Genomic DNA, 72,089 nt, shown 5'->3' on the forward strand with positions numbered 1-72,089 from the left:
TGAAAACCATGCTTGGTTTCTAAGCAGTGTTTTAGAGCAGGCACAAGTAAACTATCAAATGGACAATAAACTTTTGAGAAAAACAGTCCTTTAGACCACTCTCTGGTTTTTAGTGGACAACCAAAGCTGTTATATATTAAAAGTAGTCAATTTCCAGATACCCAGGAACCTTAAATCAGTTTTGGGCAGCTTTGCTTAGTTCCAAGGAGTCTACAGAAAAATTGCTCTTGGCAATAGCACCCTTCTCAGTAATTCTGTGCCTGGTCCTAGGAGATCCTTCTGCCACTTCATCTATTTTATTTTGGTTTTCGGTCCAAAGAAGGGCAGTGAAGCTGGTAAGAGTTCTAGGACACAAATCTCACAAGGAGCAGCTGAGGGAGATGGGGGTTTTTTACCCTGGAGAAAATAAAACTCAGAGGGGACCTTATAGCTCTCCAGAGTGAAGGTGGGGGCCAGTCCCTTCTCCCAGGTGACAAGTGACAGGACAAGAGGAAATGGCCTCAGGCTGTGTCAGGGGAGGTGTGGATAGGGTATTAGAAAAAAATTCTTCCCTGAAAGGGCTGTCAAGCATTGGAACAGGCTGCACAGGGAAGTGGTGGAGTCACCATCCCTGGAATTACTTAAAAGATATATAGATGTGGCACCTGGGAATGTGGTTTGGTGGTGGGCTTGGCAGTGTTAGGTTAGTGTTTGGATTCAATGATCTGAAAGATTCTTTCTAACCTCAATGATTCTTTGATTTTTTTACATCTATTCACCAATCAAAAATCAGACTAATACGATGTACCATACATGTGTTAGATTCTGGTTGGATATGTAGCCTAATTTTAATTCCTAAAATTTGAATGAAGATTAATTTTATGCAACACTGAAAGCAGTCATCTCTCTGTAAGGCATTTAGCACAGGGGTATAGCAACTCCAGCTCCTCCAGTGCAGTGATCAATAGCAGTGACACATTACTCTTATGCCACAGCAAGTGACATATGGCCATGTAGCTGCACATTATAATTAACCACTGATTAACAACAGAAAGAGGATTGACTGTTACATTCAATTAACTTGCCTTCCTTTCAGCTGACAAGCAGCTGAGTGCTGAACATTTAATATACTTTTTGCAAATTTCCTTCTCTGCAAGTATTATAATTGCAGTAATTAGCACAGATCACGTATGACAGCAAAACTCTCATTTCATCTATACAATGAAGTAGCTTAGAAAAAGTTAGGTTTTATCTGTTTTATTAATTAACTAACCAGTATCTCTTCCACCACAAACTCTCATAGAATTCCATGTAGTTTTTCAGATAATTCAGTCAACTTCTAGATAACTCTACAGAAAATTTTCCCAAGAGATATGATTGTTGTCATCAGTTGATGACAGTCACATGCACATCTACAAAGAGGTACATCTGTGTATCTGTGTGAAAAATTATCCAGGTGTCTCACATTTGCTGTTAAATGAGTTGGTATTTTCTTTCATGCTGTTTCCTTTCCTTTGGACTGTATATTAGTCCATAGGGAAAAGCTGCCAAGGCACCCCAAACCTCCTTTTTACATTCTTCTGTTTTCCATATGGTGGCCTGCTCGTATTCCCTAATAGGGTCTTGATGTTTTATTTGACTTGACATTTTGATTTGCCTGTCAGAATAGTGTAGAGGTTAGAAGAAATGACTGGCAAGACTGAGAGGAGTTTATGCTGGCTAATAACCTGCCCACTGAGCAGATATTGAGAAATTCAAGCAAAAGTTGTCAGGCCAGATCACACTTCTGACAAAAGGACCCACAAAGTGCCTTCAGGACTGCAACCCTGCTGAGCTTCATGTCATCCATTCAGGCAAGGAAAGGCACAAAGAAAAAGGTTAATGCCAGTACTTTGTATAGCACAGTGCCACAGTCCTCAAGGAAATGTGATCTGCTGTGATAACTGAGAGCAGATCAGGCACTGACCTTGTGAGTCACCGGGTTGTTCCTGCTGGCATTACAAGTCCCCTCTGTTCAAAGGGTGCCACGCAAGGGCAGCTGTGGGGTCACCAGGGAATGATGCCCAGCTCAGGCTGTGCCTGTGCAAGGAGTGGTGCTCAGCTCAGGCTGTGCCTGCACAAGGGTGCCCAATGGTCTGACCAGGGAATGATGCCCAGCTCAGGCTGGGCGCTGCCCCGGGTGCCCAACCTCCCGCTGGCATTCCCAGCAGGAGGAGCAGTGTGAGTGACACAAACCACAGAACACCTTTGCCTTTAGATGTGCATCACTCTGTCCTTGTACTGACTGGCCATGGGGTGGCAATGTCAATCTTCTAGAAAATATTTTCTTGCACTTGCTTCCTGCTCCTCCCCCTTTGTTTTTTCCCTTGTTCTCTTTTTATAGTGAAGGAAGCTGTACTTAAATTTTCATTTCCTTGCAGAAGCTGAATTCTGCTTTTTCTTCTAGCAATAGTTCACCACAAAGACTTTCTGATCCCACTAGGCTGGACATTCTCTTCTGCTCCTTCTTCATTCAGTTCCTTGCAGGTGCTCAAATATATTTCTTAAGTTAATTTTATGTTAAATGCCAACTTTCCACATAATTTCCCTCTCATTCTTAAGGTGGCAAATGCCAGAGACTCTATCCTTTGGCTAAACCTTCTTTGAGCATTTCATTTTGTACTTGTCAAAAGGTACCAGCATTTCTCGACAGCAAAGTATGGCAAGAAAATCAGCAGCACTTAAACTTATGTAGAAGAGTGCAGCCACCACTGCTGCCCACACGTGTTCTAGTCCCGTGGTAGGTTGTTTCAGGAGTAAATTCCCTGTATTTGTTGCTGTGGTAGTTCCAGCACTTTGCTCCCTCTCCAAGAAGGAAGCAGAGGCAGGGAAGGGGCAGAATGCCATGGCACAAGTTCTGCCTCATGGGAAGATGCCTGCCCTTGCAGTCAGCTGGGAGCCAGGGGAGAAGAGATTTCTTCCAAGAGCTCTCAGCTTTATGTGTGTCTCATTTTGTGCAGTTTCTTCATTCATACAAAAGTGGCCCCAGAAACAGACAGAGAGGAAGTGACATTTTGAGCTGCTCTTAAAGTTTCTGGTTTCGCCTCCCATTCACCTCTTTTCCCACAGCTCAGTACAAAGTGTGCTTTGTATGACACGTTCCTCCTTTCAAGCATGAAACAGAACTGTCCCTCAGCCCCTGTGCAGTACACTGCCTACTCTTGTTGGAGTAGGAAGGAATAATTACAGGGATTATGAACGTGGTACTGAATGTCAAGGCATGTTAAAACTGTTCAGTATCTCAAGAGCAAATCAAGATTCGTCCAAGGGGCTGCTTTTCTGCCTGAAATTGAATTACAGCATCAAGTACCTTATAAGTAGATCTACCTAGTAACTAATTTTGTTGGTGTATTTAAGAAGTTACTCATCTCAGAGTGCATCAAAACCCTTTGTGCTCCCCAACATCACCATTTCTCATCTAGTATGATTCCTCAGGTACACTAACACCCTGTCACTCATGGGGAATGGGGCACACATGTTGTGCTGCAGTCTGTATCACACATGCCAGGCTTTATAAAAAAGGTGGCTCATACAGCCTGGATCTTGGAGAAATCCATTGCTCAGCAATTCCTTATTCGTCCATAAGCACTTTTTATTTTGTGCAATGATGCCAAAGCAGGGAACTAGCAGGAATTGTTCAGTGTTTTTGTAGCATGATTTCCTATGCTGGCAGCAGGAAAAAGCAACTTCTCACAGATAACCAAGGAAGCTTAAAGATATGAATTTGATATACTGTGCAAGACAGTCAAGGAACTCTTTCCCAACTGAAAGAGTTTAGAATGAAGATTTGTCAGAGGACTCAGCTAGAGCTGAACATGTATCATCCACTTACAAGGAAGCTTTAACAGCCTTGCTGCTATTCCACCTTAAAATTCAAAAGCTGGTAAAGGTATTGCATACTTCTAAGTGAGATCATAAAGCAATAGCTTTATGAGAAATGAGAATGAAATAAAGAAATGAGAATGATAGAGATTTGTGCTCTATTTCTTTCCTCCTTCACTACTTTAGACATTTGAAAATGGTAGAAAATGCAACTGCTTCGTGATTAGTCATATAATCTGAACAGATGCAGTTTGAATCTTAAATCCCAGCACCTGTCCACATTATTTCAAGCTGATCTTTACAGTGTGGCCAGAGAACCACCAAAGCAGATCTATTCTTCCTAGACATCTGCCTGCTTGTGAGGCCTTTAGCTAAGGGGACAGCTGCTGACATTCAGAGCTCTGCTGAAGCCACTGATCCTGTGCTAAAGCTTCTTTAGGCTTAATTCAGCAAGAAAGGGAATGTAGGGATTCAATTCAGTCAGAATCAGAAGGAAAGCAGCAATGCTAAGCCAGTTGTTCAGGGTGAAAAGGGAGGAAGACATGGGATAAACACCTTGTGGGTGTCAGAAAGGATCTTCCTAGCTCAGGATGTCCTGAATTGGTTTGACAGTGCCTGTATCTTTCTCAAGTCAATACAGGGAGAGATGAAATCAGTAGTTTTGCTAAAGAGCAGTTGGATTGGTATTTTCTAATGGCTGAAATGAGGAATATAAATCCCAATGAACTGACAAGTAAATGAGTAAACTAAATATCAGTGTTACCTTGTGAAAGCAGTTCTACTGATTTATTGTAACACATTTCTTACACACCAGCATTAGAGGGGGCAAGACAGTCTGCTGAAAGATGATATTTGGTATGACAGTTGGTTCACAAAATGTTACCATATATAATACTATCCTGATTCTCTCCCAATTATTAATGAAGTCTGAAATGCAGGTTGTTAACAATAATGAAAACAGAATGCATTTTACCAACTAAAAAAGCAAAAGGAAAAAATAGGAGTATTGTGATTCTTAAAAAAAGAAAGCATCTTTAAGGAGTAACTTCAAGAGCCTTTACAATTTATACTCAAATCAATTTACTGCTGGCAGATAAAACCACAAGGAAAATAATTGAGTGACAATACAACCTTTCACTACCTAGCTACATCTGCTTTAGGTGGTATCCTACATCACTGACATCAGTGCTGGTCCAAGGTTTTGCCACCTCCAGCAGTCTCCATGGCAGTACTACAATCTCCACACCTTGATAGCTGAAGAGGAAAACAATATGTGTAAAATACAGACAGACAGACAGACACACACACACACACGTTTTATATGTAATTTTTAAATTAGTGATTCACTGGAATCAAAGATGATATACAAGAGACTGTAGTGACATGACAAGGGGTAATGGATTCAAACTGAGAGTAAGTTTACATTAGGAAAAAATTCTTTACTGTGAGAGTGGTGAGGAACTGGAACAAGTTGCCCCAAGAAGCTGTAGATGCCTCATCCCTGGAAGTGTTCAAGGCCAGGTTAGATGGAGCTCTGAGCAACCTGGTCATGAGTGGCATCCCTGGCCATGGCAAGGGAACTGAAACCAGATGATCTTTAAGGTTCTTTCCAACCCAAACCAGTTTGTGATTCCATTATTTCATGCACGAATAAAGTGTCTTTGCAGAGAAAGCACTGAACATTCATTATTCTGGTTGACAGTTTGTATTGCAGAAGTGCTATCCACACCAAGGACTCCTTACACCAATACGTGACACACCTTCATTTGCTTTGTTGTGTGCTGTGGAGGCAGAAGCTGACATTTCTTATCCCCTCTGAAACGTGCCCTCTCACAGCACAAAGCCTACCCTCAGACTCCAGACCAAGCAAGTCTGTGTGGGGGACTGCCAGGATTAGTCAGCACTAGTGATGAGAACAACAAGCAGGCAGCTTGTCAGAAGTGCTGCGTGACTCAGAGCGACTTCCAGAGTCCTTCCGCACCGTTACATTTCTGCATTGTCCCTGCACATGCAGAGTAACAGATGACTCAACACCACCTTATTTTGGGAATCAAGCTAACCAAGCGAGCACTCTGTGATGTGAGAGCTTGTTTCACAAAGGCTGCTGGAGTTTCACAGTGACATTCTTCCCACTACCTGGAATTAGCAGGTGTATTTATTACCTGGCAGCTGTGGGCTGGGAGAAAACCCCCATACTGAAGTCATCTTTCATACAGAGCCTGATTAACATAAAACATGAAAAACAACTATTACAAGCTCAGTGCAAGCAACCAGCTGTGAAGTCTGTAGGAACAAATATAACTTCTGTAACTTGTTACTAATTGCCTGTAATACCTTCATAAACCCCTTTCCCTGTGAATTGTCCAGCAGGCTCTCAGCTATGTTCTCATCATGCAAATTCAGGCAGTATTTTGGAGTACCACATTTTGGGAAGAGAAAAGGTGTTGAAATTCATGTTGTTTTTCACTAATCAATAGCTATTCGACCCTGAAACGACATAAGAGCCCATTTTAAGCACTGCCTTTCACTCACTGTAACTGAAATTGCAAATCCTACACACTTACAGGACAATCACAGCACCAAGTCTAATTTCTACCTTTTGCAAAGGAAAACTTTCACCTACTCCAATGCTTGGAATCAGATTTCCCTTCTCACCCATTTAAAGGATGGGAAATCGAGTTTTGTCCTTTCAAAAGACACAGTTAAACACTGACATCCAAAAATTAGGAAACCATGCGGTGAGATCTCCCACTGCTGCCCTCCACTACAGCTCTTTCCTTCATCCACATTACTCTACAGCATTGCACTAGAGATTGCATTTGTAGGGGCAAAGGAAAAAAGCCTGAACTAAATGTAGGATCACAACCCTGGAGCTACAGAACGGAGCTTGCATTGCACAGGAATTTCTCTGCAGATGGCCATGGGAGACCATCCTGGAGAGAGAGGCCCGGGAGAGCTGGAGGATTTTCAAGAACCATCTCTTCCAGGTTAATGAATGGTCTATGGCTACATACAGAAAAGCAAGCAGAGGTGGCAGAAGGCATGGAAGCATGAAGCAGGAGCTCCTGACTGGACATGAAAAAGCAGCATACAAGAGATGGAAGCAAGAGCAGACAACCTGGGGAGATGCACCATCCAAGCATGCACAGGTGGGGTCAGGAAAGACAAAGCCCAAATGAAGCGGAATATGGAAGGTGGAAGGCAAGGGAAAAAAAGATTTAGCAGAGAGATCATCAGCAACAGAAAGACTAGGGGAAAAAAAGGCACTGCAGCTGAGTGGGCAGAGGAGCTGCTGACAAAAAATGCCAAGGTACTGACTGCCACCTTTGCTTCTGCTGTTACCAGCAACAACAGCCCCCAGAGCTACCCTGGGCACAGTGCAGATAAAGGCTGTGTATCAAAGCACTGTTAATATTCACACTACCAAAAGCACCAATCTGCCCAGGTAATGGTGCTTCACTGACAGGATCACCATCTGCTTCTGCCAATTTGCAACTCTGCTTGGACTCGCCCTTCACCCATCAACGTTTCTCAGCCATGGTGTCCCTCCTGACAGGGCTGCATTTGCAGACCATATGTTGTATAAAATAGGTATTCAGCATATTTAAAGTAATGCAGTCAACCTTACTATGACTTCTGGATGTGTAGAATGAAAACTGATCAAATATGTAGCTATGTAATGTGTATTTCAACAAAGTCTGTAAAGAGGCAAAATTTTCTACTGTACAAATACAAAAACATACAACTTCAAAAAAAAACCAAATTTATTTTACTGCCAAAATTATTAAACACTAAAAAGACAATCTTGTAGCCTATATATTAGGAATGTAAGTCTTCATGTACAATCAAGAGAACACTTCACTGCAAAAAAGGTGAAAAACTGTGTTTCTAAAACAGTGTCACATAATGAGCTGAAGAAAGTGAATGAAAGTGTGGCAGTTGCTTAAATTCAGGTTCTCATGTGAAAGACATACATCGATAGCCTGATGCAGACGTTCCACAGACTTCAGGGAATATCAAATGTGCACATCTAGTCTTAGAAGTAGAATTATACAAATACAAAAGGCAATATATTATACATCTATATACAGCACAGTAAGTCTCAAAGACCAACAAAAGGTACTGGACAATTACATTAGAAATTTCTAGAATTTCTCATAGGAAACCTCCTTAGAGAGAAGTGTGGCTAAAATAACTATTTCTGTACCTTTCAAATTTGTTAGGTAATCAAGGCAATTCAAGACATTTAAATCCATTCAAAAAAGTCACTGCAGCTCTACAGCAAGTGGTTAGAGGCTATACACTTCTTGCACAAATGGTACATATTCCCACAACAAAAATAATTCTTCTCAGCTTCAATGAGTTCTGCAAATGTTGCTGTTCAAAGCCATCCTTGGAAACAGTGGCCTCTGATTTGGAACAGTAAGGTCAGTTATAAACGTCAGCAGTGAAACAACTTCTCTTTTACAATGTGAGATGATTCACTCCTACATAACATTTTCCCTGCAGAATGGTGCAGCTGTGCATGTTTGGAAGGTATTCATCAGAACTACCCACTCCTGGGCAGACTGTAATATGTGGTGTCTTAATGGGTTTCCTTTACACTGCTAGAAGACATCTACTTTAACAAAGATTTTCCATCTGACAGTCTGAAGTGACTGGATAATGCTCAAACTCCCAGAGTTTGACAATTTTAGAAATATCTGCTTCCTGCCCTACTTCCCTCATCACTCTTCCCACCCCTCTCCTAATCCTGCACCATGGATATTTGGTCAACAAATAATTCTGCCTCACTCTCCCTTGTGCTTTTTTTTTTTTAACCTTTCAATTTTTAAGAAAATAAAGAAGCACAACTCAAAGTTTTGGTACTCAGGAAAGAAATTCTTTAGACTCAATCAGTATGAAGGTGAGATGTCAGCTCACAAAAACACACCCCTCACTGGGTGGGTGACTCCAGAGACCAATACAAACGTGTTTGTAAGAAGCTACATATCTATGGACAGAACAGTCTTTAGTACCAGAACCTTTCCTTTTATCATTGTCTCAAAAAAGTATGAAGATTCATGTTATTTCAGTTGTACCAATAAGAGCTTAGGTCTTGGGTTCAAGCCAGACCAGCTGGATAAAATAAAAGGATAAACAAACTTTATTTCAACATCATTTGGCTTTAGCCAAGAGTACAGGAAACATGTGGTTACATATCTACACTTTATGGCATTTTAGATCCTAATTTGAAATCCCAATTATTTAGAGCTAAATCTTCCCAGTATAATAAATATCTTTTATACCAACACCCGGCTTGAAAGAGTGTCTACCATGGAGGTAACAAACAATTTTTAATTAAACGAAACAAAGCAAAACCAGCAGAATTCTCAAAAATTCTAGCCCCTCAACACTACCTCGCAACTAATACCATAACAGCAAATATTTGTCTACTGCTATTTTATCTATTCTAGTTTTATGCCAATTTAAATTACTGCACTACTGTGTTCTTTAGATCCTACACTGCAAAAGTGGATTAGGAAACTGCTGTAAGTTTTGCAGGTTATTTCTTTGCAATATCTAGATCAAATCTGAAGGGAAGGAAGAGCTCTGCATTCACTTTGTGTGAGACAACCAATGCCAACTATCAGCTGCTAACACCCTGCTGCTGCAGGTGGTTATGCACGTCCAGCAGCCACATGCATTAGTCAGTGTGTAACAAATGTCCTAATATGTATTGCAGAAAAGCCTATAAAAAAGAGGCTAAATTTTCTGCTGTAGAAAGTATTTACAAAAACAACCTCAAAGAACCAGTTTTTCTCACTGGTCAGTATTAAAAAATAAACAGGGCAAATTTGTAGTTGATCCTTTAGGAATATAAGTTTTCATGTAAAATTAGGAAAACACTTCACTGTAAAAAGCTGAAGTACTGCATTACTAGAATAGAATGGTGTCACAAAACAAAATGCAGAATGAGAAATTGTGGCATACTCCTTTAAATTCAGGCTCTTGGGTAAATATGAACACCTACAGACTGATGGGGCTATTCTGCATACTTTGGTGCATTCTCAGGAATGTACAAATCCAGTCTGTTATCTTATTAGTACAATTATAAAACTTACTCTTTTCATTAATTAACTTATTAATTGCTATAAACCTGAATAACATCAGCTGTTTAAAAGTTACTTGTGCTTCAGTTTAAGTCAAGAACTATACTTATCTCCAAGCAAATGGGTAAGTCTACCAGAATTTTAGTGTTTGTTGTTTTACAATGGTCATGACAATAATGGATTAAGAGCTGCAGAAATCTGGACAGTTGGGAGCAACTATGCCTTAGATCTTCATCCTACTTCTCCACTCATAATAATAAATTGTCTGTTCATCAGCTAATAACTGCTACTGGAGTGGCTTTGTCAGCAACTGCTTCTTCAGATTTCTGCATAAGAAGTTTTAATATCCATTTTTAATTAAAATCTTAACATTATAAAAGTTGTTGTCAAACTCACTGAAGGCTAAAGGTTAGGTAAAACCTTGAATAGGTTGCTGGTTTAGAATTTCGACCTAGAAAAACAATAGCTATAAAAAACCTTAGGAATTACAGTGCTACTAATATTTACATTATAGTTCCCATTTGTGCTTGCAAGTTACTGGAAGTACACATCCTTTGGTAGTATTCTCTTATTCTCAAGCACGAGATTCCTGTTAAGCACATTCACTCCTGATTTGCTTGCATCAGTGCAAAGGGCTCATATTTCTACATAACATTGGTACACAAGCACATCTCTTCCCCACAGACAATAAAAATACTGATGACTGGCTTTTCAGTGAGTAGTTTTGGAACTGATATTTAAGAATCCTAAAGAAAGAGTCTGTCACATAATTTTTAGGAGTGACTACTACAGCAATTGATAATAATTCCCAGCCACAAGCTCTGCTACTGTATTACTTTAGGCCCAGTTTCAAGACATACAGATAAACCAAAATGCATCTAAAATTGGACTTATACAGGCATAAAGAAGTATGAACATTGCTACATGTACTAACTACCAATACAAAAGCCACCAGAACACCAAACAATGAAGTGATGCTTCTAGTTTATATTTACATGTAAGCACAGCTCACATGTAAGACAATGTCTGTTCTTACAATGCTCTTCCAAAATTGCATGCCAATACTGCAAGACTCCTTCTAAAAAAACCCCAAGTACTTGTAGATTTGCCTATGCCAAGTGGAAGACAAAAAGCAGAATCTGGGAGAGACACTCTATTTGTTCCCACATTGTACATCTGTAAGAATGCACACACCTTGGCAAGTGACACCCAACCAATTAACACTTGTTCAGCTGGCGAAGGTATAAACTTTCCATGAAGCTGTAAAGATATCAGAAGCTGACTCAAAATAATTATAACTGTTTTCTATTCACTATTACTGTCAAACATGAGCCAAGTAAGAATTTACTTGGATTTGAGACTTAAGGAAGTAACGTATGGCATATTAAGAGCTTAATGTACCAATATCAGGATAAAGTCTCAGTAATTTATTTTTTATACTGGCCAATTTAATGTCAATCTGTAGACAAAGTTATGCTAATACTGGGAGGTCGCTGCTGATTAGGTTGTTTGCTTAAAATAGGAAGATCTGTTCTTTCTGTTCCATATATCAATTTTTCCTCCTGAAGACTGCAAGCTGAATACCTGTTTGCCTCTGTACCAGAGACACCACCACGATTATTTGGAACTGGGACACCACTGACCTGTTCAAAGGATTTACTAAACACAGTGGTGGTCGTTCTGGCCAGGCTATGGCTGCCAGGCTTAGGCAGGGACTGACTGGTTGTCAGTGTCAGTCTCTTCAGAGAGACAAGCTCTAGATTCTCACTCATGGCTCTCTGAGTTTGTTTCCGTGACAAATGCTCTCTGCAGGTTTCTCCTTCTTTTTCTTTTCCTCCAGATTTGCTTCCTCCAGACCTTCGTAGGCTCTTCCCTAAGAGGCTCTTGCTGCTCATGGTGCTGCTGTTAGACAGGGCAGACTGACTTGTTCCAGAAGTAGCCCTAGAGTAAAACCCTTCATCGGTTTCAGATACTTCTATCAGTTCTTCTTCAATTGCTAAGTCAGAATTATCTGCATGATAGAAACAGAAATAAAAAATTAGCAATTGACTGTCTCACATTCTTTGATTCTACATATTGTTTAATTTTGATATTTATAAGCATGAAGCCACAAAGCCGTAGAACAGAGAAGACAATGCTTACCTATTCCATGACATTTTGGAATTAAGGTTCATTAGGACATAGAGTTACAGCAAGTAATGTCACATTACATCAAAAGGCATGCCCCCAATCTCATTTTGTTGTGATTTTGAAGGAAAAAAAATGCAGTCTTGTTAATTCATGCAAGAAATTAGAAATTTAGAGATTAGAAAGTACCATACAGAACAAAACAGAAGTGTAAATCTTATTTTGAGCAAGTGATCCACTACAGGATTTGGCAAAGCTTGTCAATTACAGAGGTATGTGATCAATGCCCCAGGACACCCTATGGCACCTGCATGTTTAGCAACCCAAGAATGCTTTAGGACTGAAAGGTCACGTTCTGCATCACAGGTCTGGTGGTAAGAGTTAGAAACTCAAGCACAACATAAGATATGCGATATACCGTGAAAGGCAGAATTTGGGAAGTCTGAGTTCCAGAGCAAGATACTTTTAACACCCATTTTGATGGATTTTTCATACCATTGATCACTGGATTTTGTAAACTCTCATAAATATGCTTAATGAACTCAAAGGTATGTTGAGTCTCGGTGTATTTTCTCCAGATTAACTAGCAGATCTCCAGATCTACTTGTAAGTATGTCATCATTGTATGTGGGCACAGACAAAGCTGTGTGCAATACATGCAACTGTGTTATTACACATGCAAATATATTAACTGCATACTTTAATTCTTGAAACATGCAGCAGTGACCCTTTCAATCATCAGCGGTACCTGACAGTGCAGCTACAAGTGCTCTGCTAAAACTGCACTCTGCCAGATGAGTTTATTCCATCCTCCATCATTTTTCTTACAGATTTTTGCCTCCTGATTTCTGGCAGGCCTTTGCTGTCAGTTTTAGGTTCTGTAGCTGTTTCCTGTACACCCTGTAAATGCTGAACATCATTCTCTGCTAGAGCTCTGCTCTTTTCCCCATTCCCGGTCCTCTCTCCAGCCACACTTGTGACACTAATCTCAGGTATGATAAAGTTGCCCAATTCAGTAGCATCACTACCATTCTCTGGTTGTTCTAGAATTAAAGATGGATAAGAAAAACAAAAACAAAAACAAAAATGTCTGAAACAAAACATGAAACAAAAGCCAATAGATACAGATGACTTAAGCATTATAAATTAAAGCAGATGTACACATATTAACCTCTTGTTAATTAGCAACATTAGCAGGTATGGAATTTTGCTTTATTTCTAAAATGGCAATCTTCAATCTTGTTATTGGCGTGAGTCACATACTGGAAAGGCCCATGCTTGATCTTTCAAAACTGAAATTTCTGAGGATCATGAAACACATTATCAGAAACAAAAGAACAGTTCATAATTCCCTTTTACGACTGTATTCTCTGTATCACCATGCTACAGTGAAAGTTACTTTTACAATGAAATGGCATATCAACTTCATATATTATCATTCAAGACTAGGAAATCTTCACATACAATGTCATGATGCTGCACCTAGGTCAGCCTGAAAGCTAAGAGTGAAACAACAAAGTCAACTCAAGCACACTTTGATATCCATTCTCTTCCTTCATTTCAAAAAACTGTTTTCAACTGGAAAGGTATTTCTGGATACCCCAGAAAAACTAGTGGAGAAGAGCACTGTGGCACAGAAACTTGACAAGACTAAAAACGCACTAAAAGCACAGCTCAGAATGAATCTCAAGTGAGTCCCTATTTTATTTGTATTGTAGCTCTTCCAGACCAGAGGATTAAGTAAGCACCACTCAGACCATACTGCCAGTCTGCTGCTGCACATGACAGCTGGCAGCACTCTGAACTGACAGTATCAAGTACAAAACCAGAGGAATTTACAATGAGATGATTTCTCACAGTGGCAGCTCAAATGCTCTTTAATTCAAGAGGATCCCCTCTTTCTCCTGTCCCCTCCATGAAGGCTCTCATGCAGGCACTGTGCACTTCTAGGTCAGGTGGCTCCAGTACTGAGCTTTTCACTACCATTTGTGCTGTCTGCACTGATCACAGCTGATCCAGAAGGTTATTCTGGCAGGGATGGACATCAGTGTCTCCTGGTGTAAGAGCTATCTCTTATTTTACCTGAAAATTCTAATCATCCTAAGTCTTTCTAACTAATCAATGATCAAACAAAGTATCTATTTAACAAGCTGCACCACACAAAGGAAATGGCATTAATAATTGATGCTATTCCTCACTGAATTCCTGATATTTGGACAAAACTAGAATCATTGACTTATAACAGCACTTTCTGCAAAAGTCTTCTACTTCCAGCAGCAAAAGTGGCAAAAAGCTCCATGAGCTGCAATAGTAATAACAATAAATAAACAACTGTGATAATGAAAGCACCACCAAGTATAGCCCTTTTTTTCCCTAAAAACACAGAAACAGAAAGAAGACCAATGCTCTGACTGGCCTCAGTGCTCTAATTTCACTGGAGTGAGGAACTTGTGCCTCTCCAATGGCAATCTGAAAGTCCCTCCTGCTGCCCCAGAGAGAGAAAAGGACAGAACAGAGCTTAACTGTCAGAAAGCACTAAATATCCAACTGCAAAGAAAGAAGACTCAAAGTACAGAGCAGGAATCAGAAAAACAGGGGAAGATTTTTTTTAGGGGGTAAAAGATTCTGTATAAAAGCATTACCCAGTTATGGTTATTTGGTGATGTGCACTTCTAAATGTAACATCCAGCTGTGATATCAGCACTTCACCCAATACTGCTGTATTCCCACAGCTGAGTAACCATTACTACAATGAACTGAGGAAAAAAAAACCCAGAAAGTTAAGAGCTTTACTCATTATAATTATGTCTAAAGGAAATATACCTATCTCTGAATTTAACTGACTACAGGAGGAAACTAATGGAAAAAATGGGATATGGGGTCTCTCAACTCCCATTAGCACTGCCTACCATAGCAGCTACAGGCTTGGGGCAGGGATAAGAGTACACAATCCACACCCTCCATAGCAGCACACCCTCCTTATTTTACAGCTTTTAAGGACCCCCAAACCTTCAGCTTCATGGTGCTTGGTGGTGAAGATAATACTGCTTTCAAGCTGGACAGCTCTGGGGATCTAGCCTTTGAGAGAGAGCTATTAATGCCCAGTGCACCAGGTAATGTAACAAAAGAGAAAACCAAGGACACTGCTGAGCAGTGTAGAACTGATGAAAATGAATAATTACATCAGTTTGATTGTTAACATAGACATACCCACAGCAGTTGAAGGAAAATGTATTTGGTGTCACATTTCTGAATGCTTTGAGTAGTACAACCAACTCTGACAAATGCATTTCATGTTTACTAATTGCTAAAACTTAATTCAAAATTATAATCTACCTTATTACAGTTGTCTAGATAATTTACCTCAGACTGCACAGGCAAACTGACCGTTCAAAATGCAATTCAATTTTAACCCCCACAAGCTCAAGCTGCATGTCCTGCACAACTGTGTTAGCATATTTAATTTGTCATAAAAGGACCAGGCTTATACTCTAAGATTAGCATTAACTTCAGATTCTTGTAAATTACAATTATTTCAGGAATTAATACTGTTAAAAGAGTAAGAAAATTCAAAGACTAGTACTTCTAAACCTTGTGTACTACATAAAAGGCAATTTTTGCAGCAAAGAAAAAAGTAACTTTCTGTCCCTCCTTGCTAGTTGATGTCTTTTTTCTTGTGTTACGTGTCTTACCAACATCTGGTCAGCTCTTCTCAGTCTGTTACATCAGAGTATTTCTGATTACACACACCTCTACATACATGAGCTAATGCTCCCCTCCAGGTGTGATAATATGCAGGCAATCTAATCCAACAGCACTAAATAATTTATTGCTAAGTAGTAGCTAGTATCAGCTCACTCAAAAAACAATACCAATTTGTGATTAGATGGATCTGTTTTGCAAACCAACCTCATATTTAGAACCTCTAAAGTACCTATCTGTGAAGTCCAAATTCACAGATTACTAATTTAATTTACTAACTGAATTACTAATTGAATTTTAAAAGTCCTTCTAAGTAACTGCTCCTAATGAACAAATTAGAAGAAGATTCAATGTTAAGTCAACCTTTATTCAAAACTGACTTCAATCTAGAGTTCGAGCAAAGGCTAGCAAGATCTAATGTCCGAAAACTTCTATAGTAAAATGAATTGTTTCAAACATAAAGAAAATAAAGCCCATGCTTCTCAGCTGGATATGTGATTCACTGGAGTTCTTCTATTTTATTTTACACACATAAGTAGTGACTGAAGGTTGCTGCCCTTGCTTCCCCAAAAGATAATTTGCTTCATCAGTCTATGTAATGTATAACATCAAATACCTCTCAGCTGTCTCCTCTGACTTCCATATCCATTTACACTAATTTTTATTATAATGAAAATAAAAATAACCCCCCAAATACTATTTTTCCTCTTACACTATGTGAGAGAGAGAGAGAGAGAGAGAATAATGGTCAAGACGTATGAGGTTTATCATCTAATTTCTACCAATTCCAATATTCATTTTAATTTGAACAAGCATGTCTAAGCACAAAACTTGTTATTCTTTCTGCATGCCAATTGTGAAGAGGTATTTCATATCTTTCTGTCCTTAGGAACTGTGTGGCACTGAATTAGTTTAGTAAGAATTTTGAAAATGGGAGACCATCCACTCCTGCTTTAAAAAGGCTGTCCTAGTCACATACAAAAGGTTTGTTAGGGTTTTATAATGAGAATTTTGAGGAGATTAGCCAAAGTGATTTATGTACGGAATATTTACCATTTAAAATAACACAACTGGCAGTCACTTAGCTAGATACCACAGGTTCAGCTTTGGACTCTTAATCAGCCTAGTCTTTGCATAGCCTTCAAATTTACAATTACTCCCACAACCTGCCATGTATTCCACTCCAACCCACCTTACACTGTGTGATTTTCTTCCTCTTCATTAAATCCTGTACTGTTGAGACAAATCCAACATTTTCACAGAAACCCAAACAAAATGTTGGCATGAGCTGTTTTGAAAAAGTCCTTAATTTTTCAGTCTTTATCTCTGAATACTGACTACTCACTCCTTGCTTGGATTGCACTCACTAGATTATTGCTGTTTCTCTCAATTTGTCCTACTTTATAAGACTCTCATAAGACATAGCATTCCACTCCACTTCTGAGTTCAACTGGTATTTTCATTTCCCTTTCACCTTACTGTTATCTGCTGCAGGGCACACCTGTCACACACTTTTTTCCTTGAACTTCACCAAGCCAGACTCCCTGCAAGGAGGCAATAACTGTAGAAACTTCTCTATTTCTGTATTTGCTGAAAACTTTGCATTCTTATACGGATATATCCAATACTCATTTTGGACGCTTGTAGTGTCCTGTAAACACAAAGGGAATGTTTATTTTAACACACTTTCAATTTCTCTAGATGACCTAGCACTAAGTATCCTTGATCTGTATTACTCTCCACCATCTCATTTGAACAAGCATCAAAACCACTCAAAAATAATAGCTAACAAAATTGCCAGGCTTCAGAGGGTTTTTGTACATTTAAAAGCTAAGATATAATACAGTTTTCTTGCATCTGGTCAATAATCCATGCTTAATAACTTTAAGGCTGAAGAAAGAAAGCAGCCTTGAGATGTCAGTAATGACTTGCTACTCCATTTCACTAAAGACACTAATGTTTTGCTCCTTGGGTTTGTCTGATGGTTTTAAGTAGTTTTTAATCAACTGAAATGAAATTTGGTTGTTTCACCTTTCTTCTCTGTCCTTCACCCTCTCTGGCAGCTCACTATTGGTACTAGAACCACAAATGTGTTCTACCATCAAGTGTTTCTCAACACTTACCTGAATTACCTCTTGGCCAATTTATGACAAGTAACTTAGCAAAATTTTTCTAACTGTCTATGTACTACAAAAACTCACTTAGTAACATCCTACAGAAATTTTAATGGTACTACAAAATCTTCAGTGAACCTATTAGAAAAGCACTCTACCCTACACTCCTGCTCTTAGCCTGTTTACAGCCAAGATTACAATCCCAACAGAAAAAATGCCAATTCTGATTGCTGGTCCAGTGGCTCTTCCCTCATCTGAACATGGCAAAGGTGAAGGAATATAACATTCAGACTCACAGAATCTCTTGCTGGTACTGCTACTTCTGCAGTACATTTGGCATCAATTTTTCCTACTTTTCATCCCAGACTTGTGTTCTGCTTTGTGGAAGCCCTTAAACTAGTCTGCCCAAATCTACAGGCTTTGGCTGGAACAGAGACAATTTTCTTCACAGCAGCTGGCATGGGGCTATGTTTTGGATTTGGGGTGGAAATGATGTTGGTATTTTGTAGATACAGGGGTATTTTTGTTACTGCTGAGCACTGCTTGCACAGAGCCAAGGCCTTTTCTGCTCCTCAGCCCACCCCACCACCGAGCAGGCTGGGGGTGCACAAAGAGCTGGGAGGGGACACAGCTGGGACAGGGGTTATCCCAGACCATGTAACACCACACTCAGTACACACAGCTGAGACAAGAAGAAGGAACAGGGGGAGTTATTTGCTGTTTGCCCTCCCAAATAACTGTTACATGTGACAGAGCTCTGCTTTCCTGGGAATGGCTGAACTCCTGCCTGCCCATGGGAAGCGCTGAATGAATTCCCTGCTTTGCTTGCAGGCACAGCTTTTGCTGTATCTCATTAACTGGCTTTATTTCAACAAGATTTCTCACTTTTACTCTTCCAGTTCTCTCCTCCATCCCACTGTAGGGAGTGTGTAAGCAGCTGTATGGGGCTTACTTGTTGTGTGGGCTTAAACCAGAACACCAAAACATAGCAGTTTACCCCTCTATCCTTAAATCCAATTTTTATTTAAGTACTTTAGGACAGATGAGGTTCTGTGGTAAAGTCCTTAAATATTTCTTTTGCTTCAGGTACTAGAAATTAGTTTTCAGAAGAAAGCAGGAACATAATTTTCAGAGGAAGCACTAACTGTGTACACCTCCCTTTAAAAAAAAGGGTTTGTGTGTGGTGCGGTTTTTTAAAAACATGGTTAAGGAAATAAATAATATACTTCATCTGAACTGCGTTGAGATTCTCATTCACCACCCAAGAAAATAATAACCTCCAAATTGCTGCTTGCCTATAAGCAATAAATATATGAAATAATAAAATTCTCAATATTATTTTTAAAACATGGAAAAAGCTAAGAATTCATTGCAAAATGTGTTTCTTACCACGCCTTTTCCATCTATGCCCTCTTATAGACATGCTAGTCACAGCATTCCTTGATATTCTGGATGAAGTAGGTGTTATCTCAACCTGAATGCATCTTGTACCTTCTTTACTAGATTTCATGGCACCCTGAGGCAATGAAGCTTTTATTGCATTAGCAACCTAGAACAGAAGAGATGCACTTAAGTTCTTATCACAAAGATATAAATTTTAGAAGAATTCTGTCAGGGATTCTTCCTATTTCAAGAAGAATACTGTGTACAATTCCAATTTCTGGTCAAAAAGCACATCACCTTTTTGCATGGCCTATAAAGAATGCTGGCTGCAATTAGCTCTCAGAACTTCTACTTGCCACTTTCTTAAAGTTTTCAGTTTCAAGATGTGGCTATTCCTTCTGCTGCACCATTAGCTTAGCTCTGAAGACTCAGAAGTGTTCTGCTGAAAACAGCTTGGTCACAAGGAAGCGTGACACCACAACTGAGGGCAGTGAAAGCCCTGTGTAGTGTGTGCACCTACAGACTGAGCTGTTTGCACAAGCACACACTCAGCTTCAGGTTCCTGCTATCATCTTGTATCATGCATGCTCACAGCAAGGATTTCCCAGGCTAAAAATTCTACTCAACAAAGTATTGAGCAGAAAATAAAATACCTACCAGCAGAGGTTCTGGATACAGCTCAAGCTGTGCTCTATACAAAACATCATCCATTGCTTTTCGAGCCAGATCCCATTCTCCATTATAACTGTAAAGGTAAAAGTATATGGAATAATAAGCATCATGTCAAAAGATGAACCTTCTTGGTCACCTAACCTTCACAACTCTGGTATTCCTTGAGATTCAGTTTAGAAAATTGGATCTACTTTTGTTTGTTAGCAGTAAGACTGCTAATTAGAGAACTTTGAAGTAGCATCTACGGAGACAAAGTTTTATTTTCATTGGCCACCCCAAGCAGTTTAAAAATTGTATCATTAGCTCTTGATCAGCTACTCACAAAACATTCTGAAATACAATCAAGATTTTTTAATATTACTCCATCTTTGGAGCATTCCTGTATTACTAGTCTCCAATTATTTCAGTTACTAAGCTTCACACATTAACATGACTTTCTAATGGTAGATGACACCAGCATTTCAGACAAAAAAATATAACCTCTTTTTCTTAACTAGACTGATGTCAAAACTAACCATGCAAAAATGTGAACAGCAGACAATGGCTGGAAAAGAGTTTTTACAGTATTTTCTTCCCATCAGCAGTTACACCTATCAAGTCCTGCTCCAGTCCTCTTTCCCCACTATGGCACAGGTAACTTCATCAACTGCTTGGAGAACTGTCTCTTCCCAAGGACCCCTTATTGCTTCACACAACATGTGCTCATAGAAAATGAAATGCCTCCAAGGTAGTGTGTCTGAACAAGTACACAAATTAGGCTGGCATTTTGTTTGCATATTAGAAAAAAACAACTTACAAGGCATAATAGATCCCTGTTAGCATTTGGACCATGAATTCAGATGAAACTGGAATCCTACTGTTGACTCCCTTGTACTTTCTCACTTGTTGGCGAGGATATCCACAGACACAAATTCTGAAGAAATCATACATTTGTCATTGGTAAATAATGGGGAACCACCCTTGTAGGTTATAGACTTGCAATACTTCACCAGTACTGATCAGTTTTTAGAAGCCTTGAGTTACTTCTTCTAAAAATGCAAGAATGACATCTGAGTAAGGTAACATGCTTATGAAGAGAGACTTAGTAACTGCCCAGATGCAAAAAATCTGGATTTACAACTTGAGATCAACACAAAATATTTTGTGCTGTAATTTTCATATTTACAATTCATATTTTAATTTAAGAAAGTGATAAAAATTGAATTAGACTTACTAGAAGAAAACACATTTATTGTAGAGCCTAAAGAAAACCCCCTAAATTCCTCATTGCTCAAACCAATTAAAGGAGTTATTCTATATATCCAAATAGCAGAATATAGATTCCACCACATCCAAACAGGACACTGAAAGATATTCAGGGCTTCTGACAAATATTCCCAGTACTCTAACATGGTGTCTATTCTAAATTGCTGTCAGGGTAAGATTTTCAGTAAGCAGATGAATGACAAAACCAGTCAGGAATGAAGAAAAATGAAGAAGTTAAATTGTATAGCATTAAATAATTCAGGATCCAGACACTGAACATTTTTAAGTAGAAAGACTTGTTTGTACCTACAGGTAACTTGCTTGGGGTTTTGTTGGATGCTTTAAAAATTATTTATTCCACATACAATCAGAACCCAATCAAGCAGAATAAGCAACATCAGTCTCCTTTCCACAATCCTTAGCTTCTAAGTATTTTTACCTCATACATTAAAGCAGTTTATCTAACACAGATCTTGTAATTACTCTGGTAAATATTGCCAAGTGCTTCAAACTCTGAAGTCTCCTGCCTCCTTGGAAGAGGAAATCTTACAGCATCCATTATCATGCTTTAGTTGTGAGGGAAGCCTAGGAACTAGGCTAGAAAAAAGCTGCTGAGGGTGACTTCTTGGTCTCTTGAGTTTCCTGGGTTAAGGAAAGCATTCTAATTTTTCCCTTAACATACAGTCCACTTTTGAAAATCCAGAGACAAACATGTTTACTATCCATTTCTCTTCTTTGAAAAATGATATTGATAAAAAAAAATAAACACTCTAATTAAAGCTGAGGTAGGTTTTGTTTTGAGGTCAGGAGGGGCATGTTGGCATTGTTATTTTGGTTTTTTGAAGCAACAGCTGGTTTTGGAAATGCTCAATGTATCCATAAAAATGAATGTATGCCTAGTTTCAACCTACTATAATTACAAGTTTAAACCTGCACAGCCCCTGAATTTATTTAAACCTGCAATGCAAAATACACCACACTTCTAAAAGACACTTCTTGTTTTTCTTTAGTTAACACAAATACAGTTACTGTTATTAAAAACAAACAGTTCCCTTTGACTTCTCCTCTTAAAAGAGAAGCTTAACCTGCATATAAGCCAGGTTATTGTTTCCCATTTTGAGATCTCAACCCAAAGTTATATAAAAGATAAATTAAAAGCAAATATTGCAGCTGTAAACAGCTACGAGAAGAAGTCAAGTTTAAAAGCGACCTTTGGGAACTCAAAGCTTGTTTTTGAGAAAAAAGTCCATACTGACTGCACTTCAATTTAGTAATGGCATTTCAACAGTAAACAACCTACAGAAATTACCTTGAAGAAATTTGACACAATGACTGAAGAGACATTGCAGGCATGTAGCTTAAGGCAGCATTGTAACAGAGCAGAAGGAAAGTCAGCACTTCAAACCTGGGATTTGAAAGAAACATTGCAATTCCATTACCAACTTTGTTTTTTAAAAGAAAACAAATGTACAGGGAAATTTTTAAGAATTATTTGAACAGATTTGGCATTGTATTTCAATTTAATCAACAGCTGAGTAAGCTTTTCCCCTCCATGTAGTAATATGCCCTGATGATCTTTCTGCATCTGCATTTACACGTGTTTAAAAGAAAAAACCACATGACAAAACACAACATACACCTATCCTCCTTCAGTCAGCAACTACACTAAAAATTAGAAGCTTAGATCTATTAGGGACTCTCAAGCAAAATCCCATGATACAATTTCACCTGTTCTGGGCTGTCAGCATCTCCCTCTGAGGATGAGGTCCACTGTACACAACCCTGGACAAACCGTGCTGTGACAAAGCTCCTTCAGTGAGAGCCATGGAGCCAATGCTGGAAGGCTGAACGAAAAAAGGGTCATTCAGAGCATGTCCACCTCAAATCCTGCTATAATGCAAGTGGAAATAGACAACAATAAGCATCACCATATTTATATATGAATTTTCAACAGGCTTAATGTTATCTGACTGTTTAGATGTTATCTGTTCATTTTACACCAAATAAGGCACATGGCTTCAGAAAAGAAAAAAAAAAATACATAGTTGCTGCATGGGTATTATGCAATTATGACTATTCCACCTTTTAAAGGCCTCAGATACCAGTTAGCAGCACTCAGAAATCTCAGAAGTATGTTCCTATGTCATCATACAACATGTTAAAACTGCTTTTCACTTTTGTTCTTAACAAACAGGCCCCCAAAGCATTTGGGCATTTGAAAGTCCCAGTCTGCATGCTCTCATTGGTTTGAACTCCATGCTCTCCAGGTTCTGGCCACTGAGATGCCTGCAGCCTTGGGAGATATTTGACTGGCCAAGACCCCTGACAACCATGGTAGCACTGCCCTTATCAATCAGGAACTTCACTTTGTAGCTGTCACTTACTTCATGATAGACAGAAGGTTTGGACAAAGATGGAATTGTGAAACTCAGCACTTTGTTATGTCCCTCTTTGTCAACTATCTCCTGAAAAAGACAGAAGATATAAATGGTTACACTGTACTAAAGAAAACAGACATCCTAAAGTGTTAAAAACTATTTATTATAGGGACTGATAGGGATACTATAACAATCCAAGTTGCAAGCTAGAAATTATCTCTCTATTTGCTTTCTACCACAGCACATTTTGTTTGTTTATGAAAACTCTTCAAATAACTTAGCCGAGGGCACATCCATTTGCATACATAACCCACATTAAAAACACTAAGAGGAAACATCATGTTTAAAACAACATTATATTTTTTTAATTATACACTGTTTGCTAATTGTGAAGGTTAACAATCAATAATTCTGTTCTGAAAACTATTAACCATCAAGTAAGCACTCAACAAGTAATTTGTTTTGGAAACATTACAGCTCTGGAATGACTGCAGCCTCGTAAGGTTTGACAGCAGCAGACCACAGCACTTGCAAAAGCCCAAGTCTGATAATTGACTCTAAGGAATTAAAAGAAGCATGGATGCAAAGCTTTAGAGAAGCTACCTTCCCAAAAGATACCACCACAGCAGTAGCTGGCAGACTTCTTGCTCCTGTAAGCTAACAGAAGACTAATGGGTAAGGCAAAACAAGATGTGGTTTTGTACCACAGAAGAGCACTGGAGTATTTCCAATAAAAAAATGTTAACAATCCAAAGCAGACTTGACCAAAACAAACACCACACACTAGATTTTACTTCCCTCTTTTCTAAATTTCAGCAGCTGATTTCATATACCCAGAAGTAATAATTAGAGACAAGTTTCAGTGTCTCCTAACACCCATGTGTTGGAAGGCTGAAGGTCTAACTTTACATAGTAATTATTAAAACTCCTGTCTTAAAATAAAAGACAAAGCAGTAAAGGAAGACTGAAAAGGATCAAAAGGGCACACAGAGCTGCTCCTTCTGAAAAGCTGCACAGATTCTCCACTCTCCACATAAACCACTGATACTTTAGTTTTTAATATTGCTCCTGGATAAATGTGGAAAACATGTTCCTCAATATTTAGGAGAAAGGGAAAGAAAATGGCTACATCCAAACTTCTAAATTCTAAAAATATTAATATTTGTATTCTTCATTATAATCAGATTTTTAATTAAGTTTCAGGAGTAGATTTCAAGATGTATTTGTAGTGTATGATGTGTATTAAAGTATATGAAGTGTATTAAAAAACCACTCTGATAACTACAGCTAGGAAAGCAAAAGATTTCAACTGCATGCACTACCACTGTACATCCCTAAGCTGAATGTAGAACAATCCAGTTCATGATCTCAAGGTTCAGCCATAATAATTCCACACCCCTCATAATGCAGCCAATTTAAAATTATTCTGAGCAAAATTTTTCATTTTTCATTTTCCTTCAGTAAGAAACTGCAGGACTCCTACTGAACATGTTAAGTTTCCAAGAGTCCACTCTACATATTTACATTGGAATTACTTTTATATTAGGCTTCATATTTCCTCTTGGTTTTGAATACATAAAGTTGTTGGTTAAAGAGAAAGTAAGTATCTAAGCAGGTCACCTACTACCTTTTTAACCTGTACATTAAAGAACAATACCATCTTGATTGTTCCAGTTATAAATTTTATGCAACAGAAGGGAAGAAGTCAGCATGAGTACAAAGCACTGCTTTACCATAAGCATTCCTTATGTCTGGAAGCAAAACAGGGAAAAAAGTTCCCCAAGTCATGATGATCTACAGCTCCCAAGAGAAGCTTGCTGTGAAATTCTTATGACCCCAGGCAGCTGGAGATGGAAAGCCAAGTTACTAATTGAGAAAGAAACTCTTCACAGCTAAGAGAGGATGTTACCAGACTGGTTTCAAGCTTAACTTAAATGTAATCTCTTCTGGGAGAAAAACAAGTGATTACAGCCACATCCATGAACCACCCTAAATTACTTCATCATGGATAGAAAGGAGTGAATTGCCTTAAGGCAGAAGATAAGAGCAAATGCTTTTCAGGAATGTTCTTCTTGTCAGATACAACTAAGCATACAGAAAAGGCAGGAAGCTTGTACTCTGCCTCAGGAGGAGTGGAACATAAGGGCTCGGGTCTCTTAAATTAGACTCCTGGGTGAAAAAGATATTTCCATTTGCTTGGTGAAGACACCTATGATTATTTCTAGGAGATGGATACCAGCTGCCTTCTCCAGATTTTCAGATGAAGAGACTTGACATCACTATTTTGCTTCATAAAAAGCCTTCCTAAAACAACCAGAACAAACTACACAGACAAGAATCCCAACAGATATTAAAAACCACTAAGTATTTCAAAATAGCCATGAAAAGACTAAAATACGGTGTTTTTAAGAGTTCCTTATTAATTCTGTTCTTCAAAGCACAGATAGAGCAACTGTCAAGTATTAGTTGAAAGTAATTTTTTTTTGTGGTTTTAGTCCAGATAGTCAAAATACAGGCAACAATTTCCAAAGCAGTGCCTCAAAAAGTCCTCAAGCAGAATGTGAGTTCAATCACAAGAAATAAGTAACAAAAAATTCAAGAACCACAGAAAGAGCAGAGAAAATATTGACCAAAGAATGAAAGTTCATGTTGTAATTTCTGACAGACACCGATTTGATGAGTTGGGACTGAAATAATCACTTCATTTTAATTCCAAAACAAAATGTTGAAATACAAACCAAGTTATAAACTCCTAGGAGAAGAGCCTCTATGCATCCACTGCTCTGCAAATCCCTGCTGGCTGAGACAGCAAGATAGCACCACATCAATTCTGGCAGGAACTGCAGCGTAAAGCGCAGCAATTGCTCCTCACCGCTGCGGTAGAACTCAAAGAGCTGGTGGCAAACTGGCTCCAGAAGCTGAAATACAAGGCACAATCATGAATGAATAAAACATTACAAAAATCTGCAACTTTGTCTGGAACAACCCTTTAGCCAAAACTGTAAACTGATAAAAATGGCATTTTAGTTATCAGGGCATGACTGATACAGTAACTGCTCAAGTCACCTTACACACTTTCATGCCTATAACATACTTTTGTATGATGAAAGTAGAGTCATTCATCCTACATGAATAAAAAATTCCAATGGCTGCTTTGCCTTGGTTTTGGCTCATTTCCTCCAGCCTCAAAGGCAAAAAATAGAGGATAGTTATCACATCCCTCATACTTCTCAGTATCTCTAATATACAGGCAAAGTACCTGAACAAAGGTCTTGTTATTCTACAACTCCAAAAGCATACACAAAATGAAGCTAGAAGCTTTACCCACCTAGTGAGAAGAGCTGTATGACACTTATATTCCAAGTATTACAAAAACTTAGTACACAATAGAATAAGTTTATTTCCTCACTCTCATAAGCTTCTAGAAGCTTCAATGTATTTATACACTTAAGACAGAAATTGGAAGCCTCAGGAGTAATTTTAGAATCAAATTTGTTAAGCTGATACAAATGGATGTAAAACACTGAACTGGAAGTAATACACTGAGCTAGATCAAGTTAAAAAAAGACTTTAAAACAATGAAGTTATCAGCCTGCCTGTGTTCCTGGATTTAATGTGCCTTCTTTTGCTACCACCTACCTCTGATATAAGGATGAAACACTGCTAAGCACCACTTGTCAATGTATGGAAATTAGGAGATTTCCTAATTTTCTCCAATTAGAAAATATTGTCAAAAACAGTAGGCACTTCCAAAGCAAGCTGAACTACTAAATTCAGTCCTGCTATTTGTCTAGATCACAACTTTAGTTTTAGTAGAGTAAATTTTCAGAAAAATAAGAAAGGCAATTCTATATTCTTCCCTTTACTGAAGCAAAGAAGGCAAAATCACCAGGGAGACCAAGCTAGAAAAATACCTGCTTGCTTTCCTAAGCTTTTCCTCCTGAACATGGAAAAAAAGTCAAGTCAACATTTCTTACCTGCCAAAGCTACTTCTGAAACTGAAAGATTTTAGCAGATTTGAGTTCTTTTTTAAGAAGTAATCTGGGACAATCTGATCCATTCTAAAAAAGAGGAACTTTTAGCTTCTGAGAGATATAGCTTCACTCTGGAAATATCATCCCTGAAAATTCTACAGTAAAGGCAAAAAAGCCATGCCAAGCTAAACTAGTCATCAGTTTTAAGAGCAGTACAGCAAAGATCCTTCTAGAAAACCCTACCAGCAGAACTGTGCTCCATATTCAGCTTATATTTTTTACACAATTCGCATCCTTCCCATAATGAAGTACCAGTTCTGAATGATGTGTTTGAACTTTAAAAGGCCCATAAATAGCTGTGACAGGTATCCATGTTTACATCATTATCCCACTTCAGACAGCTTTGTATCAGCACACTGAGATGCATAATCAGTACAAAACAGATTTTCTTCCTCAAAATGCCACCAGATGCTACAACCTAATATCAAAACGCACTAATGACTGTTGCTGTTTCAAGATATCATTTTGAACTAAGCAGTTCTAAAAGAACTAGACTGAGATGTTTCTTAATGCTGGAACAGAACAATGTCCAAGCAATTTCATCCCTGTTCCTTTTAAGCTGCACCCAAGTGTGTTAGACACTGCAAACACTTGCTATTTCCTAATGCAAATGCCTGTTTGGCTCCTATCTAAAAAGACAGCAAGAGTGTTTTAAGTAAAAAGCAAAAGAACTTCAATCTTTAAAAAAAACCCCATCACATATTCATTTAATTATTTTTGACCACTGAAAGTCTTTAGTGAATTTTAAGTCCTTTAAATCTACACATCTTCTGGACTCCTCTTTCATGGAACTACATTTTTCACCTAGCAAGTGGCTCACGAATCTCAAAAGTAACTAACAAAGTCTTTACTAACACAGCTACTATGAAGTGGATGTTAAACAAGTAGTCCCTTTATCTTACAAATGGCTACTAAATTTTTTGGAAAACAAAACCAAAACAATCCATATAAAAAGCAAACATGAACCAGCAGGAAAATGCAGTTACAGATGCCCATACCCATGATTACTTTTCAAATGCTCAAAAAAAACCCTTATCCATCCTGCAAAATAAGATTAATCACAATTTTATGGTACTCATAACTATTAGAAGTGCATACATTCAAAGGTGTACAGATGGGGTTGTTTGTCCATTTTCAAACTGCGCAGTATTTGTAGTGTTCATGCATTAATGCTTCCCCTTTGCACGACACCCTTGAGATAAGAGAGGACAGCACATACCCTCCACAGTGCAGCAAGCTGGCATTACACAATGCAGCCAACAGATCTCAAACAGCAGTTGGCAGATATTACTTTTCTTTCTAACTGCTGGCTTGTAACTATTTTCACAATGTGGAGAGCTCCAAGTGGCCTCTCCCACAAAGCAATGGCTACTTGGAGAACAGTCCAAAAGAGATTTTAGTACTTTTTGTCGAGGCAGCACAACACTCAGTGTCAGCACTAGCTTTTCATTTCAATTCCAAATCTCACTAACAGGGAAATCATCAACACCTTGCCCCTGGAATTATCCCAACAACCTTTTCAAGCAGAAGTTGCAGCAGCACCCTGCTACTAAGGCCCCTGAGAAACCTAGTGATTGTCAGAAGTAGTAAGAAATCAAAGAACTTATGAAAGTATTAATTAGGCTATCAACAGGGAGACTCATCAGATTAATTTACATTTTGATACAAATTCTGAAGACCAGACAGGCTTGACTCAGTAGTTGGAATGACTCACAATGCCTTTCTGAGCAGCAAATTAAAAGTACATTTGTTCTTTGCTGGACAACCTGGGAGCTTCACTACCAGCATTCTCTCTAAAAGCATATATATAAAAGCTTTTTATCTTCTGACCTTTAGTACTGCCATAATCTCAAACTTTGGGAAGCTGCCTTATTTCTGGGTCTTTTCAGAAAATTTAAGGATTTGGTGCAGTATTAAAATAATGCACAAAAGGACTTCCAGATGGTACAAGGCAGTTAACAACACACAATTAAACCCAGATCAGGGTGTTCTGAACATACCTGGACATTTTGAAAGAAGGGCAGTCATGGGATACAGAACCTTCTTAGTACAGGTACTGAGAAAACCTGAAAACCTGCCCCTCCTTTCCTACATTTTTTTTTTTCACATTTTCCCCTCATTTCAGTAAGGGTACATTCCATGTATAAATCCATGTCTTTATATCATATGCATTTCAAACAACAAAAAAACCTTAAAAAACCTAAGCAACAATTTAAAAAAGATGGCTAACCTAACTTGTTCTCTTGCATTATACAGACAAGCTTCTCACACCAAGAGATTCACATTCAAGTTTTAATTACAGAAAGAATTCTATCAGACACAAACATCTTTTCAATTTCTTAATGCATTTCTCAATTCTACATCCAAGTCCTGAAACCCATGAATGTGACCTACAAGTTTAACTATGATCAGTAGGTTACAAAACTTACAATTTTTTTTCCATGATAGTATGTCATGGCTAAGAACAACTTTTTGAAGGAGACTCTTCACCAATTACCTAGCATGCAAGGTCTTGGTTTCATTCTGCCAGTGTTATGTCAGACATTTTGGGTGAGAGATCCAAAATACTCACTTCACTTTGTGGCTCCTGAATTACTTTGTAAAGAGATGAAATCAAAGCAGTCTTGTCTTTCAAGCTGGTAGCATAGCTGGATATGGATGCTTCTGGCAGTGTCTGAAATAAAAAATATTATAAGCAATTTCTATCATTAAATAAAACAGCTGTTTCAACAATTTTTCATTACAAGTCACTGTTTATCAGAGTTTACTATAAACTGTTTATCAGAGTTTATAGTAAACCAAACATTGTTTCACAAAGAAATCCTCACATTTTCAGAGTACTGCCAGAAGATATACTGCACTCTGTCACTTTGCAATTTCATATGGAATGTAACAATAGCAGACAGGAAATTGATTTTTAAAAGGTTACAAAAATGCAACAGCCACTGAAATTTCACTGTGAGATGTCAGTCCTGTGAAACTTTTACAGTTTTCAGATCCATACTTCAAGGAGTTTTCAAGACCAACTCTACACAGGTAGTAAACATTATTACCAGATACAGAATTACTGTGGAAAAGCTCAAATTCCAGTAAATGCAAATTCCAACTCTTCTCTAACACTAAACATATTTTCTGCCAATACTTAAGAAGGTAAAAATCTAATGTTTTTAACAACTCTTCTAGAAGATGTATGTTTAAATGTGTGCAAGTCTTACAGTAATTCTTATCTCCAGTCCTTGAAAGGACTCCACTCCACAGACAGGAAAACATATTTCCAGTGTATCTAAGCAGAGCAGGAGCAAAACCTACAGTCATGTCTGGTACTCAAACCAATACAATCATTCATCTATGATATACATTTTCACTGCTCTCTGCCAGGAAGTATGTAGCCCCAAAGAGCTACAAGGGGCTACATGGAGACATTTCATGGAGACATTTGTATTTATCACATAATCTCAGCAAAACCCAAGGTTACTATCTTTCTTTTTCTAGAGGATGCAAGCACATCCTGCGCACTTCACCAGCAGTGATTCAACACTGCTGGCTACATATTGGAGAGTGTATTACCTTGAACTCTGATAACCACTCCTCCACAACCCCAGTATCCACAGCTAACATCTTCCAACATCTGCTTCAAAACCTTCAGCCTGAAAGAATAAGCAAACACAGTTTGTGAATACTCCAGTCACTACATTAAGCAGATGATGAAAATTAGGTCTCTGTGAATATTTAAAGAATCTAATCATGCTTTTACTTGTTAACATTTTTACATGCTGACATTACTTTGAACTTTTATTGTACCTCACTTATGCATGCTGCTGGAAGCATTAAGCACAGGAGTCTTCACATACAGCAGTTTAATAAATTCCAACTATGTATTGCGTGGGAAGCAAGTCTAAGATTTTCAGAAATGGCATTCTGAAAACAGAAAATATTACCCTCCTCAATTTCAATTTATTTTTCAGCTTACAAGACTCGAGAGGAAACTGTATGGATTCACTGAAGAGAAATGACTGTTTAGGTTTCTCCAAGTCAACTGCAATTCCCAGCTTGGAAAAGGTCACTGAAATAAAGGTGGATGGAAAACCTTTCAGTCCTCCCCCACCATGGCAACTGCAGGACAATGAGCCTGCTGCCTCTGCATGGAGCCTCAGACAGACTTCCCAGCCCAACATTCTGCCCAGTCCCAGACAGAGAGAGGTCATCAGCAACAGGACTTGAACACAAGAGATGCAGAATGGCTACTAAATAAATTCCTGATTTCTCCTCAATTTTGAGAAACCACTTAAAAACAACTGTCCCTTGGAGCAGCTTATTCTGACACAAAAGACCAATATATCAAGATACAAAAGTACTAGAAGTTAAAAGACCACGCTCTTAGCTTATTCAAATTGTGCCCATGGATTTCAACCAGTGACAAAATTAAATACTCATCTGAGGAAAAAATTACTGAAATGTTCAGTCATGGGAGATATCCCACCAAGTTTTACTTTGCCAGTTTAAAATTAGTTTTGAAGTATTAATATCCAAGTATGGGCTTGTCCGGGAAAGACAAGGAAGGAAAAGATGAAGGTAAGAATTGCCTTTTATAATACAAATACAGGTATTTTATTCTGAAATCCAGACTGTACTAGAGCATATACAGACTATATATGGTATATTTTAAGAAGCCTCAAGGGAGAAGAACCAGACATGATAATAGCAAGAGCTTACTATAACCCTCCAGAGCAGGGGGAATGGAGAAATCTAAAAGTTAAATAAGGCTTTAAGTAGTGACCAAGATCCAGACAGGGTTGTGAGGAAATCACTGTTCAGACATGAATGGCAAAAGGAATAAAATAAAACAGGCTGTCCAGCAATTTCATTTTCATTTCATTTCACTGTAATACACAATAATAACATAAGGCAACCAGAGACTTCTGTGCCCCTTCTCCTCACTTGCATGACCATTAAATAATGGACTGGGACAGGTGAAATCCCAGGGCAGCAGCTGTGGCAATGTTCTCTCCCAACCCTACAAAGGCACACAAGTCTGCACAAAGCTTACAAAACACTGCCTTTGGAGGATGAAAGGACAACAGGGAAGGGCCAAGGAAGATTTAATTTTTGGAGACCATTCCACTGCCATGGCTGGATATGGGCTCCTCAAGGCCTGTGGGGGAAGAAAGCTGCCCGTTGTTGGGAGAGCAGCAGGGACACATGGAGCTTGGCCCTGCTGTGGACAATGGGACAGCTGGGAGCTGGGTCACATATGAGAGGGCAGAACAACATGGGTGACACTACTGTAGGTGTTCGCTACTCATCACCTGAGCAAGACAAAACACAGGAATTCCTCTTTATACACAGCAGAAGAAACCTCACATTACAGGCACCTGGTCCTCACTTGGAACATGAATTACCCTCTTATCTCTTGGAGGGGAAACAGAAGAGGGAACAAGTGCATTGATTATTACCTCCTGAAACAGGGGACTGAGGAGCCAAAGGCAGGCCCTCCACTAAACATGGGAAACTACAAACATGGAAAAAGTGGCTAGTGGTGTCAAGGTCAGGGCAGACACAGCTGCAGAGACCGTGACAAAGTAGATCACAGGATCCCAGTAAGAAGGATCAAATCAAGAAGGAGGATCAAGAATGTTCTAGAATGGTTCCTGGGCTTTTGCAAAAACAGCAACAGGAAAGCTAGGGATCCATGACTGAATCAGCAGGGGATCTGCTGAGAGAAGATACAGGAAAGGCCAAGGTACCCACTGTCACCTTCACTTCTGCTGTTAGCAGCAAGAGCATCCCCCAGGAACCCTGGATGTCAGAGCACAGAAAATTGCCTCAAGTGCCAGAGTGCTTGAAGAGTCTCCAATCAGAGACAGTGAAAACACAGTCTGATAACACCTTGAGCAGCCAGACAGACACCTGTTCCAATTTTCACTACTTTGAGCAAAGGAGGCTGGACTTCATGATCACCAAAGATCCATTTAAAACTCATCCATTCTTTCATCCTGTATCAACAAAGAAATGGGAAGGACTGCCATGTATATTAATTTATAGCTAAATACCAAGTCTTCCTGATGAGCACTGACAGTCCCTGAAGATGTAACAATGAAAATACAGAGGAGCAGTCCCTGACTGCTCAGCATAGGTTGTGTGTGAGACCCTGCTGTGAAGTGAGGCTTTGAAGGGTAACACCATGTGCTAACAAAAACAAAGACTAGTTCCACTACAATTACTGAAGCAACCACCTTGCCAGTTCCTACAGAATCCCACAACCTGCCGGCCCTACTTTCATTCCTATGAAGGTGGACAAAGGCTTTTGCAGAGTCCAATGCTTCAGCACTGCTGACAACAGTAACCATCCCCTACTGAGCCCCACTAATAGCACAAATACCTGTCCTAATATTGCTCAGAGCAAAAGTTCATTATTTAAGAGAGCCAAGGAGTCCTGCATGCACCAAGTCCATAGTTGACACACATATCCAAAAGATTCAATTTTTTCTCACCCTTCTCTAGTGATCCATCAAGCATTATTTTCAGATTAAAGGTTCCCAGAGAACAGAGGTTTCATTTGGCCAGTAAAAAAAAGTAAGAGCATCCTTGGCTGGCATTAGCCATTGGAAAAATACTTTAAGTTTTTATGGCTAATTTTATGACTCAGTATTTAAAGATGACTTTTTTTTTTTTTTGCAACAGCATGAACTTTTGAAATGACATTTGTAGAAAAGAAATAGGACAAAGTTTTTGCTGATCAGATCTATTATATTTATTTTTAAAGTAGCAGAGACATTCCACTCAGAGCTAAGGCAGTAGAAACAGGGGATAGAATGTCCTTATTTTACCTTATACTTTAAAAAATTCATATATATCTGCCTAAACCACAACAATACACATTTGAGTATCACAAATAAGAACTCTTAACTTTACAATTATTTTCCTTGAAGACATGGATTAGGTGTTCAATTGATGTCCCCCAGAAGGAAAAAAAAAGCTTATATTCCATATATCAGCTGTGTGGGATCTATTTAAACAGGCAGACAACCTACTGCTTTACTGAGGATTGCCTCATTTTGTCCCAGTTACATAACTGATCAAGTTGGACTGGCACAATATTTGGACAGAGTTGGAAAACCCAAGACTGTTCCAAAAGAAGGATTAACAGGTTTCAGTTAACAACACAATTTTTTCCTGAAGCCCACATGAAGTTTTTAAAAGGTAACTCTAAAATGGGATTTTTAACACTAAGTGCACCAAAATAAGGCTTAATTTGTACCATCTGTTAAACTTCTACAGAAAAAAAAAAAAAAGACCCAGAGGATTAAAAAGGCATGCCTTAATTACAGCTTTGTTCCAGAGGATACAACTGCAAGATATAGGGCACTGGAAGCATGAGAAGTCCCAGCCACTACAGAATTAAAGCAACATAAAGTCATAAAGTAGATAAAGTAAATACCTGCTACTCTGAGAATTAAAAAAAAGGAGGGGAAAAAAAGTGTAAAATTGCATTAAGAATGTACTTTATAAATACCAAAACCATAATGGAAGTTCAAATAATACAACAAACACTACAAAGCATTTTTCCCAAAAAAGTCTTGTTTTAAGGTACATCAGCCTGTAATTCTCTTTAAATTATTATTTTTCTTGGTCTCTTCCTACTAACTCCCTGCAAAGACTTCAAATGAGTGGAGTTTGAGAATGTCTTTGAAAACAACTTTTGTCACCACAAACCAAACAATACTTTGATTAAATGTGAAAAGCAGCTTCAAATGTCCCCATGGTCCTTGTTTATCCAGATGTCCTGATGAAGATTTTTATAGGAAAGGGAAGTCTCAATTATTTAAATACCACAAAGCTACTTGTGATGGAGCTCAGTAACAGCCAGGTGGCTCAGGACTGTTGAATTTTTATCAGACAATATATGTAATCTTTGTTTATCTGACACATGAAGTAAATCCACTTTAGGTAATACTCTTGCATTGCAGGTCTTATCTTCACATTTGCCACATGAAAGCAGGCATAGGTTATGCAGTCTAGCTAACACATGGCTAATTGTCTATATTGATATGGCTAATATAACCTGTATTCTCATGCCTTGGGAGTTAAAAGCACTTTGGAGTATTTTCCACAAGACTCTCAATTTGGCTTAGCAGCCAAAGACAGGATTTATAAAAAATAATAATTAACAAGTTCCCAAGTCCTAAGCAGCCTCTGACAGCTGTTAATTGGTCTTCCTCTATTCTAATGCAATAATGTAAGTCTCCTTCCTTTGGAGATACCAATTTTTCTTTTGTTTCAGGTGAGTAGTGTAACTTGAATAAGATACCAAAGAAGTTTATCAGACAAAACCAAGTCTCATTTAGAATAGACTTCTACAAAGTCCCTAAATAGGTAATTTTCCCTTCCTCACCCTTTACAGCACAAATACATCAGGAACTTACTGAATTTCCTGTTTTTAATAGAGGAGGGAGAAAAAGTTACATGCGCTGAGTTGGTGGAGGGCCAGCCAAGACAAATTAAGACATATTCTCTGGCAAACTTACTAATGCATCCATGTACTTAAATGGCTTTGGATTTCCATACTTGTCACACAAGACTTTAATATAATAATATCAAATTATGTTTTTGAATGAAATCACAGACAACACATGCACAGGTTTTTCTCTAAAAAGAAATTCTCCCAATAGGTGGCTTTCTTGCTCTTTACAGCTACCCAGCATTGGTGGAATTCATCCACAGAATGCACGTGTGTAAATGCAATTTGGATTAAGTACAAGGAGGCTGGACTTGGATAAAGAACGAATGCTTGAGTTCTGCAGAACTGACCTTCTGAAACCACAGTATTAGATATTTGCTAGGGAAAGTCAGAGCTGGAAAAAACAAAAACAGGAGCCAAAAACTGCTCAAGCCTCATCCTCTGGGAATTGCTGGAAGAGGAGAATAAGCATATACTTCATCTTTACCCAATCTGTAAAGTATCTGCTTGGAAGTCTGTATTATTTGCTAAAAAAAATTAAAATAAAATAAAGCTTAAAAGGGAAACATGGAGCAGAAAGTTAAGCTGTTTATGAACCATCAGCCAAATCTGTCAACTCACCCCAGAATAGGAACAAAGTAAACTTGTGAGCATTCCATTAGGATGCATCAGGCCCATAAGAGATCAAGCCCCTAGGAAATGTTCATCTTCTGTTCTATAGTAGTTTGCACACACAAGTAGGGATGGGCCAATTAGGACTTTTCTTCCCTTTTGAATTTTGAAGAAATATTAAAAACCTCTTAGTCAGCTCTCACTTGATTCATCAAGCTCATTTAAAAGACTACAGTCTACATGTAAAATTCACATTGCTGAACCCTTTCTTCTCCCTCACTTCAGAGACAAAGACACAATCCTTGGTAAGCCATAGAACAGTAAGGAACACTCAGGCAAGTGTATTCTTGATTCAATTGCCAAAGAACAGAATGTACTTTCGTGATGCTAATGCACAACCCATTTTAGTGAACCAGTGATCTGTTCATCTCCTATACAATTTTGAATATGGCCAAGCTGTTCTGTTCAGATACTTGTAAGTGCAATAATGGGCAGCAAAACACTTGAAGTCTCTTGAGAAAAGAAAAAGATGCCACTGTGGACTCCAAAAGCCACTCTAACAGGTTTCAGAAACCACAAAAGTCAGGTCTGACTTCTTGATTTTTTCAAACTTTCACAAAGAAACACATACCCCATTGTGCTAAGTCTGAAATAGTCACATGTTCTATTCAAATATACAACTGCAAACAGTGCTCAAAGGCTCTGTATCAAATATTCTCTGATAATTGCCATCTTCAGCTTAAAATAGCTATGGTGCACCAAGCATCACTGACTTAGGCTCAGGCAAATTCCTAAAATGACAGATGGTTATTCAGCATCTTCTAACAAGAGAAATAACAAGTTGTAGGTGACACTAGAAGTGGAAGGCTCAAAACAAACAAGAATTACCAAAAACAACGTAGGAAGGAAGAATGCATTGAGGTCCAGGTACATGAACGTTACATAAATGCACAGAAAAAAAAACCCACTGGGACATATGCATGAAAAAATCTACCCAGAGCCACTAAATATATAAACACTTCTAGTTCAGAAAGCTGGAGTCAAAGGTTGCTCCCCTAGCACACTCTTCTAGTTTTCTCTCAGTTCCTTTCATGGCCTCTATTAACAGCCACTGCTAGGCAATAAGGTTTCAGAAATTCTCATCTGGTTCACTATGCTCATTCTGTAGTCTTCTGCACAATAAAGTAGTGAACGCACAAAAATAACTGTTCTGAACACTTGTTTCCAGTGGTTTGTAAAGATTACTGAACCTTAGGAAGAGAAACTGCAGTCAATTTTAATTTTATCTTGCCAAAGGCATTATTCAGTTTTCCCCTCCCCTCTGTCAACAATAGAAGCAACAATAGACAGACACTCTTATCCAGAGCTTACACTTTTATCACAATGTGGAACATCAGCCTTAAAGAGTCAGGAGTCAGTGGATTCTTCCATGACATGGATTTGAAAAAGACTTCCAGATCCTATGCACATATGCTTCTCCAACAATTTAACACTTGGAATATGACAAAGTGATAGATATTTGCCCACCAAATGGAAAAGTCCTCCCGAATGATACCCATTACAATTTTTAAAAATTTACATTCAGCCACAGATGACAGACCTCAATTCAGTTTTGGTGCCAGCAATTAAGGAAAAAACAGTCTACAGAAAGCAACCATACATCAGCTAGACCATACAGAAACAATAAGTAACTGTCTTAAATGCAGTTGTTTCTTGTGCAAAGTATCCAGTACCACAGAACACTGTTTGGAGGTTTCTGGGCTGTAAAGCATCAAATACTCGATGTATCAAACTGTACCTCAGTCTTTTACAACCTTTCAATTCTGTCAAGAGGGGAAAAAAACCAAACAAAAACCAACAAACCTGTGGTTGAGGTCATGAAACCACAAGGCCATTTACATTGCTGGTAAACAGTCGCATAGGCACACATGACCCAAAACATTCGCGATTAAAGATTTCTAAAAAGTCTCAAGCAGAAGGTAAGACTCCTAATAGCACAGGCTTTTGAAGATTTTAATCCGTATCTTTGACTCCTGGCAAATTTATTTGCTCAATTTCAGATTAGCAATCAATTACAAACCACATTTGTACTCAACTAACCTTGTATTCACCCTTTACTACCAAGGGGAATTGTCTTCCAAAACAACCAAATTACTCATGCCAGTCAAACAAGTCACCAGGACAGAGATAAGAGACTACAAGCACTGATATATTCACTTCAATTTATACAAGCCATAGTAAATCAGATCTATATTGTTTGAGCAGGACAAAAGCAGCCCTAACAGTACAGTGCCAAAATGAAGTAAGAGGAAATAACTTCCACAGCTTGAATTTTATTTTCTCATTGTCCTCTTCTACTTCTTGCTTGCTACCTTTTTAAATCCTGCTTTACTATTTCTTCCCTGTAGCCTACTGCACAAATGCACACTCTAAGTACATCTGCCATGCTGAAAACCACAGTCAGCCCAATTTGACCACCTGAAAGTCAACTTACTCCAGGTACACCCCATTCTCTGGCATGCAGAATCCCTACTCTTTCGAGCTATTTCATATTGAGTATATCCTCAAGCATTAGCTTTGCTATCATCTGTAATTCATCAATAGTTTCATTATAGGGAAATAAAGTAAGATTTATTACTTTCAAAGCATTTTTTAGAAGCTAAAATATACTTGCTTCCATTTTTATTTCATGCAAACATTACTGTTTACATCTTATTGAGTCTTTAAGAAAGAACAGATATATAAACAGCATAATCTTAGACAGAATAAAACACACATAATTGAAAAATCTTGTCCTAATTGTCCTTACGTTTTCTGGATTAATATAGTCAACTGTTCCAACACATACAAAGAAAAATCAAGATAATAACTATATGCATCATACAGAAACAGAATTCAAATTAAGTCACATTAAAATGAGTACAAGCATAAGCTTAACCAAATAAATGAATTAGAAAGCTTTAGAAATCTTGTCTGCTTTCTGCGTGTCAAGGCTTCCATAACTCGTGTTGAGAACATCAGTGAACTGGCAATTAATTCCACAGTACATGACACAGTGCTCTTATCACTTCTGCAAGAGAAAGCAGTGCTGCACAAGTTCACCCCATACAAGAAACACTCTCTACAGAACCCCAAACATACTGTTCTTTTACACCTTAGTTCCCTACGCCCAAAGTACACTACATCCTTATGAAGTCACCCAAAGGCAAATTTAAAACAGCGAAATATAATAAACTATAGAGAGAATAAGTGTGCTTCAGTTTTGATATTAGTATTGCATTTAAGCCTTGAACTTACCAGTGATCTTCTCATAAGCATTATTTTGGTAGCAATGCCGTGACATGCAGTTCCTTGCCTCCTCAACCTTCAATGCTACCACAGTATTATCTTCACAGGCAGTTATACACTTAATCTATTTGTGAAGTCAACTTGCTGCAAGCTAATTTTAAAAACCAAGTTTTGTTTTCTAAGTGAAAATTGCAAGTCATCTCATGTTAGAGTTTGTTCAGTACATTCAGCCATATGAAAAGAAAGGTGTTGGGTAATCCAGCTGCTGAAAAGCTCTCAGTGTAAAGCATGCACAGGCAGATGCTGCACAATAGCTTGAGTATGACTAAAAAGCATGTGGAGAACTGAGCAGGGCCTGTGCCTCATCTCTGAGCATTGACTGTAAAAGACACAACTTTAACACCTTCTACCATTACAGCACATAGTTTCAGGCAGTACAAATCCAGAAGCATTCATCTGGAAGTAGTTTAGCAGTGACCTACCAGAAGGAAAAAGATGCAGTTCACAAAGCAGGACAGAGATTTGAGAGACTCTTCACCTACTTTTTAGCAGCAACATTTAGAATGCAAGACTTTTGACCAAAACTTCCCAATTCTGCTGGCTAAGAATGAGATTTTAGGAGACTGCCTATTTCCAACCCTACTCTAGGTATCTTCACCTCATTCAATTTGGAAAACAGAGATGTCTACCTCTAAAACCATGACAACCTGCAAGCCAGACACTAACTTCAGAAGATACTTCACAAGCCACATGAGGAAGAAATTTTGTACCAGCTCTTGGGACTTCATTTCAACTCCATCATCCTTCTGCCTCCATAAAATGTAAGGAGCCCACAAACTGAGAATTGGGCTGCAAAAGTCCCAGGTGCTTCAGAAGTGAATTATGATAGCATCAGGCCAGGACAGGGTTAATTTTTGCAGTGGCTAGGAAGGACATAGTGAGAATCCAGATGCTATTCTCTCATCATTGCCAGGGGAAGCACTCTGGGTAGCCAGTTCTGCATGGTGAGCAATCATGTGTGAATTATTTGCCTATTTTGTACAGTTTGTTATTGATAGCGTAGCTGTTACTGTTCACTTTCTTATTCAATTTCTGTTTCCAGTAAATTGTTCTTACCTCAACCTGTAATCTTTACTTTTTGTGCCCCTAATTTTCTTCTCCATCCCTACTGCAGAGGAGGGGGGAAAAGGAAACTGAGTGAGTAGTTGTGGTTTGGAAGGTTTCAGTGGGAACATTAAATTGGGGAACACTATTCCTGTGCCAGGACAGCCTTAGCTGGTAAAGCACAGGCCTGCCTTTCAGGCCAAACCCATGCCAGGGCACCCAGCCCTTCACAAAGAAAAGGGAACTCTCCCCGGGGCTCCCACTGACTTCTCCACATCAGCTGTGTCACCACACTGGGCTACCCAGGGCAGATCTACAATATAGCATAATATCAGACATGATCAAATACAACTGCAATGGAAAGGTTTCATTTTCACTCCAGAACCTTTATCTGAAATAAGTGCTATGATACATGCCATCACCCTAACCCTACCAATGCAGCATGATGGCTTTCCATCTGCAAAATATTATCTCCAGTGTACCATTCTACCATATCCTAAAGATCATGAAAGAAAAGCAGGAACCTTGCTATCAGGAATACACCCCAGATTTTATAGCAAAAAGAGATCTATGATAGTCTACTGACAGGTGTTTCAGTAGCTCATTTTCACAGGGGGAAAAACCCCAAAAAACTATACAAAGGTACATTTTCCAGAAGAGGGGTGCATCAATACTGCAGATAACCTTAGGACTTAGTTTCAGTGGTCAATAACTGCTCCCTGTTAAATTACAGAATTAAAATTATCAATATATGCATGCAATGCATGTATTTAGCTGTGTTAAACAGTTTCAGGAGAAATATGCTTTATCTCTTCATGACAGTTCTCTCATTCTTCCTCATCCCTCCACATTCTCGCACCCCCACAACAGCCCATCCACATACACTCACAAGACTAGACACATTCATCTGAAAAACATTTCAGAGCAACTAAGAACAATTTTGTGGGTTTTTACATACTTTACAAGCTACAGAAGAACATGACTTCTCAACTAAAACTTTTAGAGGCAGGACCCACGCTTCTGTCTCATTCAGAAGATACATCCAATACATTAAATGGTCTACTGTCACATATAAATGCTGTAGTACAGACAAAATATATGCAACTCAAAGTCTCAAGAGAATTTACTACCCTGTATGTCTTGCTCTGCATTGTAATTTTTTTTTTAAAGTCAAATCCCAAAAGCATAATACTGTCAAAGCTGAAAAGGATAATAATTCTCTTATGTTAAGAGATGTATTAATTTAGATTGAATTTGAGTTAGATGAAAAAGCTTTTAAAATAAAAGTTCCCATTTCATGAAAGCAACTAAAGGTCAGAATATTAATTACTCTAAGAAAGAGAAAGCTAAAAAAACTCAAATTATACAGGTTCTGGAAGGACTCTTTATTTGAGTTCAGATTTCCAAATTAATTGGTATTATCAAGTAATCTGCCATTATTCCAAAGTCACAGCAACAGAAAGCTTCTACAGAATTTATTGTTACCACTTTAGTAGCAGAAAACAGTTTAAGATTTAAAATAACAGAGCATACATTCATTTTCTTTTTCTCTTTCTATTACTTGCATTCTCATTAAATCACACAATGTCTTCTGCTCAAGACAGGCCTGACTTTTAAGGGCATTATTACATATCCTACATATCTAGTAGTCCTAGAAAAAGTGAGCAGTACTTCTATAATCAGTCATTAATTCCGAGTACTGGCTTAGAGCACAGATTTGATGATTTAGAGCCAGGTAAATATTTCTGTAGCTTAACTACAAAGTGGTCAAAATTTATTTCTATAATAATCTCAGGTCTGTGAACTTGAGAACTTGTTTTAGTGTACTGTGCTTACAAGCATGTCTGAGAAGCCACTTGAATGGCAGGCACAGTTGTGACAATACATGGAAATTGGTCATTGATTGCACATGTACTTGGGGCGTAGTGGACTGGATGAACCAGAGCCAAAGGACATCAATACAGCCTAACAACCCTTGGACACAAAATGTTCTGCTTGTAAAAACTGTCATAAGCACATGAAAGAAGTGTTGCAGTGAACCCAGAGCAAAGCTACCTCCATCACACTGGATTAAAAAAACCCAAATATAATCAAAGTGAATGGGCACTTTTCAAATGATATGACATTTGAGAGTTAATCACACAAAACAACAAGATCATACACCTCTGATTTAACATCTATAGACACATTTAAGGAACTTCTTCAAGGGTGTGGCATCGTTTGGTTCCTGTTTCATCACTCAGTTAACTTTCTAATTCCACTTTTGTCAGTTCCTCTATTTACTGTACAAGCAGGACCTTCATCTAGGTGCTCCTTCTCCCCTTGACACCCAATGTGTCCACATCCTGCTCCACCTACTGAATTTATACAGGACTTTTATTCTACCACACCAAGAAGCGGCTGTACATGGTTAAGGCAATTCCTGCCACTGTTTCACAGGACTGGAGCAGCAGTGAGCACAGGTGAACTAGCATCCACTTCTTTATCAAAACAGGACAAAACCTAAGCCACTTCTGAATACCACTAAAATAGCAATGAACCAAAGATTTCCATTACTTCCTTAAGGAATGAATGAATGAATGTGTGCACTATGTATACAAGGGAACGGCACAGTTTAGAGATCTCCTCTGATTACGTTGTTTTAGGTGGAAAATCATTATCATTCTTCCCTGTGCAGCTACAGTTTGCCAGTAACAGTCTGGGAGAAAATATCACTGCACAAATAACCATTCCATTCCAGTTAAAACCCTTGGTAACCAATGCAAATGCATATGCTTCAGATACTCTTAAATTTCAGTCTAAGAACAAAGAGAATGATATTGAAAATACATATACCAAACTAAAGCAAGGCAGCAAAAGAATTAAAAGTGGCAGAGACTGCAAATTTACTCAGCCAATCCCCAGCATGATGCAGAAGTGCTGGAAGAGTAGTTCTGCTATATTTGTACACATCACTGAAAAGTCAACAAAACTTCAACCAATTCCAGCTGAGACAACAGAATCCTGTTACTCCAAGCTGTATCATTACAGACTAAGCAAAACAGATGTTTCCTTTTTTGTGTTTCACTGAGTAAGAGAACAACTTTGATTGTCTGAAGTGTCTCATCACAACAAGACTGTTGTGAAAATGACCCTTATTTACAGTGCCAACACATAATGCTGCTGAGAAAACAGGGAGGGGGGTAAAGAAACTCAAAAATTTCTGCTCAGCTTTACAATTAAATATAAATCACGCTCTCTTAAGACAGGCAGAAATTGGTAAATATTATACCAGCACTCACAAAGCAGCAGATGCACGTGTAAGCAGATGTGCAGAATTACTGTCACAAGCCTCTCAGCTGCTCCTCTGGCTGCTGCACTGGGAATTTAGTTCAAAGCAGGGAAAAAAATGCAGGAGCCTATTAGTCTTTCTACACCTGACATACGGAGTCAATACAATTAGGAACATAAGAGATGTGAGTGGAAAGACTGCAGCTTATTGAGCCTAAAAGCTGTAACTGAGTAAAAACAGTAGCACAGCTGCAGCATGTGACAGACATGAAGCAGGCAGGTATTTTGGCACAGCCTAAAGGAAGTCAATAAGAAATATATTCTTTTAACTGAGTGTATAGTAATTGGTTTAACCAGATGTGCTATCAACCACAAACTGTAGGATAATACTCAGCATTTCACTGGCAAAATGAGTCTAAATTAGCTGTAAGGAACATAAAATTGTTGCTTTAGCACTAAGTACCAAGAGTTAAGGAACTCCTCAACCCTGCTCCTTCCCCTACTTTGATCACACTGTTCTCCCCTTCATCAGCCTAACACCAAATACACGATGCTGCAGTCTACCTATTGCCAATCTGGAAGAAACACAATTTCCTTCAGCCAGCAAATACTGCAAAGGAGTAAAAAAAAGGGAAAATAAAGAATCATCTTTATACCTGAAGATCCTTTAGTCTGCTTCCTCAGGTAGAGATGTGACTGTAGCACACCTGACATGGTTTACACAGTACACTGAAAATATTCACAGTATCCTGACAGAGAAGGTAGCTGGTGTTAAAAACTTGTCAAATGTAATTTTTAAAAATTTACTAGGTCAACTTAATGCTTTTACATATTTTCCAGTCGTCTCCTTTAATACAGTAAATAGTATTAAAGGATTGAAAAAAAATTAATAGAAAACAATTACTTTTACAAATTACTACATAGTACAGTCTTGTCCATTAACCAGGTGCTCATGGAGACCTTATATTATCCAGCACTAGCTATTGTACAATACTCAGACTACTAGATAGGTTAATTGTTGAGTATTAGATATAATTCTCTACCACATATTTAAAGTATAATGGGATTTTTTTCCTCCTTTCCTAAAAAAAAACCACAATAAAATACAGCAAAATGAGTGAATCATGGTGTTTAGCATTAGCAAAATATTAAAGTTGTATGCACTGTTCGTCAGGTTGAAATTAATGCCTTGCTGAAGCATAAATATTTATCCAGTGCAAACAGCAGGAAACCTTAGGAGACAGCATGGCTTTAAGCACTGAAGTGTATTAATTAGTACCCAGTGCAGCTTCAGAGCATGCTATGCTATTTTTAAATAAAGGTTAGATTCCAAATAGACAAAAGTAAAGGTATGAGATAAGATAGCCTAAGAAAGCTGTCTTAAATAGCTATCAAAAGTGCCCCAAGTATACATTTTTTTGTCACAAAGTTTAGAATGAGAGCTCTTGTGCCAATCAGGATGAAATACAGATACTTAGCAACTTTTGCATCAGCAATAAGCATGTTTTACTAGTATTGCTTTCACCTACATTTCTTTGCTATGCTTCAGTTGCTACACAGCATTTCATATCATCAGAGGTCAGAGATGGAAAAACAAAAACATACATCTGTTTTGAAGAGATAACCCATTTCTAAGTCTTAATCTCAACACTCAGATGATTCTTCAGCATTGCTAGTTATTTATAAATTAAGAAACATTTCATGCACATCCTCACTTTCCATGGCATTCTCCACATACAAGAGTGATGATAATTAAATATCTGTCCAAATTCCATGTCCTTTATTGATTCCAGTTCTAACAAATAATGCTACCAACAACCACAGTTGATTGAACCCATCTATTTTACATTTGCAAACCATTTAGAAGTTAAACTGAAGCCTTAGAACCCTTAATTCATCACACGAACACCTACACCAACATCCTCCCCTTTCTGGCACTACAAGACAAAATAGGGTCACATTCAGACAATTTCAGGACTCACTTGGCTGTAAGTTAGACTGCTTGCACTCACTGTCTTTCCAGTTGTTAGCAAAGCATGCAAGTTCATGTGGGGATGTGACCAAAGAAATTGCCATAAATAACAGCTGCCCTCACAGACTCGGCCAAGATGCTATTTTTATTCTGCTCCTCTTGAACATGGTCCTGATTAGGGCAAAGGCTTCAAAACAGTTTCACCACAAGTAGAAGAAAATACTTCATATCCATTTAGAAATGCTATCAGCTGAAAACTATTACAGTTATTAGATCTTTCAGGTGTTTGTTTTGGTGTTTCGGATTTTTTTCTTTCTATCTAATACAAGAGTATTTGAATTTTCATGCTAGAAAAGTTCTAACACAAATTCTGATAGAAATCTGATTTCCAGAAAGAACAAATGCAGAAGGATTTCACTTCTCAGCCTTGTGCAAAACTTTTTAAATGCTTTCAAATAACTTTAAGTAATTCAAGTGTCAGTTTAGAGAAAATCTCAGGTTCATGCAGAAGTACTTCATCTAAAAAGTGTGGGCATACACTTACACATTATAGAGGAAAGAGCCTGGCCATTGCAGGAATAAACATTTTAATGGCATACAGAGCTACACAGCCTAGCAGTAATATGCAGTTGCTACACATTAGAAACATTTTCATACTTTAGTACTCCTTGTCTTCAACAACGCTGACACAGATTTCTGTCCTTATTCTGACACCTTGTTGCTGCCTTCCAAGATTATCTCACAAAGCATTTCAAGTAAACTAATCCAATTTAAGTTTCTAAATAACTGATGCTAATAAAAAAAACTTTAATTCCAACACATTCTCCACTTCCAAATGTGCATTTCATACGTCACCATTTCAATTCTAGCAACTGAGTACAGCAAATGCCAAAAGGGATTTTTTTCCTGGAACAGAAAGAAAACACAGATTTAAAGAAAAGATCTCAGGCCTAAAATTCTAATTTAAGAGGTCTTTTTTACATATATATACTTGCATAATTAAACGGAACAGCATTAACAAAACAAAAGCTATAATTCTCCTAAGGGGGGAAGATTCCAGTAAATCAACAACCTCTCTCAACTACATCCTACCAAGTACAAGCCAACACAGTGAAAGACACTGCATATAAACTGCAGGTTTTAAGCATGCTGTATTTCCATAATCCCATGGAAGTCTCAGAGATTAGACAGGGTCACTCCAGTCAAACTATTTAACCTCAGAATATAATTACAGATGGGCAGGCTGCAGTTTTTCTGAAGTGTACAAGAAAACAGAGTATGCAGGCAGGGAAGGTCAGACTGTCAGGCTTCTCATTTCCTACACAGCAAGATCAGATCTCCTGCCTGAATTTCATGCACCTTGCTCTGGGAAGACTGACTGCTTGGTAACACTGGACATAACACGCGTGAGTGCGGTGATTCACAGGTGTAACTTCCACTTCTGCTAACAGAACTGCCCACACAGCCCCATGGGAGACCTAAGGACAGATCAGCTTTGCACCCAGCCTTCCATTTGTGAGAGAGGAAGCATGCTGGGTTATGCAGAGAGCACATCTGTCAAAGGGAAGGGCTGGCAATGAAACCTGACCTGGCAATTCACCTAACGGATTTAAGCCTAAGCTCTTCCCCATGGAGGCTTTGTATGTTTGCTGAGTGCACAGGTGATCTTTGTTAAGAGCCCAAGAGCTACTACATTTTAACATTCTCATCAACATAAACATTTATGCCTCATAAAAGTTTCATCCTAAAGCCTCAGATACTCCACAAGCTCTTAGTCCCAAAGGGAAACCTGGGAATTGGGAAACCTGGGACTTTTCTCTAAGAAATCATTCTACAAACCATGCATTCTCCATACAACCTCAAAAAGACTCAGTGTCACATCAGACCATTTATTTTCTAATTAAAATAACCAGACATCAGCCAACACTTTATAACTAACAATTTAAACCTCCAGAATGAACAAGGTGATTTTCACATTGCATATATTAAAGTCAGTGACAGGTTAAGACGCCAACCTAATATGTACCTTAAGGTAGGCTTCAATGAAAAATCAATTTCCTGACATGAACATGAGGAAGGTTCAAGATACTGAGTTTAAGAGGAATGTGTACTATGAATGAGACTTTAACTCAGTGATTTACTATTAGGTTTGACCCAGTCACATGCATCAGGAAATGGGCTTGTCTCCCAGCCTAGAGCCAGCCCCACTGTGCTAAGTGAAACACAGATGACACACACCACTCGTAGTGCCCAGCCCTACAGTATCTCACACACATGCTTGTGATACAAGTCCTCACAAAATTAGAATCCAAGTGACTTAACTACCCGGCTATGCCTGGGAACATGTCTCCCATGGCCTCTCTCAAGTGAAAGCAAACCCACCCAGCAGAATTCCAACGTGATCCTGCCCCTGATAGCCTTTGTCCTTGGAAGAAGCTTTCTGATTAAATATAACATGTCCCTTTAAAACAGCTCACTGCTGCAAGGAAGTGAATTGTTACAGTTAATAAATCATCCCAAGTAGTACCAAACTTCCTCAAAATTATCATCCCTCTGATAAAAGGCCTATTACAAGGGCCTTGCCTCACAAAGAGATTATCACAGAAGAGAAGCAGAACGGGTTTTGTATTTCAAAATGAGTGGGTTTATACTTTTTTCCAACTCTAGAGGAAAAAATAAATCAAAAAACACTGCCAGAAGGATCTAAAATTCAACTTCAAAGTATACTACTTTTACCAAAACTATTTCAGTGATGAAACTACAATAGATTGCAAATTAATTCGACCACATTATACAACATTACTTAGTTTTTATAACATAAAAGAACTTGCAGAAAGGTGGAGAGAACAAAAGCAAGACGCCATTAGAGGCATGAAACTATATGATCTTTAAGGCCCCTTCTAACCCCAACCTTTCAATGATATTGTGGAAAACAAAACTTCTGAAAAACCACTGTAGCATGTAAGTCTGTCATTGGAGGGGAAAACTGCAGAAAAGCCTTTCAGATACCACAAAATGCAGTCACCACTGTCACTCTATGCTTTGCTTCATAACACTGCTTCTTGCCTCCTTGCAGCGCAATTTGCTCAGCTTGCCTTAAAAAAATGCCACTAAATCTGAATTTGCAGCTAAGGACCCTAACACCAACCATGTAGTAGAAGTTTTAATATTTGGCTCATCTACAGTCATTTCCTCACACACTGGCAGCGTATGTTAAAACTCCTGAAAGGTCCATCCTAGCAGGACTTGATAATCTTCAAGTTCACAAATCTGCTCCCTGCGAACCTAAGGCTGGGGAGCTTTTTCGGCAGAGAGCTAGAATTCAATTGGACGGGAAACAAACGTGATGGCTGTCGGGATTACATGGGACAAGACAAATCCAGGGGCACTATCTCTGCTTCCATCCCTACCTCTGACACACCAAGCACACGGAAGGCCACTTCAATCGAACGTGCTCCAATGGAAGCCCGCGGAGGCACCAGCCCTGCAGCCGCGGCGCTGCCGGCCCGGGTTCCCAACTCCGCGGCTCGAACTGTTGCTGCCGCCCCCCGCATCCCCGCGGCGGGCACACCGCTCGCGGCGGCACCGCCGAACGCAGCCCGGGACGGGTCCGCAGCACGGAGCTGTTCCTCAGCACGCCGCCCAACTCTGCCCCAGCCTCCCCCCGAGGGTCCGCGGCGGCACCGAGCCCGCTGCCAGGCACCGCGCTGCCCGCCCCGCTCCGGGGACGCGGCGGGAGCAGCTCCTTTGTCTCTCCCGCAGCCCCCGCCGCCTTCTCCCGGCGGCACAAGGCGCCGCTGCCCCGCCGGCCCCCAGACGCCCCGGCGATGCCCGCCGTGCCCCGCCGCGGCCGGACCGGGTGCGGGCGGTGCGCGGCGAGCGGGCGGCCAGGCGCGGCCGGGATGCCGGCGGGGCGCCGGGAGGACCCGAGGGACCGGGGGAAGCCGCAGCCGGTGCCCGGAGCGCCGCCCCGCACCGGGGGCAGGGTGCCGCCCTGCCCCTCCATCGCCCCCGGGCACCGGCCCTGCCCCCGGCAACTCCGCCGCCCCCTCCCGGCCTCCTCCCCGCGCCCTGCACCCCCCGCCGCCCCGGCGAGCCACGGCCGCCCCAGCCGCGCGCCGCCGGCTGCCCCAGGGTGGGGCGCGGGACCCGCAGCCTGGGGGGGCTCCGCTCGGGCGGCCGCGAGTTGCCCGACGGCCGCGGCCGCCCCATCGGGATGCGCCAGCCCCGCGCGGGAAAAAAAAGTTGTCCCCGCGGGAGCGACCGGGAAGCGGACTCACCCTCCCGCCCGGCGGCTCCGCCGCGGCCGCGACTCAAACTCACCCTCCCGCCGGGAGCGGCAGCGGCGGGCGGACTCCGCCCGGCCCCGCCGCTGCCTGGCGGCGGCCGCAGCCAACCGGAGCGCGCAGCGCGGTCACGCCAGCCAATGGCGCGGCAGAGCGGGCCGTGCGCGCGCCCCGCTCCCCGAGGGGCGGGGCCGGCCCGCTCCGAGGCCGGGCGGGAGCGGGGGGCGCGCCGTGAGGGCGTCCCGGGGCGGGCACGGAAACCGGACCAGTCGCGGGCTCCGTGCCGCGGCCGGGGCGGGAGTCTGGCCCTGGGGGAAGCTCAGGCGGAGTCCGGAGCGCCGGGCAGGGTCGTGCCCCGCGGGGAGATGCGCCCTTCGGGGCAGCGCCCGCTCCCGAAACTGCCCTGCGAGCGCGGGTGGCAGCGGGGCTCGGGACAAGACGGGCGGCAGCGCTTGGGACGGGCTCGAGAGAGCAGCACCGGAGCTGCGAGTGCTCTGCCGCTGTCCCGAGTCACACGTCCCCCGGCCTGTCACTTGGAAATAAAGACAGACCCGGAGGCAGGCAGGTCTGGCAGTGCCCCAGCCCAACGAAGGTACCTCGGCCGGAGATGCCTACAGGCACCCCCATGGGAATGACGCGGAACTGAATGCCTCTTAGTTTTCCTCAGGCGTGTCTTAATCATTATTTAGATACTGGATTCTTACCAGCCTTCCCCAAGTGAAGCAATTGTGGGCAATTCTCATTCCACAGCACTCCAAGGCCTTTCCAAATACAAGTACTTTTTTCCCCCCCTTTTTTTTTCTACTGACATCCTTGGACTGTTCTGAAGAACAATCTTGAAATAAAACTGCATGTCCCACAAATAGCTAATTTTTATTTTTACATTTTTTGTTACCACCAGAGTTTCTTTTTAAGTATGCTTTCAGGATGTTTTATTCCTCAGAAGCACGCACTTCTGGTAAACCACTGGATTAATAAAGATTAAGTTAATCAGTAGTCTAATTGCTGTGTGGTGAAATCAAGGCAAGGGGGCTGTGATTTGATCTGTGTCAAATATCATGTAATGGCAGAGCCTGAATTAACACCACCAACACTGTCACAAAGTGCTGTCCCATATGAATACTCATTTAAAAGCCATGTTCCTGCCTGGCACATGTTAATTTCCTCGGTTACTCTGTAGAGGTAGATAATGTGTTCACACACAAGTTTATTGACTTCTCTGGAGCCTTGAAAATACCAGGTTCAATGCACTTCTTCTTTCTTGGCCATCCTGCATAGGGACATACATCAGTACCATTCTGTCTGAGCTGTTTCTAGACTTGTGCTATTGTACCATTCATTTCCATAGGTATACACTACACTAATTTGTTGACAATAAAATATGTGTTATTTTCAAGGACCTTGAATAATATAAACCATAATACATACAAATTGCTTTTAGAATATAAATGTCTTACTAAGGCATTTGTCTTTAGAATACTCCCACTGTGTTATGGTCTAAATTCATTCTGTCATCAGTTTCTATGACACTGGATAAAATAGGTCTGTTTTCCTGACAAGATAGATATTAATTCCAACAAAGGTTTATAAAAGCTTTATTACTTCACTAGGATGAAGAGAGACAGTTAAATGTCATGATCTTAGGAACACCTAAATAGAACTTTTAAAAAGGGAGATAATAAACTTCTACCTTTGAAATAATACACATCTGTGTCACAGTCAGAATACTTAACAGTTTGGGGGTTTAGGTTTTTAAAAGCTCTTTACCTGACTGACTTTCTCGGCACTCCCATCACTCTTTCTGCCAACAGCACTGCAGACATACACAGCCTCCATCACAGTGCCTTTCCCACCTGCTGCCTGTAGCTATTCCTGAGACCCTCCTGGATTGTGGGACCCCATAGCTACAAAAAAAGGCCAAGAGAAGAGAACCAAGTAGAAAAATCCAACTATTTTCAAACACAATTCTGTCTCCTGATCAGTTTACTGCTGATCCTGAAGTTCTGAGAAGACCAAAGAACAAGCATTGGAAGTAGAGATGCAGCAGTGCAGGAGGAGTTTATCAGCCTGCATGCCCAGACCCAGTGTCAGGAGGGAGACTGCCTACTGATGGGGCTTGTGACATACCAAGTGACCCTGATAATTGCAAACAGAAGAACTGAGATCACACTATCATTAGTTATTAATTTTACTGTTATTAATGTGTTATACCACTAAAGATTATCAAAACTAATGAATCATCTGCAAACAAAAGGCAGGCAAATTATTTTCATGCAGCAGATAACTAGATAACTGTCTTTCAAGGTTAGGTCACATTAGCAAAAGAAAATAGTTCAGCTTATATTGCTTCCACAGTTTTTATTTTTTTTTAACTCCTAAATTATTTTAGTGTTTCAGTCATTCTTAGCACATTAGCCTTAAATATTCTGGATGCACAAAAATTATAAAATAAATTTTGGCTTTAATGTGTTTAGATTTTTGTGCAGAGATGTACACGTCACATACTGCAGTTTAGTCTGATGTTTAGGGCAGAGTTTTTGCCATTAGCAATCCATTTCCAACTGCCCTCTCAGAGGAAGGCCACGTAGAATCAGAAGTTTTGTTCCACTTTCACAGAAGTCAGGACTGCTCCGTGCTCTTTCACAAACAGTATTTCCAGGAAAAAGATGACTTCAGATTTCATAAAACATTCTCATTTCTCAGAAATATAATTTGGAACCTAGAGCTTCTGCCTGCTTCATAATTTTCAATCTCTGCCTATTCATTACAAGTTCTTATATTTAGATATATAATGGAGTTGTAAGCTTCTTTAAAAATAGAAATCCTTGATAAATAAATACTTAACAACCTTAATCTCTGTCATATGACCATGTTCTTAAAGCTCAATTCAACACAGAGACCATTTTTAAAGCATAATGCATCTGGACCCTGGGAATAAAATATCAGTGATTTCCAGTCATCTGATCTCAGATCAGATCTGTAGCCTATGGGACACCAAGAAGGGCATGTTTAGGGAGAGAAGCAGAATTCCAGAAGGGACAATTGCTTGGTCCTGTGTCCCAGTGGCAGCCTAGGCCAGGCTGGCTGTGACCACAGTAACAGCACAGGCTGCTCCATGGATGGGAGCACCACTGTGGAGCAGCCCTTCCGTTGAGGTTAGGATGGAGCAACACTCGCTGCAGAATTAAGAGCAGTCAGCGCTCCTGATTAGAAATTCAGCTAAGATTTTCAAAGATGCCCAGAACTCACACTGCATTCCTACAGAGCCTTTGATTAAATCCCCTAATTGGGTTCTACAAGGAAGCATCAAGTCATTCTTCACATCAACAGAGGTCCAAGAGCTTTGTATCAAATGCAGAAGGCTCTGGAGATTCCTGGTCTGGCATTCTTCATGAAAACAGTTTCAGTAACCAAAGCATGTAAAAAGTCAGGGAGAAAAAAAGTCAGAAAATCATGCTGAACTAGGAAGCAAAAACAGATACTCTGAATTTCCCCTTCTAATAGAAATAGGATAGCAGCGCTTTTTGTAAAAAATCCCCACAAATTCTGAAATTTTTATTTTAGGGCCTCTGAAACCACTGGCTATGATATTTTCACAAAGTCAGACGTTCAGTTTTGACTTATGGTTTTCTTCTTTATACTCTTGTTCCAACCGTAAATAAAATATTTCTATAGCTTTCTCTTGAAAGCATAAAAGAAATCAATATCTTCCTACAAAATGTTACATTTTATCAAATCCATGTTTTGACAGAAAATTGCTCTAGCAGAAAGCTCTTTACCAGATCTTTCCAGAAAGTGAAAAATCACTAGCTAACATCTGTTTGATTCTGAAACACTGAATATCTCACAGTCACAGATTTCTCATATTATCACAAAACATTTTAAAGGAAACTGTTTGAGAAGGAAGGATTCTACAACCTTTTTGTTGGTCAATTTTTTGAATTAAAGTCCTTTTATTAGAACTTCAAATTAAAAATAAAAATCACACAGTAGCATAGAACTATAAGGAAGTATCCTGAACTTATAATTTATGGTAAGTTTTATGCATTCTAAATAAAGATAGCTTTTATCTGACACTTCTTACTAGCTTGGAGCTCTCCTTACTTCACTTTTCGTGACAAAGCTTACGCACAGGCACAACGCTACTATGGCTTGATTTGCTAATATTGCAAATAAATATTTATCACAAAACCACTACAGTAGAATCAAAACCAAAAGAGGTAATTTATTGTACTATGCAAAGGCTTTCCAAAAGTTTAAATTCACGTAACTCAAATTTAAAACTGCATCTCTCTTGCTGTTGAAGGTCAGTTATCTAAACAGTATGTTCCATACCAATATTTTGCACTAAGAGAATATACTTTCAATACCTGAAAATGCAACATAATAGATTCTGATTTTTATTAAATTTTGAGAAGAAAATACTAAAAGGATTTGATAACAGAAAAAGCTTTTCTTACTATACCACTAACATAAGGCAATATTTAAAAACATAGCAACCAAATCAACATAAACATAAACAATATATAGACTATCCTCACTACACCAGAGCTAGGATATCCATTACTTTTTCTTCCTCACACTTAAAATGCAGAGGTTAAAAGCATGTGTGTAGGTTTTTAAGCACAGCAGTTCACAAGACTAATTGTTTGAGTGGAAAGGCACAAGCATTGCATCAAAGCCTGCAAGGTCCAAAATTTTAGAAATGAGCCCTCAAGGTAAGGGAGGGGAAGAGAGGAGCAATGTGGAGATTGCTGTTATGAGAAGTACAGTCAAACACAGAGAGAACTGACAGCAGGAGAGGCTGTCTTTGGGAGGGGGAAGCTAGAAGGAAGAGATAAGGACTCACCTCCTGTGAGTGCTGTGGCACACTGCCCACGCACTCAGCACCGCAGTCCTTCCTGCTCAGCAAAGGACTGAGAGAAAAGCTGCTACCCACAGGTCTTCTCTGCAACACCTCTGCCTTGGTATTAGCAGCTCAATTAAAGTATCACAGTTATCCTAATTATCACGGCTGAGCTGGCTTTCCTCTCCCGAACCGCAACTGTTTGTAGAGCCTGACTGGGGTCTGCTCCTCGCTGTACACACAAGGAGAACAGGGAGGGCTGGTGAGGATGCTGTGAGAGACATGAGGAAAAATGCTGCAAAGCAACTCATGGATGTTTGAGTTCTCATGGTTCTTCAGGTGCTTGCTAATTGTTACTCCTACAGAAAATTCCTCTCCCGCCCCGTGTGCCTGGGCACGTTGGCAGTACTCTGAATGCGTGTATTTATTATCTTGCTGCTGGACTACAGAAAATTAGCAGCTCGGTTTACAGGGGCGGTCAGACACCCTGGCCAGGCCAGGAGCGGCATGTTCCTTTCGAGAGAGCCTTGCAGCCGTGGGGTGTGGGCAGGGAGCGGGCCCAGCCGCGCCCCGGGCCATGCCGGCGGTGTGCGACGCTGCCCGGCCGCGCTCGCCGCTTCCTCCCGCCCTGCTGAGCTCATGCAGGGGCTGCGGCTGTGCTCCGAGCTACCAGCTGACATTTCGCTGCTTCCTCTTGGGGCTCTGGGGTCACGCTTGTCAGCTGTGACTTTGAATCTCAAGAGTTGGAAATACATGCACACGTTTTTATGTAGGAAGCTCTCCCTTCTGATGTAAGCCCGTTAGCCCCAAAGTGAGGGTGCTAGAGCCAAGCCTGCAGAGTTCATGGATCCTCTGCTAATCCAGAGGAGCAGCCTGGACACCCTGGCACCCAGCCAGGGTTAGGAAGTCCTCAGGCTATGTACTGTCTTTGGCTCCACACAGAACTGTGAAAGCAGCCCTGAAAAGCAGCATCAGTGTGTCTGCACAGAAGCATCTTTTTGGTCTGACCCGTTGCCACGGCCATGGCCACATCCTACTCTCAGCTGTAGCTCTCCCAGTGTACAAGAACCAGCCCTGGCTTAGAGACTCGCATTTCAAGCAATTCCCCCCGGAAAAGTTAAGGCTTCAATTACATTACTAAGTTTCATAATCCTGAGAGAGATTAATGTTTATTTTAAAGCAGATAGGATGACAAATTGCAAGCTAAACTGCGAGGGAGACAGAAGGTTGGAATTAGGAAATCATAGAATCATAGAACAGTTTGGATTGGAAGGGACCTTTAAAGGTCATCTTGTCCAACAGCCCTGCAGCCAGCAGGGACAGCTGCATCTAGATCAGGGTGCTCATAGTTCCATCCAACCTGACCCTGAGTGTCTTCAGGGATGGGATGTCCACCACCTCTCTGGGCAATCAGTTCCAGTGCTTAACCATCCTCATTGTAAGTAATTTCTTCCTTACATCTAGTCTCAATCACACTCTTTTACTGTAAACCCTAATGCTTTGCCGTATTGCTACAGGCCTTAGTAAAAAGTTTGTCTCCATATTTCCTATACTCCTGGTCTAACTGTACTGATAGCACTGCAGCTACTCATCCCGGGAGAAAAACGTGGAATTACCATCAGCTCAGGTTTTTAAGAAGAGTTTGGGCATATTTGACCCTGCTCAGAGAGAGATACAGAGAATTGAGTGATGTCTCTTTATTATTACCTTCCAGAGCTTCCGGGCTTTTATCTGTGATGCTTATTCTCTCCTCTCAAAGCAGTGAGTTAGAAATTGAATATTTTAAGATTTAAGTGAAATTAAATTACAGTGCTATAAAATGCTTTTAGAAAAAGTATGAGAACACTGCTAATGGGAACATAAATATTCTTAAATAGGACAATATATCTAAAAAATATCTCAAATATTTTAAGCAAAATCCAAAGTGAACATGAGCTAGGTCATTATTTTTGTTGCCTTTTCTGACAGATTATAGCTAAATTTGTCTCCTGTTTTTATAGTTAATAGCTATATCTTCACAGTTCTTAAAATGTTACTGTAGGGGTTTTTTACAGTTTGCTTTCACTGTTAACTTTGATAATATAACATCCTACATTTCCTGAGGATAAAAGAGATACTTTTTTTTCCCATGTTCTTTGACAGTGCCCAGATGAGGTGATAACTTATAAACAAGTGCATTCTTTGCTACCCTTTCATTACCCCATTTATTTTAATAGACCCTTATGAGGCTTTTCTGCTATTTTTGCTTACTCAGAACAGCCAGACAGATGTCTGTTCTTGTTCTGTCAAAAGCATCAGTTGCTTTGTTTTTATTAAATACATTGTTCTCCTGCCAGCAGAGAGCCTTTCCACTTGGTCAAGGACAAAATTCCAGCCAACATTTTTTTTAAGAATGTGAACAATGACAAAAATCTTGCCAATAAGAATTGCTTTCCTCTTAGTGTTGAGAGGTCACAAATTTGTTTTAGTTATCTGGCCATTTCCCCTAGAATTTATGTTAGTCACAGAGACTTGCTTCAGTCTCAAAGACTGGAGTAAGGAGGAGAAGCAGACTCTTAAGTTATTCAGGCCTTTAGTGCTCTGCTTTCTTGCTTTCTGCTTCCCCAAAGCCTGCCATTTTACAAACTAAAACCTCATTATTCAGAGGGCTATTATCTAGACAAAAGAGACCATTCAAATTATGTACTTATTATTTGATATAGCTGCACCCTGTTGATTTTTAGAAAGTCACATTTCAGCTCAGCAGCTTGTTTCACTCAGCTCAGCTTGTGCTCTATTTTATCTGATGACATCTTACATATTGTCAGTCTGTCATGAAGAACACAGACATAGCAGTGACTAAAATTAGAAAGGGACAACATCACTAAATACATGTCACACGTTCAAACAAAACTGTTGGGACTTCCAAGGTGGAGAAAGGGGTCTAATCCTGAACTTCATGACCTTTGTGAGAAAATCAGATCAGCTATTGAACAATAGTTAACATATTTTCAGTAATTCCATATGTGTTCAATATGTTTTTCAAATTATATAGATGTGTACATTGGAGCCTTGCAGCCCTTGTGCAGGTAAACCCACCAGTGACTGACTTGTCTCTTGGCTTTTCTGGGGATTTGTTCTCTGTTGGAGAGATTAAAATTATACCTGGTAGTAATACAGGGTTGTGGATTTACTCCCTGCTCAACGACCCACTGAGGCAGCTACAAACCTTACAGCTGGCTGGACACCAGCAGCTCAGGTGGTGACGGGTGGGGAGAGATTCAACCGGGGTAAAAATGAAATAGGAGGGTCTGGGCTTTCCTTTGGAGAAATTATTTCCAGAGGATTAGGGCAGGGAGGGGGGAAGTAGAACAGAAAGGATATGATGGCTTTGAGCTTGTGTGTATGCACACAAGAAAACTGTATAGTTGTGGGGGAAAAAAAACCAAAAATCAAGGAATCTACAAACTGAGTATTGCACGTGCATTTCTTTCCAAATACATCTGTACCTACAACCATCTTCAGAGCATATAGACACCACTGCCATGGACCACAGCCTGGTGTTTTACTACTGAACGTGTTTTTCTTTATAGAAAAGAAAAGCTCTCCATAAATGCAAAGCTTTGAGAGAATTACCTTGTTTTGACAGAAACAAAGTCTATTACTGCAAAGCTTTCTTGCTGCCTTGGCAAAGCAGATCTCGTTCCCAGTATCCCCGGCATTTTTCTCCATTGCCACGATGACATCTACTGGAGGCGATAGGGCTGAACAAGGATTTTGCTGTCCCCGTGTGAAGGCTTCTAACATCAGAAGGGTTGGTGTAATTTCACTCACTGGGAACTGCTGCAGTAATGAAACGTGTGAAGAGCAACATGACAATGTTTGTGTTCCAGGTATTTTAAATTGCAACTCCCTCCAGGGACACATGAGGAAAAAGGATTAGAAGAAACAATTCAAACCTCATCTAATACGAGTAAATAAAACTGGCTCATCCAGATAATTTTAAATTATTATATGAAAAGAAACTCCTTAAATATCTCTTGAAATATTAAAATATGCATTAACTGTAAAATAATATGTATTATTGTGCACTCCAAAGATATGCTAACCTAAAGCACAGGTTTGTTAAAACAAAAGAGATATTAAAAAGCAGTTATGCAAAACAGTATAAATTAAAAAGAAAATACATGCAATGCTTTGCATATGAGGTTTTTTGTTTTCTCCACAATAAAAATACCAGATGTTGGCTAGAAGAAATAGTGTATATTCTTGCTACATTTTCACTTCATATTTGCAAATGCAAATAGATCTTCACAATAACTGAAAAGGAGTTACTCAGGAGAATAACTGAAACGGAGAATGAATATGTTTTCTGAAGCATCATGTCTAAGTTCTTTTGTTGGAAATGAGTTTCTGCAATTTGTTTGAATGAAACTGAAGTCACTACTCATTGTAGACGTTTTCTCAAAATAAAATTTTGCAGGGAAGCACACTTATTTTCCTTTAAGCCCATTCCACTGCCAGACTATGGCTGCACCTTGGCTGCCTCCTTCCAGCCTCCAGAGGTCCACCACCTGCAAGAGGGGTGGCCTGTGCCAAGTCATTCTGTTGTCCTTTTGTTCACTCTGTTCTGTTCCTTTTCCATGGACAGGAGCAGAGAACAATGATGTGGGGCAAATGCTGTGTGAGAGCAGGTGGTGTCTGCAGGCTCAGCCTGTCTGGAATGGAGAGGCTGTGTGTGGATTCTGGCTCTTGCTTCTGAGTAGGTTTATGGAGGAATTTCCCAGGAAAGGAGTGCACACAACAGGCCAGATTTTGCCGTGAAACCAAAGCAAACAAAACTATTCCTGATCAAATAAATTTGCAAATAAATAACCCAAGTCTTCCTGATTAAATAAACTTGCAAATCAGTCTGCACAAACACAGATTCACTGTAAAAGACATCTTTAATTAACAAAAGAGTTTGCCTCCTGGAGCTCCCATTGCTTTTCTTGTGCAGGAAGAGAAACGGTAATGGGTGCCTGCAGATGAGGGGGTAGTCTGAAATTAATGATTTTTCTTTAGAAAAATCGCTATATACAAAATGAGAACATTTTTTCCACATGAAGAAAAATCACTGAAATAATGGTGAGAGGTGAGGACAGAAGAATAACATTAAGCAATCAGAGGTGAGGACAGAAGAATTACACAAAGGAATTGTTTTTCTGGAAGCAAGAAGAGAAAAAATGAGACGAGAGTATCACAAGAGTCTTTGACAGTAAGGCCCTGATTCTTAAACTTGGCAATACTTAAAGAGACACTGAAAGCTTCAAATGGCAAAATTAGATCTTGGTAGTGACAGCAGTGTGAGATAATGCAGGATAAACTGGGATGAAGCAGTGTCTGTGACCAGCAGGCTGGCAAGGGACAGCACCATGTATGATATGTGCTGAGCAGTTGCTTGGTCTACAAATGGGAAGGAATCCTGATGTGCCCTCTATCAAACTTCCTGAGCACGCCTGTCCTGCACTTCAACTTGTCTGGAAATCAGAAACACATTGGCAAAGTAATTTGGCAGCAGACGACTGCTGCTAAAAGCAGCCATCTACTGCCAAAGGTATTAGGGTTGGCAGGCTGGGAATGTGCTGTCAGTGCCTGGCAGCTTAGGAACCTGTCACAAGCTGAAAAAAACCCCAATAAATACTATACCTCTACCAAAAATATAAGATACTTCTAAAGATTTTACAAAAGGCTTTTCCAAACTACTCCACTTAACAGGCAATAATGTTAAATCACACTTCTAGGAAACACTAGTGCATTTTCTTTGAAGGATATCACCCACACAGCTGGAGGAATAGTTACAAGAACTACTAGTACATGCAACTATCTAACAGGCTCATTCATAAAATGCTACCCTTAGGAGGATTATACATATCAAAAAGGAGAAGACGGCAAAAGGTAAAATCACAAATATGGAGTAGGAAAAAGACATAAAGGGAGGAATGTAGATCTTTCTTTCTTTCTTTTTCTTTCTTTCTCTTTCTTTTTCTTTCTTTCTTTCTCTTTCTTTCTTTCTTTCTTTCTTTCTTTCTTTCTTTCTTTCTTTCTTTCTTTCTTTCTTTCTTTCTTTCTTTCTTTCTTTCTTTCTTTCTTTCTTTCTTTCTTTCTTTCTTTCTTTCTTTCTTTCTTTCTTTCTTTCTTTCTTTCTTTCTTTCTTTCTTTCTTTCTTTCTTTCTTTCTTTCTTTCTTTCTTTCTTTCTTTCTTTCTTTCTTTCTTTCTTTCTTTCTTTCTTTCTTTCTTTCTTTCTTTCTTTCTTTCTTTCTTTCTTTCTTTCTTTCTTTCTTTCTTTCTTTCTTTCTTTCTTTCTTTCTTTCTTTCCTTCCTTCCTTCCTTTCTTTCTTTCCTTCCTTCCTTCCTTTCTTCTTATCATTGCTATAAATACCTCTGACCCCAGTCTGAGCAGGCTTCTTCCCACATCCCAAGCCTTTAGTTATCATCTTTTTTTGTGTGTGTGATGCATTATCATGATGCTTCTTCTTCCTGCTGGGGTTCTGTCTGCACTTCCAGACTATCAGTTTCAACTATCTTAGTCCTTCACACATGACTGTGCTTCTGTTTTCTCCAGTGCCAATGACAGAGGTAATGAATGCCCAGCTTAAATCCAGGTCTATTACTGACATATGAAAGATAAAAATATCTCTAAAACTGTGAAACTGTCCACATGTACAACTGGCAGGTGTCACCATCATATTTTCTGAAAAATCCCTTCGCCAGGATTTCTCTCCTGGGAAGCTGAGAAGCCTCAGAGAAAAAGGAAAATAATACAATCTCATTTGCATCTCCTGTGTTTTGCTGCTTTGGAATATGGTTGGAGATTGTTTATCCAACATATGAATTGTTTTTACACAATGACCAATCATGGTCCAGCTGTGTCAGGACTCTGGAGAGAGTCACAGGTTTTTCGTTAGTGTCTTGTTAAGCCTCCTGTAAATATCCTTTCTCTATTCTTTAGTATAGTTTTAGTATAGCATTCTTTTATTTAATATAATATCATAAAATAATAAATTAGCCTTCTAAGAACATGGAGTCAGATTCATCATTTCCTTCCTGCCACGGGGGACCCTGAAAATAGCACAGGCAGGCTGGCTGTTCTCCTGGCCAGGGAGGCTGTGTTGAGGGACAATGCCTGAGCATTCTCACACCATTCAAGGAGCTGCACACACAGGACCCAACACTTCAACTGACAGGACTGGAGCTCCTTTACAGAGGGCAGATCCAGTGAGCCAATGGATGGTCCCTTTTGACTCCTTGTGCACACACACACTCATTCTCGGGTTGTGTTTCCTTCTCCTTCACTCTCAACCCTAGGTTTCCTGCAGCAGAGTTTTGGCTTTGGACTTTTTAAGAATAAAAAATTTATTAGAGTGATACAGCAGCAGAGTCAGCTCAATCTGGGTGTCTCCAGAGAGGGACTGCAAACAAAGGCATCCCTGGGCAATCACACCCTTATGATTTATGCACCCATGCCTCATGTGCCCTGGACAGGACTTTTCAGTTCAATGGTGATTTGTGGGCTGGGGTGTTCTAATACCATATGGGATTCTTTCTTCATCTCCACACAGGCAGGCCATTAACCCTTCTTACTTCCTCCAGCTGCATCTTCTGCTGCCAACTGTATCCTCTTTCTCTTCTGGTTTGTGCCTCTTGTGCACCTGCTCACCAAAAATGAAATCACCAGTGTGATGTCAATATTATTCTCATACTGAATCCCAAACACAGCACTGTACAAACTACTACGAAAATTTGTAAGAAAACAATTTTTTTTGTTGTTTTCCTAAAGAATAGATGTCAGTCAAAGTTCACAGCTTGTGGCCTAAGGCTTCAGCAAATCCAGTTACTCATGCTAAGAAAGTAAAACTAAGCAAATGGCACACTAAATCATACAACATTGTAACTCTAATTGACTCATTCTATTTAAAAATTACTTATTTAATCTAAACAACTAACATCTCTCAACAGTTGGGTATATTTAAATTCTCTTTGCAATCTCTCTCCTTCAGTTTGTTTCCACAGGGAATTTCTGAAAGGTTATCTTCCCCTCCTGTGTCTTCTCAAAGGGTTTATAAGTCTTTCAACTCCTTTTGATATTCAAGGTCTCAGACTGAAGTTTGTTTCTCCTTGGAGATTGCGTGCCATGTCCCTGAATCCTGCTAGTTTTATCATTATCTTTTCAATGTAGGCTTGTCTGTTCTTGTGTGGGAACAATTACATGTTCTTTGTTTGCTCTTCCCACAGCCTCAGGCTAAGTAAGATGAAGATGGGACACTCAGAATCCATCCTGTACATGCAGTGTTTTCCCTCAGTGATTCAGATCTGGATCTTCTACCACATCACTGCATGTCAGTGCTAATAATTTTATTACATACCCTCATTTTTTTTCAGTAACCCATTGTAAGCATCCCAAACTGCTGTCATTCACACTGCTTGGATCAAAGGTCAGCCTAAATGTGACTCTGCACAAAGAGTATCATCAATGGACCCTCATTGCTGATGTTGCCTTATGCACATGTCAGCAGAAGAAAGTCCTCCTGAGTAATCTAGAAATACTTCACTTAAATGAAGGTTAGAACTGTGAGCATTCTTGCTCTGCCAGAGTTTCTTACTTGTACAAATGTCATACAAAAACTCATTTTGACGAAATTATAAGCAGCCATATGTTCATTTCCCCTGAAAAATCCTGTTTACTTATCTGTCATTTCAACACTGAGAATACAAATTCCTGAGAAAGATAAAAGTTCAGTGGGAAGAACTGGAGTGCAACTCCCAAGCAGCTGCCCTGATTAGGGAATGGGATCAGCCAATCTAATCTAATCTAATGTAGACACGGCTATTGGAAGTAATTTCTTGTCCCAAAGGTCAAACCACTTGCTCCACTGTGATTCAGACACAGCAGTGTTGTTCTGGAAGTTGGTGCAGAAACCAGTGGAGATCATTATGCCCTTCCAGCGCTTTTTCCATCCCCATGTGGAGTTTCCCTTCTTCTGAAGAAAACAGAAAAATTAGTCCTTGCAATCAGCAGTGACTGCTCTGAAGCTCCACCTCCTGCAGTGCTGGTTCCCTGCTTCACTCTAGATTAGTGCAGCTCAGGGTCAGTGGGGCTAATGTTTTAGAAACTTGGCAAGATCAAGCCACAGTGACTGCCACTTGTAAAATTAAGACCATTTTGAGCAGCCCTTTGAACATTACAGTCATGCTTCTTGCTGGCCATGCAGTGCCTGCCCTTGTCTGCTATGCTCCATAGATCCTGCATTGGGATATCATGTTTATTGGGCTATTGAGATCAGAAGTGCTATTTCTTCTCTTAAAATCTCATGCTTGTCCATGATGTAGCCAGCTCATCCAGCCAGACTCCAATCTGCTTTGTAGAGAAATGCAAGAATCGCTTACAAGAGCAGCTGCTTGACAGCACAATCCTGCACTACACAGAACAGGAAAAAAACATATCCATCTAAAGAAAAACTGAGGAGAATTTTTGATAGATAGAAATTAAATTGAAATTCATCCAAAGACCCACCGTGAGCTGGACTCTGTTTTGCTAAGTGGATACAGCTCTGCTGACGTCAGTGGATTTGCAGCTGTTCACAACATGAATTTGGCCTTGGATCTAACAATCTTATTGTTTTCAGGGAGGAGAGAGAAGGATTGTTTGTTTCAGATAAAACTGGGTCAGTGATTGTGTCACAGCCCTGCTCACTGCCTGCTGGAAACCAGTAAAGCCTCTATTATATCCCAGTAGCACCGGGGAGACCCTAACACACTGCCACAACTGAATAAGGGAGATATCGTAGGTCAGTGTGTATCAGGCACTGACTTTTACGTACTTATAAAGAGTTTTATTAATTTCCTTGAATTTCAGATTATTTTATAATGGGATAACACTCTACTGAAAGCGGCCATACCATTCCCATCATCCATGCAGCACGTACTCAGCACCATCTGGGCTTGGATACAGACAGATTACTGCATCCTGTAACCTCCTGTCTAGTGAGTCTTTCAGCCCTCTCTTGGTCACCTCCTGTGTCAGCCCCCAGCTATCTGTGCCAAGGATCAGGTCCAGCATGTCCTAGCTGCATAATCTTGGCTTGTACTTTTGAGAGAATTGTGAGAGAGTTGTGAACAAAAGCTGTAAGACAGTTCAGGCAAAAGGAAAGGAAAGTTACAGGTAGAGGTGCTGAATAGGGGTAATTAAGAAGTCCAAGAAAATCCAAGAGGAAGAAGACTAAAAAGGAAAGGCATAAAATATTACAGGCAGGGGAATATAGAGGTACCACTGTCACTGGAGAGCTCAGAGAGACGTGGCAATCCTGCCACCCTCGTGATTGCTCCAGAAAGCAACTGACTGCAGAGCAGCTTCTTTTAATCACCATTAATTGTTTCTTTCAAAACCAGCTTCTTCCTACCCACAAAACAAATGTGCAGTCAAATGAGCATGACAAATAGATCAGTGTTGTTATGATTTCTCAAAGCTAGTTTCTCCCACTAGCACATGCATTATCAACACCAATGATCCCTACTCCTCCAGCAGTCATTCAGCGTCCAGGCTACTCCCAGGCTCTCAAGGTCCCTCACCTCTGTCCTATGGAAAACCTCCAAAAACCTCAGCCTGATGAGTGACTGGAGAGAGAAGAGTTGGAGGGGCTAGGTATTTCATTTTCTTCAGGTAAATGATGAAATGACAGAACTGTCATTGCCTGTGTAGTGCCTTCACTTTGCTAACTAGCAGTGTTTTCTGGGTTTCCTTCTAGAGCCCTTATGCACCCTGGGAACTGCCAATTCCCAGGAGAGTGGATGAAGTTCAGCTCATTCTTGTGCTAGCCCCATATGGCACAGGCCTGTTAGCCCAGGAAGGTGAGACCAACAAGGCCTACTCCAGCAGTAGGATGGAACAACAGGAATAACAATAAAGCTTTACCACTGTACAGGGTCCTGCTGACTGCAGGATGGGTTCCACACTCCTTCAGCTGACGTATCAGGTCACACAAAAGGGTCTTTCTCCTTGTGAGCAAGGTGTACCCTTGTTTCTATTTTGTAAGACCCTCTATCCCTCACCTGCAACTAACAGGCTCTAGCATATACTTACCCCTTCTCAAAGCTTTCTTTCCTTGCTTTACTTCTCCCATACCATTCGGAGTGGGAGAACTCAAAACTAGAGCCAAGGGTTTGAGACAGACAGCAAGCATTAAGCCCACGTATCACTGGGAATTTGTGAAAATCTATTTTATAATAGTATTTTCATAATACAGAAATGTACACAGAAAAAAAAAGAACAATCTGCACAACTTTGTGAGTGTTATCTTACCTTGCCAAATCCACAGATGAGTTCTTCATCTGCCCTAAGGTTCCCACATTAACCCTCAAAAAGTATTTTTTACATCCAGACATTCAAATAAGTTTTTAACAAGGAGTAAAAAATTTATGAGTCTTAAATGATCACAGGCTAACACTTTTTAACATAATCCAGAATAAACTATCACTGAAATGGCATTTTAATCTTCGTGTGATGTTATTCTAGCTTTTAACATCAACAACTCAACATTAATTCTTACTGTCATAAAAAAAACAGATTGTTTCTAAGGCCATTGGGCAATTATGTGAGTAACATAATACTGTTTATAATTGGATATTTTAGATGGATGTACATGGCCTTGTTCCAAAGGAGGTGCCTCAGTTGTAGGTCTCCTGAGGACGACTCACACATTGTTTCCTTGAAGGCATCCTCTTCCAGACAGCATTTGGAGTGGAAAAATATGATTTGTTTAAAAAAATATATACACAACTATCATTTATATCATATATATTTATATTATTTATATTTGTGTTTATAATATGTACAACTATTGTTGGGGCATAGAGGCTGTGAGGTCGTTTAAACAATGGTAGAATTCAACAGGACTATGAAGGCAGTTTTGTCATTTCCTCTTTTGTTGCTATTAAAAAATTTACATTTGTGCCCTGCTAAGAGCTTTCCTTAATGAGACCAATCTTTTCTTCTCGGTTTTTTTTGGTCTGTGAACAAGAAGTAGTTAATTGAGTTATTCAAGTAGAAGGGCCTGAGGAATACCCCTTGTTCACCCTGGGAAATCTGTAAAAAGTTGTGAATTGGAACTGCTAACACCAGCTTTTCTGTTTTGCAGCCATTCTTTGGTAGGTGAGATGGCATAAACTTTGCTCAATTGTTAGTGTTACACTCCTTTTCTGTAAGTCAGTTTAGCTGTGGGTAACGCTCACAGAGACAATCTCAGATAAAACCAGTCCTTGGTGTCACTCTTCCTACATTGCCCTGTATGTTCCTATAGAAAAAAAAAAAAAAAAGATACTAAGTTATAAATTTATGTTGCAAATAGACACACTCAAAGAGTTCATTTACAGATTTTTACTGGAAGGTCAGATAATGTTTATTATTTGGCTGAAAATAGATCTGTGAACTGATGGAACCCTTGTTGTGGAGGACTGATGTTCTCGGTGACACAAGACAGCAGTTTCACCCATGGCTTTGGACTTCTGCACAAACAGTTCCACCACTGTCTGATCCAGTTTCCAGCATGGAGGTTAACCTACTGAGAGCTCAGGCAAGTTCAGACACTTAAGCACATACTGCCTGAATTCCCCTACTTAGCAAGAGGATTATTAACTCTGAGAGCCATCCCCAAGAGCAGCTATTTAGGTGTAAATAATCTTTCCTGCTCGGTTTCTCTGAAGAAAAGACTAGCTCTCAAAAGGAGAGCACAGCTCTTGGTAGAGACTGGGGTTGTTGGAACATGCTGAAGGGCAGAACATGCTGGAAGAAGACAAGGCAATAGCCTATTTTATGTTGTTTCTTTAAGGTTATGGTATTTCAAACTCACTAAAAAGAATGCATGTTTCAGTGTTCATCAAACTGATGCCCAAGAACTTAAAGCAATAAAATCAAGAAGGTTACTTTTTTCAATTTATTTTCCTGTACACTTATTTTTTTTTTCCAATCCTATGCTTTTTATGACCTTGCTACAAAAATCTCCCTTGTTAGGGTTGCTTGCTTTTCCCTCTCATGGGCAAGGAAGCCTAGGCCATTTTGCAGTATCCAGAAATGTGTCAGCAGGTTCAGGCTCTGCAGTCCCAGCCCCTGGCAAGCTCCCATGCATCACAGAGAGCAGGAGTCTGTGCTGCAAAGAGACAGAAAAACCAGCCCCAGATCCTTAGACTTCACAAGAGGGCTTGCTATGTTCAGCTGCTCTACTGCTATGTTGGTAGAACCTGTGCTACAGTAGTTACTGAACTGGCTTTAGGACACATCAAATATTGTTTTTTCCCTTGACAAAGGGACAAAGAAGTGGGCTAGTTTAGAAGCATTGCAAACAGCCTAAGTATTTATTGTTCTTCAGAGCAGAAAATCTAAATGAAGGAAAAGGTCTGGAATTTGGTTCCACCAAAGCACCAAAGACACCAAAGCCCAGGAAATACATTTATTAATGACTTTGTGTAACACCTCTTGTGGCAGAATTACCCACTGGCTGGGGTCAGACAAACAGCAATTCAGGGAATCCTCTGCTTTCTGTGCCTTGTTTACTTTATCTCTTCCTAAAAGGAGATTGTTTCCAGAGTTTTCATTTGTCACAGTTACTGCCTTTGGCTGGCTCTGGCGATAAATCATCCCACAATGATCTAAAATGGAAATGCTGGCATGGAAAAGGACAGCTGCCTGACAGAAGGCACGTCCCCTCCTGGCTGCCAGGCCAAAGCAGCCCAGCACGTCCCCAGCCCGACCAGTGAAGTACAGAGCAGCTCTATTATAACAACAGTACAATTAAACAGCATTCAGTTCAGCTGGGAGAATGCAGGAGGCACACTTTCAAAACCAAACTGGTCTCACTGGAAGAACTTCCCTCATCCAAGCTGTTGGAGCTGTGAGGACCCAGGCAGTCTCCAGAGGCCTGACCACCCTGGCCCAGGACTGCTGCTGGCTGCCCAGGCAATGCAGCTCTTTGTCACCTCAGCTCCTTGTCACCCTGGAGCCAAGAATGACACCAGAACAGACAAGAGACCCAAATGCAAGAGGAGAAAAGAAGGCTTTGTTACAAAAGATTCAAAAGTTTATATTAACACATTCCACTTGATCACTTGATTAGCTAGTTAATAAAAAACATTTTTCTCACACACGTCCTTGAGAAGAACAGGAAAACAAGGTGGGAAAAAGCCACCTGCAGATTGTTTGTACTAAAAAGTTATCACATTCCTCAACTCCCTAAAATTCTCACAAGCCACAGTGAGAAACAATTGCCATTTCTCTCTCCCTGAGCAGACTGGCACCCACAGCTCCTCTGCTGGCCTCAGCATCATCGGCTGCTCCTGTCACAGCCCTGGCTCTGTTGGATGTGGGGGAAGGCACCCTGCCCAGGGAGGGATGTCAGGATGGGGTCTCCTCCACTGCTGCCCCCCTCCTGGGGCAGCCCTGCTTTTCCTGCTCCCTGGCACAAATGTGCTGCTTTCAGATAAGCATTACTTGCTTGGGTGAACAAGCAGCAAAAATTACACAGAACACACAGCAGCTACACAGAGTGAAAAGTGCCAGTTGTGGCTTCAATTGTAAATTATTTCATGGTCCAAGTTTTCAAATTAATTTTAAGACCTTAATCTTTAATGCAAAAAGGAAAAAAAAAAAAACCTCACACCTACCTTACATCATGAATGAACAAATAAACTATAAATCCATTTTAGTCTTGCTTGTCTTTGCCTGTAAAGTTTAATGCAACTGATGCATCTGTCAGAACAGAAAATTTGGGATGCCAGGCATTATCGTAAGCCACAGTTCACATCATATCATGGTAAGAAAACAAGAGTTTTCCATTCATTAGCACTGAAGGCACAAGTTTAAAACTTGAGAGAAAGAAAAAGGGGAAGAATTTTATTTAAAAAAAAGAGAAATAAAGCCATGTGAAAAGGGTACTTGGGTTCTAGAAACAAGCAGTGAGAAAGCCTTCATTCAAAACATTAAAACAACTCTCCAAGGAAAGAAATCATGACCTCTTGTAAACTGTAGATGAAAGAGTATCCTGGAAATACTTCAAACATGAAGAAACTGTTCAAACCAAATTCCCCTCGTGCTCTGGCACAGCTTGGTGGGACAAGACATCCTTGCTCAATAGAGGCCACTGGCACCCAGTAAGACCAAGCTCATGGAAAGGCTAGCAGTTAAGAATGAGCTGGTCAGAACTGGAATATTGATTTCAGGCAGTCTAAAGTCTCCCATTGCTCATGGGAGTACAAGGAAATAAACCTTTGATCTTCTTAATGTACACAGTGAGGCACCCTGGCTAATGTGGTGATAAGCTCATTTTCTCCTTGAAGTTTATGTCTCTTGTAAGCATCAATGCTAAGACTTGTCCTGGCACTCCTTCTGGCATAACACAGTTTAAATTCCTTTATGTAGCTGGATGAAAAAAAAAAAAAAAAACAAACCTGCTCTGGAATAAAAAGAACAGCCCTGAGGTTGCTTTTGTAAAAAAAAATTAAGTATCTGGGATGGGCTAAGATTAAAAAAATAAGAAACATTGCAATTTGGGAAGTACCTTGCCACTGTGTTAGAAATATACCTGAGACCCTAATGCAGCTCACTTCAAAAAGTTAAACCTTCTGACAATCCCTAATTTAATACTGTCTCTATCAAGTGTCTATTTTCTTCTTTGATGTCCTATTTCTACTAATCCAGTAAAGTCTCATCTGAGCATTTGTCGTTGATAATTTTGCTCTCTGCTGTGACAAGTTAGTTTGTATTTCTCTAATCCACTGAATACAAATCGATGCCAAACTGAAAAGAACTGGTTTTAAAAGCAGTGTCTGCTAAATGCATAATTCAGGCCTCATCTGGGCAATCCTTCTTTCATGCCACATATGCCAGCTGCTCTTCATGCACTGAATGAAGCCTGTTTCCCATCCCAAGTCCCAGGTTTCAGTTTGATTTCACCGGGGCTGCTGGCTGTGCCCGTGACAGCAGCACTGCCTGTACCAGTCAGTACCAAGCCATGCCAGGGGAGCAGAGGGCACCCGACCTGCCACCAGAGCTGGCCAAAGGCATCTGAGTCTGTCACTGCTGCCACAAATAAGATCACAGCACTGCTAAGTGTCACACTAGAATGAAATATTTCATAGAGCATCACTGTGCTTCTTAAGCAAGGTGACTTGGTATGGGAAGAGGTAGTCCTCCTGATCTCCATGAGAAGAGTGCAGGGTTCTCTTGGCAGCTTTCCTTCCAGGGCAAAAGTGGCACTGCAGGTTGGTATGAGATGTTCTCTCTATGCAGCACAACCCTCCCATCCTCACTCACATTCCTACTAGGACCCACAAATTTCTTCATCTTCCCCATCTTCTCAAACACATACACTTTGCCCACGAAAGGCACAGGCACTACAGGCAAGACAATGGGAAAGGAAAGGAGAGGCCTTGCAAGCAGTGCTGCTTCATCTCAATGAAGAAAAGGCATGTGGATATGGATTACTTGCCGCAGGCCCAAGGGAGAAGACACAAAACTGCAACAATGACAGATGAATTCTTAGTGTGCCTGCAGATTCCATACAAAGTCCGTATCATTGTGACATAATTGATGTCCAGGTGTCAGAAAGATAAATTACTTGTGGGTAGAATTACCTTATTAAAATTTAGAGCTTGAGATGC

The 72,089-nt window shown here is 40.0% G+C and overlaps 1 protein-coding gene across 2 annotated transcripts; it reads right to left on the bottom strand.

The window, feature by feature from the left end:
- Nucleotides 1–7,586: 7,586 nt before the first annotated feature.
- On the bottom strand, nt 7,587–50,614 carry HYCC1 (hyccin PI4KA lipid kinase complex subunit 1). 2 transcript variants are annotated; one of them, XM_058810436.1, is made up of 12 exons: nt 50,572–50,614; nt 31,155–31,234; nt 30,160–30,261; nt 26,292–26,471; nt 23,560–23,640; nt 22,904–23,019; nt 22,485–22,580; nt 20,727–20,843; nt 19,916–20,003; nt 19,265–19,424; nt 12,808–13,102; nt 11,768–11,943 (listed from the first exon to the last, which is right to left on the bottom strand). In XM_058810436.1, exons 2-11 carry the CDS (start codon nt 31,203–31,205, stop codon nt 12,834–12,836), a joined length of 1,260 nt encoding a protein of 419 aa, XP_058666419.1. In that variant the 5' UTR covers nt 31,206–31,234; nt 50,572–50,614; the 3' UTR covers nt 11,768–11,943; nt 12,808–12,833. The 2 variants fall into 2 exon arrangements, with proteins under 2 accessions (XP_058666412.1, XP_058666419.1); XM_058810429.1 differs by lacking the exon at nt 12,808–13,102 and having other exon boundaries at nt 7,587–11,943.
- Nucleotides 50,615–72,089: the final 21,475 nt, after the last annotated feature.

Source organism: Ammospiza caudacuta, chromosome 1 (assembly GCF_027887145.1).
Source record: "Ammospiza caudacuta isolate bAmmCau1 chromosome 1, bAmmCau1.pri, whole genome shotgun sequence".
In the NCBI taxonomy this organism is placed as follows: Eukaryota; Metazoa; Chordata; class Aves; order Passeriformes; family Passerellidae; genus Ammospiza; species Ammospiza caudacuta.

Excerpts from the sequence above, each read along its gene's own strand:
- HYCC1 (XM_058810429.1), bottom strand. The coding sequence starts at position 31,205 with ATGTTAGCTGTGGATACTGGGGTTGTGGAGGAGTGGTTATCAGAGTTC. Across the intron at positions 30,262-31,154 it reads AGTGGTTATCAGAGTTCAAG|ACACTGCCAGAAGCATCCAT; the intron begins GTAATACACTCT and ends TTTTTATTTCAG. Across the intron at positions 19,425-19,915 it reads TGTATCCAGAACCTCTGCTG|GTTGCTAATGCAATAAAAGC; the intron begins GTAGGTATTTTA and ends CTTCTGTTCTAG.